Source organism: Bufo bufo, chromosome 7 (assembly GCF_905171765.1).
Source record: "Bufo bufo chromosome 7, aBufBuf1.1, whole genome shotgun sequence".
NCBI lineage: Eukaryota > Metazoa > Chordata > Amphibia > Anura > Bufonidae > Bufo > Bufo bufo.
Genome location: NC_053395.1, coordinates 235,140,249 through 235,209,705, shown reverse-complemented (window position 1 = coordinate 235,209,705; position 69,457 = coordinate 235,140,249). Strand labels below are relative to the sequence as shown.

General features: G+C 49.9%; 1 protein-coding gene across 1 annotated transcript; it reads left to right on the top strand.

Annotated features, from left to right (window-relative positions):
• Positions 1–15,729: 15,729 nt before the first annotated feature.
• On the top strand, positions 15,730–46,879 carry INSIG2 (insulin induced gene 2). Its single transcript, XM_040439871.1, has 6 exons — positions 15,730–15,826; positions 45,247–45,485; positions 45,557–45,681; positions 46,094–46,260; positions 46,340–46,439; positions 46,510–46,879. The coding sequence occupies exons 2-6, from the start codon at positions 45,275–45,277 to the stop codon at positions 46,549–46,551; spliced, it is 645 nt and encodes a 214-aa protein (XP_040295805.1). The 5' UTR covers positions 15,730–15,826; positions 45,247–45,274; the 3' UTR covers positions 46,552–46,879.
• The last annotated feature ends 22,578 nt before the right edge of the window (positions 46,880–69,457 follow it).

The window sequence follows — 69,457 nt, the reverse complement described above, 5'->3', positions numbered from 1 at the left end:
AGCACTGTGGAGAGCACAGGTAGGATGGTAGACAGAGATGAGGAGGAGATTAGGAGGTGCAGCACTGTGGAGAGCACAGTAGGATGGTAGACAGAGATGAGGAGGAGATGTAGGGGGTGCAGCACTGTTGAGAGTACAGGTAGGATGGTAGACAGAGATGAGGAGGAGATGTAGGGGGTGCAGCACTGTGGAGAGTACAGGTAGGATGGTAGACAGAGATGAGAGGAGATGTAGGGGGGTGCAGCACTGTGGAGAGCACAGGTAGGATGGTAGACAAGAGTTGAGGAGGAGATGTAGGGGGTGCCGCACTGTGGAGAGTACAGGTAGGATGGTAGACAGAGATGAGGAGGGAGATGTAGGGGGTGCAGCACTGTGGAGAGCACAGGTAGGATGTAGACAGAGATGAGGAGGAGATGTAGGGAGTGCAGCACTGTGGAGAGTACAGGTAGGATGGTAGACAGAGGTGAGGATGAGATGTAGGGGGTGCAGCACTGTGGAGAGTACAGGTAGGATGGTAGACAGAGATTAGGAGGAGATGTAGGGGTGCAGCACTGTGGAGAGTACAGGTAGGATGGTAGACAGAGATGAGGAGGAGATGTAGGGGGTGCAGCACTGTGGAGAGTACAGGTAGGATGGTAGACAGAGATGAGGAGGAGATGTAGGGGGTGCAGCACTGTGGAGAGTACAGGTAGGATGGTAGACAGAGATGAGGAGGAGATGTAGGAGGTGCAGCACTGTGGAGAGTACAGGTAGGATGGTAGACAGAGATGAGATGTAGGGGGTGCAGCACTGTGGAGAGTACAGGTAGGATGGTAGACAGAGATGAGGAGGAGATGTAGGGGGTGCAGCACTGTGGAGAGTACAGGTAGGATGGCAGACAGAGATGAGGAGGAGATGTAGGAGGTGCAGCACTGTGGAGAGTACAGGTAGGATGGTAGACAGAGATGAGGAGGAGATGTAGGAGGTGCAGGACTGTGGAGAGTACAGGTAGGATGGTAGACAGAGATGAGGAGGAGATGTAGGAGGTGCAGCACTGTGGAGAGTACAGGTAGGATGGTAGACAGAGATGAGGAGGAGATGTAGGGGGTGCAGCACTGTGGAGAGTACAGGTAGGATGGTAGACAGAGATGAGGAGGAGATGTAGGAGTGCAGCACTGTGGAGAGGACAGGTAGGAGGGTAGACAGAGATGAGGAGGAGATGTAGGAGGTGCAGCACTGTGGAGAGTACAGGTAGGATGGTAGACAGAGATGAGATGTAGGGGGTGCAGCACTGTGGAGAGTACAGGTAGGATGGTAGACAGAGATGAGGAGGAGATGTAGGAGGTGCAGCACTGTGGAGAGTACAGGTAGAGAGGTAGACAGAGATGAGGAGGAGATGTAGGGGTGCAGCACTGTGGAGAGCACGGGTGGGATGGTAGACAGAGATGAGGAGGAGATGTAGGAGGTGCAGCACTGTGGAGAGCACAGGTAGAGAGGTAGACAGAGATGAGGAGGAGATGTAGGGGTGCAGCACTGTGGAGAGTACAGGTAGGATGGTAGACAGAGATGAGGAGGAGATGTAGGAGGTGCAGCACTGTGGAGAGCACAGGTAGGATGGTAGACAGAGATGAGGAGGAGATGTAGGAGGTGCAGCACTGTGAAGAGCACAGGTAGGGAGGTAGACAGAGATGAGGAGGAGATGTAGGGGGTGCAGCACTGTGGAGAACTTTGTGGGTGAGGATGAGCAGTTTAAATTGGATTTTATACTGTACGGGCAACCAGTGCAATGACTGGCACAGGGCAGAGTCATTGGAGTAGCGGTTGGACACATAGGTGACCCTAGCTGCTGCATTAAGGATAGATTGGAGAGGCTGGTAAGGAGAAGGCCAATTAATAGTGAGTTACAGTAATCGAGGCGGGAATGGATCAGGGCGACAATGAAGATTTTTAGTTGTTTCCATAGTGAGAAAGGGGCGGATTCTAGAGATGTTTTTGAGGTGCAGGCGACATAAGCGGGCGAGAGACTGAATATAGGAAGTGTCAAACATAACACCGAGACAGAAGGCGTGCTGCGAGAAGAGGGCCTAGGACTGAACCCTGGGGAATCCCAACAGCAAGAGGGAGAGGAGAAGAAGTGGAGCGGTCAGAGAGATAGGAAGAAAACCAGGAGAGGGCAGTGTCCTTTAGGCCGATAGACTGGAGTATGGTGAGTAGGAGATGGTGGTCTACAGTGTCAAAGGCTACAAAGAGTTCATGATATATTGCACGCTAGGAATCCTGGGGCATAGTGGGCTTGCGTCTGAACCCATTTTGGTTGCAATTACTGGATGTGGTTGAATCCGTTAAGGCTGCTATACGAGAATTCTTTGCTTTAAATGAGGGTACAGCATCTTCGTCGACGGTATGGGACATGTACATAGGTGGATTTATATGAAGAATATTAGCGCCCATAAAACTAAAAGCAGGAAAATGACCGATCAGCTTTGTAGATTGGTACATTATACCGAAAAAGCATTTATTAACAATCCGTCATCTGGAAAATACGCAGTTGGAATATACTACTGTTTTGGGCAAACACTGATTTGCACATAACAACATAGTTGCCCGTTGGATGCAGCCGGTGCCTCCCACTGATGCCAAATTTTAAGCTCGTCTTAACACAGTGATAAGATCGGAGAAGGGTGTTTACCATAAGAGAAATTGCACAGTGAAGTTTGAAGCAATTTGGGGTAGGTGGATGGATACTCCCAGTCTCCCCTGTGGTTGTTAGGGTTGAGAGGTGGCGTGGCCAGACCCTAAGTAGAAGACTATCAGACAGTAGAGCATGTGATGGCATGGAACAGCAGGAGGTAGACCATGTATACATGATATGTAAAGAGTCCATAGTCTCACTGCTCTTACAGTAAAGAGTCCATAGTCTCACTGCTCTTACAGTATAGAGTCCATAGTCTCACTGCTCTTACAGTATAGAGTCCATAGTCTCACCGCTCTTACAGTAAAGAGTCCATAGTCTCACTGCTCTTACAGTAAAGAGTCCATAGTCTCACCGCTCTTACAGTAAAGAGTCCATAGTCTCACCGCTCTTACAGTAAAGAGTCCATAGTCTCACCGCTCTTACAGTATAGAGTCCATAGTCTCACCGCTCTTACAGTAAGGAGTCCATAGTCTCACTGCTCTTACAGTATAGAGTCCATAGTCTCACTGCTCTTACAGTAAAGAGTCCATAGTCTCACCGCTCTTACAGTAAAGAGTCCATAGTCTCACCGCTCTTACAGTAAAGAGTCCATAGTCTCACTGCTCTTACAGTAAGGAGTCCATAGTCTCACTGCTCTTACAGTATAGAGTCCATAGTCTCACTGCTCTTACAGTAAAGAGTCCATAGTCTCACCGCTCTTACAGTAAAGAGTCCATAGTCTCACCGCTCTTACAGTATAGAGTCCATAGTCTCACTGCTCTTACAGTATAGAGTCCATAGTCTCACCGCTCTTACAGTAAAGAGTCCATAGTCTCACTGCTCTTACAGTAAAGAGTCCATAGTCTCACCGCTCTTACAGTAAAGAGTCCATAGTCTCACTGCTCTTACAGTAAAGAGTCCATAGTCTCACTGCTCTTACAGTAAGGAGTCCATAGTCTCACTGCTCTTACAGTATAGAGTCCATAGTCTCACTGCTCTTACAGTAAAGAGTCCATAGTCTCACTGCTCTTACAGTAAAGAGTCCATAGTCTCACCGCTCTTACAGTAAAGAGTCCATAGTCTCACTGCTCTTACAGTAAAGGGTCCATAGTCTCACTGCTCTTACAGTAAAGAGTCCATAGTCTCACTGCTCTTACAGTAAAGAGCCCATAGTCTCACTGCTCTTACAGTATAGAGTCCATAGTCTCACTGCTCTTACAGTATAGAGTTCATAGTCTCACTGCTCTTACAGTATAGAGTCCATAGTCTCACTGCTCTTACAGTATAGAGTCCATAGTCTCACTGCTCTTACAGTATAGAGTCCATAGTCTCACTGCTCTTACAGTAAAGAGTCCATAGTCTCACCGCTCTTACAGTATAAAGTCCATAGTCTCACCGCTCTTACAGTAAAGAGTCCATAGTCTCACCGCTCTTACAGTAAAGAGTCCATAGTCTCACCGCTCTTACAGTAAAGAGTCCATAGTCTCACTGCTCTTACAGTAAAGAGTCCATAGTCTCACTGCTCTTACAGTATAGAGTCCATAGTCTCACTGCTCTTACAGTATAGAGTCCATAGTCTCACTGCTCTTACAGTAAAGAGTCCATAGTCTCACTGCTCTTACAGTAAAGAGTCCATAGTCTCACTGCTCTTACAGTAAAGAGTCCATAGTCTCAATGCTCTTACAGTAAAGAGTCCATAGTCTCACTGCTCTTACAGTAAAGAGTCCATAGTCTCACTGCTCTTACAGTAAAGAGTCCATAGTCTCACTGCTCTTACAGTAAAGAGTCCATAGTCTCACTGCTCTTACAGTAAAGAGTCCATAGTCTCACTGCTCTTACAGTAAAGAGTCCATAGTCTCACTGCTCTTACAGTAAAGAGTCCATAGTCTCACTGCTCTTACTGTAAAGAGTCCATAGTCTCACTGCTCTTACTGTAAAGAGTCCATAGTCTCACTGCTCTTACAGTAAAGAGTCCATAGTCTCACTGCTCTTACAGTAAAGAGTCCATAGTCTCACTGCTCTTACAGTAAAGAGTCCATAGTCTCACTGCTCTTACAGTATAGAGTCCATAGTCTCACTGCTCTTACAGTATATAGTCCATCGTCTCACTGCTCTTACAGTATAGAGTCCATAGTCTCACTGCTCTTACAGTACAGAGTCCATAGTCTCACTGCTCTTACAGTAAAGAGTCCACAGTCTCACTGCTCTTACAGTAAAGAGTCCACAGTCTCACTGCTCTTACAGTATAGAGTCCATAGTCTCACTGCTCTTACAGTAAAGAGTCCATAGTCTCACTGCTCTTACAGTATAGAGTCCATAGTCTCACTGCTCTTACAGTATAGAGTCCATAGTTTCACTGCTCTTACAGTAAAGAGTCCATAGTCTCACTGCTCTTACAGTATAGAGTCCATAGTCTCACTGCTCTTACAGTAAAGAGTCCATAGTCTCACTGCTCTTACAGTAAAGAGTCCATAGTCTCACCGCTCTTACAGTAAAGAGTCCATAGTCTCACTGCTCTTACAGTAAAGAGTCCATAGTCTCACTGCTCTTACAGTAAAGAGTCCATAGTCTCACTGCTCTTACAGTAAAGAGTCCATAGTCTCACTGCTCTTACAGTATAGAGTCCATAGTCTCACTGCTCTTACAGTAAAGAGTCCATAGTCTCACTGCTCTTACAGTAAAGAATCCATAGTCTCACTGCTCTTACAGTATAGAGTCCATAGTCTCACTGCTCTTATAGTAAAGAGTCCATAGTCTCACTGATCTTACCGTACAGAGTCCATAGTCTCACTGCTCTTACAGTATAGAGTCCATAGTCTCACTGCTCTTACAGTAAAGAGTCCATAGTCTCACTGCTCTTACAGTAAAGAATCCATAGTCTCACTGCTCTTACAGTATAGAGTCCACAGTCTCACTGCTCTTACAGTAAAGAATCCATAGTCTCACTGCTCTTACAGTAAAGAGTCCACAGTCTCACTGCTCTTACAGTAAAGAGTCCATAGTCTCACTGCTCTTACAGTAAAGAGTCCATAGTCTCACTGCTCTTACAGTAAAGAGTCCATAGTCTCACTGCTCTTACAGTAAAGAGTCCATAGTCTCACTGCTCTTACAGTAAAGAGTCCATAGTCTCACTGCTCTTACAGTAAAGAGTCCATAGTCTCACTGCTCTTACAGTAAAGAGTCCATAGTCTCACTGCTCTTACAGTAAAGAGTCCATAGTCTCACTGCTCTTACAGTAAAGAGTCCATAGTCTCACTGCTCTTACAGTATAGTCCATAGTCTCACTGCTCTTACAGTAAAGAGTCCATAGTCTCACTGCTCTTACAGTACAGAGTCCATAGTCTCACCGCTCTTACAGTAAAGAGTCCATAGTCTCACTGCTCTTACAGTAGAGTCCATAGTCTCACTGCTCTTACAGTAAAGAGTCCATAGTCTCACTGCTCTTACAGTATAGAGTCCATAGTCTCACTGCTCTTACAGTATAGAGTCCATAGTCTCACTGCTCTTACAGTATAGAGTCCATAGTCTCACTGCTCTTACAGTAAAGAGTCCATAGTCTCACTGCTCTTACAGTATAGAGTCCATAGTCTCACTGCTCTTACAGTAAAGAGTCCATAGTCTCACTGCTCTTACAGTAAAGAGTCCATAGTCTCACTGCTCTTACAGTATAGAGTCCATAGTCTCACTGCTCTTACAGTAAAGAGTCCATAGTCTCACTGCTCTTACAGTATAGAGTCCATAGTCTCACTGCTCTTACAGTAAAGAGTCCATAGTCTCACTGCTCTTACAGTAAAGAGTCCATAGTCTCACTGCTCTTACAGTATAGAGTCCATAGTCTCACTGCTCTTACAGTAAAGAGTCCATAGTCTCACTGCTCTTACAGTAAAGAGTCCATAGTCTCACTGCTCTTACAGTATAGAGTCCATAGTCTCACTGCTCTTACAGTAAAGAGTCCATAGTCTCACTGCTCTTACAGTAAAGAGTCCATAGTCTCACTGCTCTTACAGTAAAGAGTCCATAGTCTCACTGCTCTTACAGTAAAGAGTCCATAGTCTCACTGCTCTTACAGTAAAGAGTCCATAGTCTTACTGCTCTTACAGTAAAGAGTCCATAGTCTCACTGCTCTTACAGTAAAGAGTCCATAGTCTCACTGCTCTTACAGTAAAGAGTCCATAGTCTCACTGTTCTTACAGTATAGAGTCCATAGTCTCACTGCTCTTACAGTAAAGAGTCCATAGTCTCACTGCTCTTACAGTAAAGAGTCCATAGTCTCACCGCTCTTACAGTAAAGAGTCCATAGTCTCAGTAAGAGCAGAGGTCGCCATGCTTGCACACTATAGGAAAAGGTGCCGAACTCTCTGGTGGCTGCGACCTTGTGACCGCACATCGGCTGGTGCCAGTTACCAGCAACCAGGGTGGTCGTAACCATGGAAGCGAGCTGTGTATAATGTTTAAGAAAAATGAATCCAGCCAGCAAAGGAGGCAACATGGAGATTCACAATACATTAGGATGGGCCTCGAATTAACTTTCTCTACGTGATAAATGGTATTTGCTGAAGTGACAAAACCCCTTTAAGGAGGACCTATCCCCTCTGTTGACATGGCTGTTGTGGTAACGATCTGCATGCCCCATGTAATTTCTATTAGATGTAATGAATTACAAGCAGGTTGTAGTAATTGTACAGGTGGGTGTTACCAGTTGGGGGTGTGCCCCTGCATCGTCTGACACCAGCAGCACTGATTGGAGAGAGTCCGACACATCTGCTACTGGTAACACCCAGCAGGACCTTTACTGCAGACTACTGACTATCTATTTGTAAACTTCTAGCAGGAATAATACAGGAATAGCACAACATAGAGCAATGAGAATGGATGCTCCAGAATTGGTATTACATGGGGAATGCAAGAGGTTACTAAATTGGACATGTCAGGAGAGGGAAGAGGTCCTCTTTAATGTCACAAACAGAAGCCTTAAAGAGGACACTCTCTCTCCTATGTCTCCACCACTGCATAAGTCACTAGAAGAGGGGCAGAGGCTTGTCTGCAGAGCTTACTATCCACATCATCTCTTGTGGGTGGCACTGAGGATCTGAGAAACTTCATCACCTTCTAAGTTCCTACATCTTATGAAGAATCTGCCAGGCGTCTCCTCTCCTGACCCTCTCCCTCTATTTTCTTAACCCTCCAGAACGAAAAATGATTCTTTCCCGAGGAGGTGCTGGAGCAGGGAACGTCAGTAAAACGGATGGCGGAGGAGCGTGACAAGCAGAGGAAGTACTCCACTTCCCTCAGTAATGAGTTCATTTACAACCGCACGGAGCTGTCACCTTCCAATGTTCCCCGAGTGCCGGGAGTCTCAGCCATGACAAGTGATCCTCCGGTGAGCTCCATCGCAGGCCGCGCACATAACTCACTCGCCAGATTACAGCTTCAGGTTTATTATTCCATTGACTTGTGCATAAACATCTCACCCGAGCGAGCGCCACGAAAGATGTCGGGTAGTGGGAGATGATCTGGTTGCAGAAACTGATGTGCAGCCCTCTACTATGGAGCTGCCCCACAGAGGAAGATGAGCACAGTAGAAGATCCTGCAATGTGTGGCCCCTCAATAACCACAGGGCCTCACCTGCATCCACCCTGCACTGAAGGTTTGGACCCTGGGACTGCAAAACAAACTGAAAAAAAAACAGGCCGAGCATGGAACAAAAACGCAAACGGAGGAGCAGAAGACAAAAAACCTCAACCAGAGCGGCAGCTGCGATTTCCATACTGACTCTACTAAGGATCTATGATAAGGGCCCAGTCCCTAAAAAACAGGACTGAGCAGATACAGAAAAAGTATAAATAGCTTCTCTTCTGGTGGATCTGATATGGCGAGGTAAGAAAACCACAGATAAGAGCCCAAATAGGGGGGTGGAGGGTGGGCTGCCGGTCCCAAATCTGGAACTCTATTTTTTCTCTGGCCATATCAGAAATATGTTAATATGGAGTAACTCACAAAGATACAAGACCATGATAGCAGGGATCAATAAAAAGCAGTATCTTCTAATTGGTGGAGGCCGACATTTTGTCACAACAGCAAAATACTGATATTTGGGCTGTGGGCCAAAATCTGGAAAGAGGTAAGAGAATTGTGGCCACAGAGCAGATTACATACTGATACCCTATTGTGGGATAATACTCAACTTACAGAATTAAAGCTAATTGAACAGGGAATCTGGTGGAAATATGGAGTCTTTAGACTGGGTCAAATCTGGAAGGAGGGAGATATTATCACATACCTGGACCTTAAAAATGAGTGTGTAATAGGAGATCGGGACATGAGTTTCTTCTATCTACAACTCAAACAAGCCTTACGGATGTCGTTGGGAAGGGGAACACAAATTACTACCTTCCCACACCTTCTAGCCAATACGTCTAAATTAATGGTGGGGAAGAAACTGGTGTCTAGGATATATGAATCCTTGTCACATCAAAAGACCGAAAAAGAGCAATTATTATCTAATGCACAAATGGCAGGATGTTCTTAAGTTTCAACGGGAAGAGTTCTGGGAGAGGATGATACAAGCAAAAAATGGGGTCTCAAACAACTTCTCTCATAGGATTACCCAATTTAATGTACAGTCGTGGCCAAAAGTTTTGAGAATGACACAAATATTAGTTTTCACAAAGTTTGCTGCTAAACTGCTTTTAGATCTTTGTTTCAGTTGTTTCTGTGATGTAGTGAAATATAATTACACGCACTTCATACGTTTCAAAGGCTTTTATCGACAATCACATGACATTTATGCAGAGTCAGTATTTGCAGTGTTGGCCCTTCTTTTTCAGGACCTCTACAATTCGACTGCGCATGCTCTCAATCACCTTCTGGGCCAATTCCTGACTGATACAACCCATTCTTTCATCATCACTTCTTGGAGTTTGGCAGAATTAGTGGGTTTTTGTTTGTCCACCCGCCTCTTGAGGATTGACCACAAGTTCTCAATGGGATTAAGATCTGGGGAGTTTCCAGGCCATGGACCCAAAATGTCCACGTTTTGGTCCCCGAGCCACTTATTTATCACTTTTGCCTTATGGCACGGTGCTCCATCGTGCTGGAAAATGCATTGTTCTTCACCAAACTGTTGTTGGATTGTTGGAAGAAGTTGCTGTTGGAGGGTGTTTTGGTGCCATTCTTTATTCATGGCTGTGTTTTTGGGCAAAATTGTGAGTGAGCCCACTCCCTTGGATGAGAAGCCACCCCACACATGAATGGTCTCAGGATGCTTTACTGTTGGCATGACACAGGACTGATGGTAGCGCTCACCTTTTCTTCTCCGGACAAGGCTTTTTCCAGATGACCCAAACAATCGGAAAGAGGCTTCATCGGATAATATGACTTTGCCCCAGTCCTCAGCAGTCCATTCACCAGACTTTCTGCAGAAGATCAATCTGTCCCTGATGTTTTTTTTGGAGAGAAGTGGCTTCTTTGCTGCCCTTCTTGACACCAGGCCATCTTCCAAAAGTCTTCACCTCACTGTGCGTGCAGATGCGCTCACACCTGCCTGCTGCCATTCCTGAGCAAGCTCTGCACTGGTGGCACTCCGATCCCGCAGCTGAATCCTCTTTAGGAGACGATCCTGGCGCTTGCTGGACTTTCTTGGACGCCCTGAAACCTTCTTAACAAGAATTGAACCTCTTTCCTTGAAGTTCTTGATGATCCTATAAATTGTTGATTGAGGTGCAATCTTAGTAGCCACAATATCCTTCCCTGTGAAGCCATTTTTATGCAACGCAATGATGGCTGCACGCGTTTCTTTGCAGGTCACCATGGTTAACAATGGAAGAACAATGATTTCAAGCATCACCCTCATTTTAACATGTCAAGTCTGCCATTTTAACCCAATCAGCCTGACATAATGATCTCCAGCCTTGTGCTCCTCAACATTCTCACCTGAGTTAACAAGACGATTACTGAAATGATCTCAGCAGGTCCTTTAATGACAGCAATGAAATGGAGTGGAAAGGTTTTTTGGGGATTAAGTTAATTTTCATGGCAAAGAAGGACTATGCAATTTATCTGATCACTTCATAACATTCTGGAGTAGATGCAAATTGCTATTATAAAAACTTAAGCAGCAACTTTTCCAATATTTATGTAATTCTCAAAACTTTTGGCCACGACTGTACAGTCGTGGTGGGTGGAGCTCAAACATGCTCATGTGGCCTGCTGATCACAATCCACCATCACCCCCAGGACACGTGCAAATGCATTTAGTCCACTGCAAGTCTCCTAACGACCCAAAGTGAACCTCTGTCAGACATGGTTCCGTCAGGGGGATCAGTCCCTGAGGAAGGTCTTTTAAAACAGCCTCGACCAAAAAGGTGATACAGCGTTCTCATGGACACCAGTCCCACCAACCAATGTTTAGCAGGATGTTGGGGCCCCCATGGTTCAGTTAGACTGGCATCAGTGTGCTATACCCCACCGTTGCTGATGAGGACCCGCTGGCAGCTTTCAGTTTTTATCGCGTTGTAATGCATTTTGCACGCACGTGATAAAAAACTGAATGTGGTACCCAGAACCGAACTTTTTCACTGAAGTTCAGGTTTGGGTTCAAGGTTGTGTAGATGTAATTATTTTCCCTCATAACATGGTTATAAGGGAAAATAATAGCATTCTTTAATACAGAATGCTTAGTACAAGGTCAATTGAGGGTTAAAAAATAAATTAACTCACCTTCTCCAATTGATCGCGCAGCTGCCGGTCTCCTGTTCTTTCTTCAGGACCTGTGGTGACGTCACTGAGCTAATCACAAGGTCCAATCACATGGTCCATCACCACAGTGATGGACCTTGTGATTGGACCATGTGATGTGACGTCACCACAGGTCCTTTAGCCGGCAGCTCATGATTAAAGAAAGAAGAGATCGGCAACTACGCGATCAAGAGGATGAGGCAAGTTCATTTTTTTTAACCCTCAATTGACCTACTATGCATTCTGTATTAAAGAATGCTATTATTTTCCCTTAGAACCATGTTATAAGGGAAAATAATACAGTGAATAGACTGTCTCCTAGCAACCATGCGTGAAAATCGCACCACATCCGCACTTGCTTGCGATTTTCAAGCAGCCCCATTCACTTCTATGGGGCCTGCGTTGTGTGATAAACGCACAATATAGAGCATGCTGCGATTTTCACGCAACGCACAAGTGATGCGTGAAAATAACTGCTCATGTGCACAGCCCCATAGAAATCTCGTCCGTGTGAACCCAGCCTTACAAACGTAATCTGGTCAGACTTTACACAGGGAGACATATACAAAATAAACCTACATAACATTTCTAAGATAAAGAGAAAGTCCACTATAGTCATCCTATGCTGATAAAAATTTCCATAACAGAAGGCCACAGAGGAGGATGTTGTAGTAGTCCAGGCAAAAGATAATGAGGGCATGTACAAGCATTTTCACAGACTCAAAGTTGAGGAAAGCGAGGATGCGGGAGATGTTTTTGAGTTGGAGGCGGCAGATGGTGGAAAGGGCTTGGATGTGTCAGAAGGAAAGGGCAGAATCCAAGGTCACTCCAAGGCAGCGGACTTGACCGGGGAGAGTGTGCAGCCATTGATCGTGATAGATAGGTCGGTTGGGGAAGTTGAGCAGGATGGTGGAAAGATGATGTCTTATCCATGTTAAGTTTTAGAAAGCGAGAAGAGAAGAAGGAAGATATGGAGGATAGACAATGTGGGATTCTTGATAGTAAGGTGGTGATGTCTGGACCAGAGAGGTAGATGTGTGTGTCATCAGCATAAAAGAGATACTCAAAAGCCATGGGACTTTATGAGCTGTCCCAGGCCGAGGGTGTAGATAGAGAAGAGCAGGGGTCCTAGGACAGAGCCTGGAGGGAATGAGACGAGGAGGTGGTGTGAGAGTGGGAGACGCTAAACGTCCGGTCTGTGAGGTATGATGTGATCCAGGAGAGGGCCAGGTCGGTGATGTCAAGAGATGAGAGTTTGTAACAGAAGGGAGTGGTCGACAGTGTCAAAGGCAGAGGACAGGTCAAGGAGAAGGAGGACAGAGTAATGGAGAAGGCAGAGGACAGCTCAAGGAGAAGGAGGACAGAGTAATGGAGAAGGCAGAGGACAGGTCAAGGAGAAGGAGGACAGAGTAATGGAGAAGGCAGAGGACAGCTCAAGGAGAAGGAGGACAAAGTAATGGAGAAGGCAGAGGACAGGTCAAGGAGAAGGAGGACAGAGTAATGGAGAAGGCAGAGGACAGCTCAAGGAGAAGAAGGACAAAGTAATGTTTTCTGGTTTTGGCTGTTAGTAGGTCATTGGTGACTTTGGTGAGGGCAGTTTCAGTCGAGTAGTGGGGTCGGAAGCCAGGTTGTAGCCGGTCAAAGAGGGAGCAGGAGGAGAGGCGAGAGGTCGGTTCAGAATGGACATGCTGCTTAAGTAGCTTTGAGGCAAATGGAAGAAGTGATATCGGGCAATAACTGGACAAAGAAGATGGGTCAAGTGAAGGCTTTTTGAGGCTGGGTGTAATGGTAGCATGTTTAAAAGCAGAGGGGAAGACACCAGAGTTTAGTGATAGGTTGAAGAGATGAGTTAGGGTTGGGATAAACACTGTGGTGAGGTTAGGGATGAGGTGGGATGGGATTGGGTCAAGTGCACAGGTGGTGAGATGGGATCTGGAGTGTAGGGTGGAGAGTTTTTCTTCTGTAATGGTGGAGAAGCTGGTTTTGGGAGAAGAGGACCGAGCAGTTGTGTAGAGGGTCTGATCAACACCTATGAGATATAAAACGTTTCATGAAAACTTAGTGACCCTTTAAAATCCTGGGAGTTGGTTTTCAAAGGAAGGAGTCCTTACTAATCAATCACCCAAATGCTCCTGGTCTGGTGGGCCTCGGAGGCAGAGCATCTTCTGTCTATGCCCATAGGACTGTAAAGAATGGACATTCTCGGGTCTGTTATGGAAGACCAGCCATTGGACGACTTGTCAAAAAAAGAGTATTCACAGCCAAGAGAGGAATTAAAGGGGTGGTCATAAAAACCTAGGGCCAAGAATCCAGGGCTGTGGTCACCACCCGGAGACACAAAGACTCCCATCTATGACCCATGGCTCCAGGGGCTGCCCTATTCTGGGTGCTGAGATTACAAGCTCAGGGACTTGTCCCTCAGGACCCGCATGGTTGGGGGGCAACACTTTTAGGGCGAGACCACTTGTGAAAAGGGAGAGGACATTAGTCCTGGACGCCTACTCAGAGACCAGGCCGTAAGTGTGGATATGGAGGGACTACCACCTCCCTCATTTCTGTGATTAAAGCTTGAGAGCAGATGTTGCATAGTGTGGATGATGAAAGTAGTTACTTCCTGCCCCGCTACGTCTTGTACAGTCACAGTGATAACTAATGTAGACAGCCGATTGGGACCGCCGGCTCCGCTTAACCTCTGGGCTGATCGCCTCCTTCCTTCACGAACGGTTGTTTCTTCTGATGTCAGCCAGTTCATATCCCTGCAGCGGCCATGTTTACTGTCTAGCCCCGCACCGGCCCGCATAGCCTCACATCGACCCAGCCTCATGCCAGTCTAATCGCTTTACACCCAGCCTCGTAACCTCACACGGACCCGGCCTCGCACCAGCTATAGCCTCACATCGACCCAGCCTCATGCCAGTCTAATCGCTTTACACCCAGCCTCGTAACCTCACACGGACCCGGCCTCGCACCAGCTATAGCCTCACATCGACCCAGCCTCATGCCAGTCTAATCGCTTTACACCCAGCCTCAAACCAGCCTCGTACGGACCCAGCCTCGTAGCCTCACAACTCTTAGCCCGCACCAGCTGCATAGCTTCACACCAGCTATAGCCTCACATCGTCCCGGCCTCGTAACCTCACACCTACCCAGACTCACACCAGCTATAGCCTCACACCGGTCCGGCCTCCTAACCTCACACCGGCCCGGCCTCGTAGCCTCACATCTAACCAGACTCACACCAGCTATAGCCTCACACCGGTCCGGCCACCTAACCTCACACCGGCCCGGCCTCGTAGCCTCACATCTAACCAGACTCACACCAGCTATAGCCTCACACCGGTCCGGCCACCTAACCTCACACCGGCCCGGCCTCGTAGCCTCACATCTAACCAGACTCACACCAGCTATAGCCTCACACCGGTCCGGCCTCCTAACCTCACACCGGCCCGGCCTCGTAGCCTCACATCTAACCAGACTCACACCAGCTATAGCCTCACATCGTCCCGGCCTCCTAACCTCACACCGGTCCGGCCTCCTAACCTCACACCGGCCCAGCCTCGTAGCCTCACACCTACCCAGACTCACACCAGCTATAGCCTCACATCGTCCCGGCCTCCTAACCTCACACCGGTCCGGCCTCGTAGCCTCACACCTACCCAGACTCACACCAGCTATAGCCTCACATCGACCCAGCCTCGTGGCCTCACACCTACCCAGACTCACACCAGCTATAGCCTCACACCGGTCCGGCCTCCTAACCTCACACCGGCCCAGCCTCGTAGCCTCACACCTACCCAGACTCACACCAGCTATAGCCTCACATCGTCCCGGCCTCCTAACCTCACACCGGTCCGGCCTCCTAACCTCACACCTGCCCAGCCTCGTAGCCTCACACCGGTCCGGCCTCCTAACCTCACACCGGTCCGGCCTCCTAACCTCACACCGGTCCGGCCTCCTAACCTCACACCGGTCCGGCCTCCTAACCTCACAACTCCTAGCCTCACACCTACCCAGACTCACACCAGCTATAGCCTCAACTCCTCCCTGCCTCACCCAACATTCACTGAGCTGCGGCTGGAATCAGAATTTTATAACGAGCTGGAGGCGAGCAAACACTGCACACGGACACCACACGGACATTCCAGCGGGGACACGGCCCTGACAGTCGTTTTCCCGCTGCACTCACTGGCATCCAGTTACGGAACCTAAAAATAGCGGAAAAAAAGAAAATATCATAGACAACATGGCGCCGAAACTACAGACATCACGTGACTGGAGGCGCTCCCCCTAACAAGTAGTTAGAAACTCACTTCATTCCAAACAGCCAATCAGAGGCTGTCCTCATCAGTTCTCCTCGCCGGCGGAGGCCACAGTGAGGGCTGGAACGCAAAAAAGAATCCGGAGACTTCCGGGTGAGTGGCACCATCAAGAGAGAGGTACGAGAGCGGCCCCAAAATATCCGACTAGGACCGCAGAGCCCTGTAATAGACCCGATACCACCTGTATAACAGCAGTGCCCCCTGTATAACCCTACACCTCCCCCTGTATAACAGCAGTGCCCCCTGTATAACCCTACACCTCCCCCTGTATAACAGCAGAGCCCCCTGTATAACCCTACACCTCCCCCTGTATAACAGCAGAGCCCCCTGTATAACCCTACACCTCCCCCTGTATAACAGCAGAGCCCCCTGTATAACTCTACACCTCCCCCTGTATAACAGCAGTGCCCCCTGTATAACCCTACACCTCCCCCTGTATAACAGCAGAGCCCCCTGTATAACTCTACACCTCCCCCTGTATAACAGCAGTGCCCCCTGTATAACTCTACACCTCCCCCTGTATAACAGCAGTGCCCCCTGTATAACACTACACCTCCCCCTGTATAACAGCAGAGCCCCCTGTATAACCCTACACCACCCCCTGTATAACAGCAGAGCCCCCTGTATAACTCTACACCTCCCCCTGTATAACAGCAGTGCCCCCTGTATAACTCTACACCTCCCCCTGTATAACAGCAGAGCCCCCTGTATAACCCTACACCTCCCCCTGTATAACAGCAGAGCCCCCTGTATAACTCTACACCTCCCCCTGTATAACAGCAGAGCCCCCTGTATAACCCTACACCTCCCCCTGTATAACAGCAGTGCCCCCTGTATAACTCTACACCTCCCCCTGTATAACAGCAGTGCCCCCTGTATAACACTACACCTCCCCCTGTATAACAGCAGAGCCCCCTGTATAACCCTACACCACCCCCTGTATAACAGCAGAGCCCCCTGTATAACTCTACACCTCCCCCTGTATAACAGCAGAGCCCCCTGTATAACTCTACACCTCCCCCTGTATAACAGCAGAGCCCCCTGTATAACCCTACACCACCCCCTGTATAACAGCAGAGCCCCCTGTATAACCCTACACCTCCCCCTGTATAACAGCAGAGCCCCCTGTATAACTCTACACCTCCCCCTGTATAACAGCAGTGCCCCCTGTATAACTCTACACCTCCCCCTGTATAACAGCAGTGCCCCTGTATAACCCTACACCACCCCCTGTATAACAGCAGTGCCCCCTGTATAACCCTACACCTCCCCCTGTATAACAGCAGTGCCCCCTGTATAACTCTACACCACCCCCTGTATAACCCTACACCTCCCCCTGTATAACTCTACACCTCCCCCTGTATAACAGCAGAGCCCCCTGTATAACCCTACACCTCCCCCTGTATAACAGCAGAGCCCCCTGTATAACCCTACACCACCCCCTGTATAACAGCAGAGCCCCCTGTATAACCCTACACCTCCCCCTGTATAACAGCAGAGCCCCCTGTATAACTCTACACCTCCCCCTGTATAACAGCAGTGCCCCCTGTATAACCCTACACCACCCCCTGTATAACAGCAGTGCCCCCTGTATAACCCTACACCTCCCCCTGTATAACAGCAGTGCCCCTTGTATAACCCTACACCACCCCCTGTATAACAGCAGTGCCCCCTGTATAACCCTACACCTCCCCCTGTATAACAGCAGTGCCCCCTGTATAACTCTACACCACTCCCTGTATAACAGCAGAGCCCCCTGTATAACCCTACACCTCCCCCTGTATAACAGCAGAGCCCCCTGTATAACCCTACACCTCCCCCTGTATAACAGCAGAGCCCCCTGTATAACTCTACACCTCCCCCTGTATAACAGCAGTACCCCCTGTATAACCCTACACCTCCCCCTGTATAACAGCAGTGCCCCCTGTATAACCCTACACCTCCCCCTGTATAACAGCAGTGCCCCCTGTATAACCCTACACCTCCCCCTGTATAACAGCAGTGCCCCCTGTATAACAGCAGAGCCCCCTGTATAACAGCAGAGCCCCCTGTATAACAGCAGAGCCCCCTGTATAACAGCAGTACCCCCTGTATAACCCTACACCTCCCCCTGTATAACAGCAGAGCCCCCTGTATAACCCTACACCTCCCCCTGTATAACAGCAGTGCCCCCTGTATAACCCTACACCACCCCCTGTATAACAGCAGAGCCCCCTGTATAACCCTACACCTCCCCCTGTATAACAGCAGTGCCCCCTGTATAACCCTACACCACCCCCTGTATAACAGCAGTGCCCCCTGTATAACCCTACACCTCCCCCTGTATAACCCTACACCTCCCCCTGTATAACAGCAGAGCCCCCTGTATAACCCTACACCTCCCCCTGTATAACAGCAGTGCCCCCTGTATAACCCTACACCTCCCCCTGTATAACAGCAGAGCCCCCTGTATAACCCTACACCTCCCCCTGTATAACAGCAGTGCCCCCTGTATAACCCTACACCACCCCCTGTATAACAGCAGTGCCCCCTGTATAACTCTACACCTCCCCCTGTATAACAGCAGTGCCCCCTGTATAACTCTACACCTCCCCCTGTATAACAGCAGTGCCCCCTGTATAACCCTACACCACCCCCTGTATAACAGCAGTGCCCCCTGTATAACTCTACACCTCCCCCTGTATAACAGCAGAGCCCCCTGTATAACCCTACACCTCCCCCTGTATAACAGCAGAGCCCCCTGTATAACCCTACACCTCCCCCTGTATAACAGCAGTGCCCCCTGTATAACCCTACACCACCCCCTGTATAACAGCAGTGCCCCCTGTATAACTCTACACCTCCCCCTGTATAACAGCAGAGCCCCCTGTATAACCCTACACCACCCCCTGTATAACAGCAGAGCCCCCTGTATAACCCTACACCTCCCCCTGTATAACAGCAGTGCCCCCTGTATAACCCTACACCTCCCCCTGTATAACAGCAGTGCCCCCTGTATAACTCTACACCTCCCCCTGTATAACAGCAGAGCCCCCTGTATAACCCTACACCTCCCCCTGTATAACAGCAGAGCCCCCTGTATAACCCTACACCTCCCCCTGTATAACAGCAGTGCCCCCTGTATAACCCTACACCACCCCCTGTATAACAGCAGTGCCCCCTGTATAACTCTACACCTCCCCCTGTATAACAGCAGAGCCCCCTGTATAACCCTACACCACCCCCTGTATAACAGCAGAGCCCCCTGTATAACCCTACACCTCCCCCTGTATAACAGCAGTGCCCCCTGTATAACCCTACACCACCCCCTGTATAACAGCAGAGCCCCCTGTATAACTCTACACCTCCCCCTGTATAACAGCAGAGCCCCCTGTATAACCCTACACCACCCCCTGTATAACAGCAGAGCCCCCTGTATAACTCTACACCTCCCCCTGTATAACAGCAGTGCCCCCTGTATAACCCTACACCACCCCCTGTATAACAGCAGAGCCCCCTGTATAACCCTACACCACCCCCTGTATAACAGCAGAGCCCCCTGTATAACCCTACACCTCCCCCTGTATAACAGCAGAGCCCCCTGTATAACCCTACACCTCCCCCTGTATAACAGCAGTGCCCCCTGTATAACCCTACACCTCCCCCTGTATAACAGCAGAGCCCCCTGTATAACCCTACACCACCCCCTGTATAACAGCAGAGCCCCCTGTATAACCCTACACCTCCCCCTGTATAACAGCAGAGCCCCCTGTATAACTCTACACCTCCCCCTGTATAACAGCAGTGCCCCCTGTATAACCCTACACCTCCCCCTGTATAACAGCAGTGCCCCCTGTATAACCCTACACCACCCCCTGTATAACAGCAGTGCCCCCTGTATAACCCTACACCACCCCCTGTATAACAGCAGTGCCCCCTGTATAACCCTACACCACCCCCTGTATAACAGCAGTGCCCCCTGTATAACCCTACACCACCCCCTGTATAACAGCAGTGCCCCCTGTATAACCCTACACCTCCCCCTGTATAACAGCAGTGCCCCCTGTATAACCCTACACCACCCCCTGTATAACAGCAGAGCCCCCTGTATAACCCTACACCTCCCCCTGTATAACAGCAGTGCCCCCTGTATAACCCTACACCTCCCCCTGTATAACAGCAGTGCCCCCGGTATAACCCTACACCTCCCCCTGTATAACAGCAGAGCCCCCTGTATAACTCTACACCTCCCCCTGTATAACAGCAGTGCCCCCTGTATAACCCTACACCTCCCCCTGTATAACCCTACACCTCCCCCTGTATAACAGCAGAGCCCCCTGTATAACTCTACACCTCCCCCTGTATAACAGCAGTGCCCCCTGTATAACCCTACACCTCCCCCTGTATAACAGCAGAGCCCCCTGTATAACCCTACACCACCCCCTGTATAACAGCAGTGCCCCCTGTATAACCCTACACCTCCCCCTGTATAACAGCAGAGCCCCCTGTATAACCCTACACCACCCCCTGTATAACAGCAGAGCCCCCTGTATAACCCTACACCTCCCCCTGTATAACAGCAGTGCCCCCTGTATAACTCTACACCTCCCCCTGTATAACAGCAGTGCCCCCTGTATAACCCTACACCTCCCCCTGTATAACAGCAGAGCCCCCTGTATAACCCTACACCACCCCCTGTATAACAGCAGAGCCCCCTGTATAACCCTACACCTCCCCCTGTATAACAGCAGAGCCCCCTGTATAACTCTACACCTCCCCCTGTATAACAGCAGTGCCCCCTGTATAACCCTACACCTCCCCCTGTATAACAGCAGTGCCCCCTGTATAACCCTACACCACCCCCTGTATAACAGCAGTGCCCCCTGTATAACCCTACACCACCCCCTGTATAACAGCAGTGCCCCCTGTATAACCCTACACCACCCCCTGTATAACAGCAGTGCCCCCTGTATAACCCTACACCACCCCCTGTATAACAGCAGAGCCCCCTGTATAACCCTACACCTCCCCCTGTATAACAGCAGAGCCCCCTGTATAACTCTACACCTCCCCCTGTATAACAGCAGTGCCCCCTGTATAACCCTACACCTCCCCCTGTATAACAGCAGTGCCCCCTGTATAACCCTACACCACCCCCTGTATAACAGCAGTGCCCCCTGTATAACCCTACACCACCCCCTGTATAACAGCAGTGCCCCCTGTATAACCCTACACCACCCCCTGTATAACAGCAGTGCCCCCTGTATAACCCTACACCACCCCCTGTATAACAGCAGTGCCCCCTGTATAACCCTACACCTCCCCCTGTATAACAGCAGTGCCCCCTGTATAACCCTACACCACCCCCTGTATAACAGCAGAGCCCCCTGTATAACCCTACACCTCCCCCTGTATAACAGCAGTGCCCCCGGTATAACCCTACACCTCCCCCTGTATAACAGCAGAGCCCCCTGTATAACTCTACACCTCCCCCTGTATAACAGCAGTGCCCCCTGTATAACCCTACACCTCCCCCTGTATAACCCTACACCTCCCCCTGTATAACAGCAGAGCCCCCTGTATAACTCTACACCTCCCCCTGTATAACAGCAGTGCCCCCTGTATAACCCTACACCTCCCCCTGTATAACAGCAGAGCCCCCTGTATAACTCTACACCTCCCCCTGTATAACAGCAGAGCCCCCTGTATAACCCTACACCTCCCCCTGTATAACAGCAGTGCCCCCTGTATAACCCTACACCTCCCCCTGTATAACAGCAGAGCCCCCTGTATAACTCTACACCTCCCCCTGTATAACAGCAGTGCCCCCTGTATAACCCTACACCTCCCCCTGTATAACAGCAGAGCCCCCTGTATAACTCTACACCTCCCCCTGTATAACAGCAGAGCCCCCTGTATAACCCTACACCTCCCCCTGTATAACAGCAGAGCCCCCTGTATAACCCTACACCACCCCCTGTATAACAGCAGAGCCCCCTGTATAACTCTACACCTCCCCCTGTATAACAGCAGTGCCCCCTGTATAACTCTACACCTCCCCCTGTATAACAGCAGTGCCCCCTGTATAACACTACACCACCCCCTGTATAACAGCAGAGCCCCCTGTATAACCCTACACCACCCCCTGTATAACAGCAGAGCCCCCTGTATAACTCTACACCTCCCCCTGTATAACAGCAGTGCCCCCTGTATAACCCTACACCACCCCCTGTATAACAGCAGAGCCCCCTGTATAACTCTACACCTCCCCCTGTATAACAGCAGTGCCCCCTGTATAACCCTACACCACCCCCTGTATAACAGCAGAGCCCCCTGTATAACCCTACACCACCCCCTGTATAACAGCAGAGCCCCCTGTATAACCCTACACCTCCCCCTGTATAACAGCAGAGCCCCCTGTATAACTCTACACCTCCCCCTGTATAACAGCAGAGCCCCCTGTATAACCCTACACCACCCCCTGTATAACAGCAGAGCCCCCTGTATAACCCTACACCACCCCCTGTATAACAGCAGAGCCCCCTGTATAACCCTACACCTCCCCCTGTATAACAGCAGAGCCCCCTGTATAACCCTACACCTCCCCCTGTATAACAGCAGAGCCCCCTGTATAACCCTACACCTCCCCCTGTATAACAGCAGAGCCCCCTGTATAACCCTACACCACCCCCTGTATAACAGCAGAGCCCCCTGTATAACCCTACACCTCCCCCTGTATAACAGCAGTGCCCCCTGTATAACCCTACACCTCCCCCTGTATAACAGCAGAGCCCCCTGTATAACCCTACACCTCCCCCTGTATAACAGCAGAGCCCCCTGTATAACCCTACACCTCCCCCTGTATAACAGCAGAGCCCCCTGTATAACCCTACACCACCCCCTGTATAACAGCAGAGCCCCCTGTATAACCCTACACCTCCCCCTGTATAACAGCAGAGCCCCCTGTATAACTCTACACCTCCCCCTGTATAACAGCAGTGCCCCCTGTATAACCCTACACCTCCCCCTGTATAACAGCAGAGCCCCCTGTATAACTCTACACCTCCCCCTGTATAACAGCAGTGCCCCCTGTATAACCCTACACCTCCCCCTGTATAACAGCAGTGCCCCCTGTATAACTCTACACCTCCCCCTGTATAACAGCAGTGCCCCCTGTATAACCCTACACCTCCCCCTGTATAACAGCAGTGCCCCCTGTATAACCCTACACCACCCCCTGTATAACAGCAGTGCCCCCTGTATAACCCTACACCACCCCCTGTATAACAGCAGAGCCCCCTGTATAACCCTACACCTCCCCCTGTATAACAGCAGTGCCCCCTGTATAACCCTACACCTCCCCCTGTATAACAGCAGTGCCCCCGGTATAACCCTACACCTCCCCCTGTATAACAGCAGAGCCCCCTGTATAACCCTACACCTCCCCCTGTATAACCCTACACCTCCCCCTGTATAACAGCAGTGCCCCCTGTATAACCCTACACCTCCCCCTGTATAACAGCAGAGCCCCCTGTATAACCCTACACCTCCCCCTGTATAACAGCAGAGCCCCCTGTATAACCCTACACCTCCCCCTGTATAACAGCAGAGCCCCCTGTATAACCCTACACCACCCCCTGTATAACAGCAGAGCCCCCTGTATAACCCTACACCTCCCCCTGTATAACAGCAGAGCCCCCTGTATAACTCTACACCTCCCCCTGTATAACAGCAGTGCCCCCTGTATAACCCTACACCTCCCCCTGTATAACAGCAGAGCCCCCTGTATAACTCTACACCTCCCCCTGTATAACAGCAGTGCCCCCTGTATAACCCTACACCTCCCCCTGTATAACAGCAGTGCCCCCTGTATAACTCTACACCTCCCCCTGTATAACAGCAGTGCCCCCTGTATAACCCTACACCTCCCCCTGTATAACAGCAGTGCCCCCTGTATAACCCTACACCACCCCCTGTATAACAGCAGTGCCCCCTGTATAACCCTACACCACCCCCTGTATAACAGCAGAGCCCCCTGTATAACCCTACACCTCCCCCTGTATAACAGCAGTGCCCCCTGTATAACCCTACACCTCCCCCTGTATAACAGCAGTGCCCCCGGTATAACCCTACACCTCCCCCTGTATAACAGCAGAGCCCCCTGTATAACCCTACACCTCCCCCTGTATAACCCTACACCTCCCCCTGTATAACAGCAGTGCCCCCTGTATAACCCTACACCACCCCCTGTATAACAGCAGTGCCCCCTGTATAACCCTACACCACCCCCTGTATAACAGCAGAGCCCCCTGTATAACCCTACACCTCCCCCTGTATAACAGCAGAGCCCCCTGTATAACTCTACACCTCCCCCTGTATAACAGCAGTGCCCCCTGTATAACCCTACACCTCCCCCTGTATAACAGCAGAGCCCCCTGTATAACTCTACACCTCCCCCTGTATAACAGCAGTGCCCCCTGTATAACCCTACACCTCCCCCTGTATAACAGCAGTGCCCCCTGTATAACCCTACACCTCCCCCTGTATAACAGCAGTGCCCCCGGTATAACCCTACACCTCCCCTTGTATAACAGCAGAGCCTCCTGTATAACCCTACACCTCCCCCTGTATAACAGCAGAGCCCCCTGTATAACCCTACACCTCCCCCTGTATAACAGCAGAGCCCCCTGTATAACTCTACACCTCCCCCTGTATAACAGCAGAGCCCCCTGTATAACTCTACACCTCCCCCTGTATAACAGCAGTGCCCCCTGTATAACACTACACCTCCCCCTGTATAACAGCAGTGCCCCCTGTATAACCCTACACCTCCCCCTGTATAACAGCAGTGCCCCCTGTATAACTCTACACCTCCCCCTGTATAACAGCAGTGCCCCCTGTATAACCCTACACCACCCCCTGTATAACAGCAGTGCCCCCTGTATAACCCTACACCTCCCCCTGTATAACAGCAGAGCCCCCTGTATAACTCTACACCTCCCCCTGTATAACAGCAGTGCCCCCTGTATAACTCTACACCTCCCCCTGTATAACAGCAGTGCCCCCTGTATAACTCTACACCTCCCCCTGTATAACAGCAGTGCCCCCTGTATAACCCTACACCTCCCCCTGTATAACAGCAGTGCCCCCTGTATAACCCTACACCACCCCCTGTATAACAGCAGTGCCCCCTGTATAACCCTACACCTCCCCCTGTATAACAGCAGTGCCCCCTGTATAACCCTACACCTCCCCCTGTATAACAGCAGAGCCCCCTGTATAACTCTACACCTCCCCCTGTATAACAGCAGTGCCCCCTGTATAACCCTACACCACCCCCTGTATAACAGCAGAGCCCCCTGTATAACCCTACACCTCCCCCTGTATAACAGCAGTGCCCCCTGTATAACCCTACACCACCCCCTGTATAACAGCAGTGCCCCCTGTATAACCCTACACCTCCCCCTGTATAACCCTACACCACCCCCTGTATAACAGCAGAGCCCCCTGTATAACCCTACACCTCCCCCTGTATAACAGCAGAGCCCCCTGTATAACCCTACACCTCCCCCTGTATAACAGCAGTGCCCCCTGTATAACCCTACACCTCCCCCTGTATAACAGCAGTGCCCCCTGTATAACTCTACACCTCCCCCTGTATAACAGCAGAGCCCCCTGTATAACCCTACACCACCCCCTGTATAACAGCAGAGCCCCCTGTATAACCCTACACCACCCCCTGTATAACAGCAGAGCCCCCTGTATAACCCTACACCTCCCCCTGTATAACAGCAGAGCCCCCTGTATAACCCTACACCTCCCCCTGTATAACAGCAGAGCCCCCTGTATAACCCTACACCACCCCCTGTATAACAGCAGAGCCCCCTGTATAACCCTACACCTCCCCCTGTATAACAGCAGAGCCCCCTGTATAACCCTACACCACCCCCTGTATAACAGCAGAGCCCCCTGTATAACCCTACACCTCCCCCTGTATAACAGCAGAGCCCCCTGTATAACCCTACACCTCCCCCTGTATAACAGCAGAGCCCCCTGTATAACTCTACACCTCCCCCTGTATAACAGCAGAGCCCCCTGTATAACCCTACACCACCCCCTGTATAACAGCAGAGCCCCCTGTATAACCCTACACCACCCCCTGTATAACAGCAGAGCCCCCTGTATAACCCTACACCTCCCCCTGTATAACAGCAGAGCCCCCTGTATAACCCTACACCACCCCCTGTATAACAGCAGAGCCCCCTGTATAACCCTACACCTCCCCCTGTATAACAGCAGAGCCCCCTGTATAACCCTACACCTCCCCCTGTATAACAGCAGTGCCCCCTGTATAACCCTACACCTCCCCCTGTATAACAGCAGAGCCCCCTGTATAACCCTACACCACCCCCTGTATAACAGCAGAGCCCCCTGTATAACTCTACACCTCCCCCTGTATAACAGCAGAGCCCCCTGTATAACCCTACACCACCCCCTGTATAACAGCAGAGCCCCCTGTATAACCCTACACCACCCCCTGTATAACAGCAGAGCCCCCTGTATAACCCTACACCACCCCCTGTATAACAGCAGAGCCCCCTGTATAACCCTACACCTCCCCCTGTATAACAGCAGAGCCCCCTGTATAACTCTACACCTCCCCCTGTATAACAGCAGAGCCCCCTGTATAACCCTACACCACCCCCTGTATAACAGCAGAGCCCCCTGTATAACCCTACACCTCCCCCTGTATAACAGCAGTGCCCCCTGTATAACCCTACACCACCCCCTGTATAACAGCAGAGCCCCCTGTATAACCCTACACCACTCCCTGTATAACAGCAGTGCCCCCTGTATAACCCTACACCACCCCCTGTATAACAGCAGAGCCCCCTGTATAACCCTACACCTCCCCCTGTATAACAGCAGAGCCCCCTGTATAACTCTACACCTCCCCCTGTATAACAGCAGAGCCCCCTGTATAACCCTACACCTCCCCCTGTATAACAGCAGTGCCCCCTGTATAACCCTACACCTCCCCCTGTATAACAGCAGAGCCCCCTGTATAACTCTACACCTCCCCCTGTATAACAGCAGTGCCCCCTGTATAACCCTACACCTCCCCCTGTATAACCCTACACCTCCCCCTGTATAACAGCAGTGCCCCCTGTATAACTCTACACCTCCCCCTGTATAACAGCAGTGCCCCCTGTATAACCCTACACCCCCCCCTGTATAACAGCAGTGCCCCCTGTATAACCCTACACCACCCCCTGTATAACAGCAGTGCCCCCTGTATAACCCTACACCACCCCCTGTATAACAGCAGAGCCCCCTGTATAACCCTACACCTCCCCCTGTATAACAGCAGTGCCCCCTGTATAACCCTACACCTCCCCCTGTATAACAGCAGTGCCCCCTGTATAACCCTACACCTCCCCCTGTATAACAGCAGTGCCCCCTGTATAACCCTACACCTCCCCCTGTATAACAGCAGTGCCCCCTGTATAACCCTACACCTCCCCCTGTATAACAGCAGTGCCCCCTGTATAACCCTACACCTCCCCCTGTATAACAGCAGAGCCCCCTGTATAACCCTACACCTCCCCCTGTATAACAGCAGAGCCCCCTGTATAACTCTACACCTCCCCCTGTATAACAGCAGTGCCCCCTGTATAACTCTACACCTCCCCCTGTATAACAGCAGTGCCCCCTGTATAACCCTACACCTCCCCCTGTATAACAGCAGTGCCCCCTGTATAACCCTACACCTCCCCCTGTATAACAGCAGAGCCCCCTGTATAACTCTACACCTCCCCCTGTATAACAGCAGTGCCCCCTGTATAACCCTACACCTCCCCCTGTATAACAGCAGTGCCCCCTGTATAACCCTACACCTCCCCCTGTATAACAGCAGTGCCCCCGGTATAACCCTACACCTCCCCCTGTATAACAGCAGAGCCCCCTGTATAACCCTACACCTCCCCCTGTATAACAGCAGTGCCCCCTGTATAACCCTACACCACCCCCTGTATAACAGCAGTGCCCCCTGTATAACCCTACACCACCCCCTGTATAACAGCAGAGCCCCCTGTATAACCCTACACCTCCCCCTGTATAACAGCAGAGCCCCCTGTATAACCCTACACCTCCCCCTGTATAACAGCAGTGCCCCCTGTATAACCCTACACCTCCCCCTGTATAACAGCAGAGCCCCCTGTATAACTCTACACCTCCCCCTGTATAACAGCAGTGCCCCCTGTATAACCCTACACCTCCCCCTGTATAACAGCAGTGCCCCCTGTATAACCCTACACCTCCCCCTGTATAACAGCAGTGCCCCCGGTATAACCCTACACCTCCCCCTGTATAACAGCAGAGCCTCCTGTATAACCCTACACCTCCCCCTGTATAACAGCAGAGCCCCCTGTATAACCCTACACCTCCCCCTGTATAACAGCAGAGCCCCCTGTATAACTCTACACCTCCCCCTGTATAACAGCAGTGCCCCCTGTATAACACTACACCTCCCCCTGTATAACAGCAGTGCCCCCTGTATAACCCTACACCTCCCCCTGTATAACAGCAGTGCCCCCTGTATAACCCTACACCTCCCCCTGTATAACAGCAGTGCCCCCTGTATAACTCTACACCTCCCCCTGTATAACAGCAGTGCCCCCTGTATAACCCTACACCACCCCCTGTATAACAGCAGTGCCCCCTGTATAACCCTACACCTCCCCCTGTATAACAGCAGTGCCCCCTGTATAACTCTACACCTCCCCCTGTATAACAGCAGTGCCCCCTGTATAACTCTACACCTCCCCCTGTATAACAGCAGTGCCCCCTGTATAACCCTACACCACCCCCTGTATAACAGCAGTGCCCCCTGTATAACCCTACACCTCCCCCTGTATAACAGCAGTGCCCCCTGTATAACCCTACACCTCCCCCTGTATAACCCTACACCACCCCCTGTATAACAGCAGAGCCCCCTGTATAACCCTACACCTCCCCCTGTATAACAGCAGAGCCCCCTGTATAACTCTACACCTCCCCCTGTATAACAGCAGAGCCCCCTGTATAACCCTACACCTCCCCCTGTATAACAGCAGTGCCCCCTGTATAACAGCAGTGCCCCCTGTATAACTCTACACCTCCCCCTGTATAACAGCAGTGCCCCCTGTATAACCCTACACCACCCCCTGTATAACAGCAGTGCCCCCTGTATAACCCTACACCTCCCCCTGTATAACAGCAGTGCCCCCTGTATAACCCTACACCTCCCCCTGTATAACCCTACACCACCCCCTGTATAACAGCAGAGCCCCCTGTATAACCCTACACCTCCCCCTGTATAACAGCAGAGCCCCCTGTATAACTCTACACCTCCCCCTGTATAACAGCAGAGCCCCCTGTATAACCCTACACCTCCCCCTGTATAACAGCAGTGCCCCCTGTATAACAGCAGTGCCCCCTGTATAACTCTACACCTCCCCCTGTATAACAGCAGAGCCCCCTGTATAACCCTACACCTCCCCCTGTATAACAGCAGAGCCCCCTGTATAACTCTACACCTCCCCCTGTATAACAGCAGAGCCCCCTATATAACCCTACACCTCCCCCTGTATAACAGCAGAGCCCCCTGTATAACTCTACACCTCCCCCTGTATAACAGCAATGCCCCCTGTATAACCCTACACCTCCCCCTGTATAAAAGCAGTGCCCCCTGTATAACCCTACACCTCCCCCTGTATAACAGCATTGCCCCCTGTATAACTCTACACCTCCCCCTGTATAACAGCAGTGCCCCCTGTATAACCCTACACCTCCCCCTGTATAACAGCATTGCCCCCTGTATAACTCTACACCTCCCCCTGTATAACAGCAGAGCCCCCTGTATAACCCTACACCACCCCCTGTATAACAGCAGTGCCCCCTGTATAACCCTACACCTCCCCCTGTATAACAGCAGAGCCCCCTGTATAACAGCAGAGCCCCCTGTATAACAGCAGAGCCCCCTGTATAACAGCAGTGCCCCCTGTATAACCCTACACCTCCCCCTGTATAACAGCCGTGCCCCCTGTATAACCCTACACCTCCCCCTGTATAACTCTACACCTCCCCCTGTATAACAGCAGTGCCCCCTGTATAACCCTACACCTCCCCCTGTATAACAGCAGTGCCCCCTGTATAACTCTACACCTCCCCCTGTATAACAGCAGTGCCCCTGTATAACCCTACACCTCCCCCTGTATAACAGCAGAGCCCCCTGTATAACCCTACACCTCCCCCTGTATAACAGCAGTGCCCCCTGTATAACTCTACACCTCCCCCTGTATAACAGCAGAGCCCCCTGTATAACTCTACACCTCCCCCTGTATAACAGCAGTGCCCCCTGTATAACCCTACACCTCCCCCTGTATAACAGCAGTGCCCCCTGTATAACTCTACACCTCCCCCTGTATAACAGCAGAGCCCCCTGTATAACCCTACACCTCCCCCTGTATAACAGCAGAGCCCCCTGTATAACTCTACACCTCCCCCTGTATAACAGCAGAGCCCCCTGTATAACCCTACACCTCCCCCTGTATAACAGCAATGCCCCCTGTATAACCCTACACCTCCCCCTGTATAAAAGCAGTACCCCCTGTATAACTCTACACCTCCCCCTGTATAACAGCAGTGCCCCCTGTATAACCCTACACCTCCCCCTGTATAACAGCAGTGCCCCCTGTATAACTCTACACCTCCCCCTGTATAACAGCAGAGCCCCCTGTATAACCCTACACCTCCCCCTGTATAACAGCAGAGCCCCCTGTATAACTCTACACCTCCCCCTGTATAACAGCAGAGCCCCCTGTATAACCCTACACCACCCCCTGTATAACAGCAGAGCCCCCTGTATAACCCTACACCTCCCCCTGTATAACAGCAGTGCCCCCTGTATAACTCTACACCTCCCCCTGTATAACAGCAGTGCCCCCTGTATAACTCTACACCTCCCCCTGTATAACAGCAGTGCCCCCTGTATATAACCCTACACCTCCCCCTGTATAACAGCAGTGCCCCCTGTATAACCCTACACCTCCCCCTGTATAACAGCAGTGCCCCCTGTATAACTCTACACCTCCCCCTGTATAACAGCAGTGCCCCTTGTATAACTCTACACCTCCCCCTGTATAACAGCAGTGCCCCTGTATAACCCTACACCTCCCCCTGTATAACCCTACACCTCCCCCTGTATAACAGCAGAGCCCCCTGTATAACCCTACACCTCCCCCTGTATAACAGCAGTGCCCCCTGTATAACTCTACACCTCCCCCTGTATAACAGCAGAGCCCCCTGTATAACTCTACACCTCCCCCTGTATAACAGCAGTGCCCCCTGTATAACTCTACACCTCCCCCTGTATAACAGCAGTGCCCCCTGTATAACCCTACACCTCCCCCTGTATAACAGCAGAGCCCCCTGTATAACCCTACACCACCCCCTGTATAACAGCAGAGCCCCCTGTATAACTCTACACCTCCCCCTGTATAACAGCAGTGCCCCCTGTATAACCCTACACCTCCCCCTGTATAACAGCAGTGCCCCCTGTATAACTCTACACCTCCCCCTGTATAACCCTACACCTCCCCCTGTATAACAGCAGTGCCCCCTGTATAACCCTACACCTCCCCCTGTATAACAGCAGTGCCCCCTGTATAACCCTACACCTCCCCCTGTATAACAGCAGTGCCCCCTGTATAACTCTACACCTCCCCCTGTATAACAGCAGTGCCCCCTGTATAACCCTACACCTCCCCCTGTATAACAGCAGTGCCCCCTGTATAACCCTACACCTCCCCCTGTATAACAGCAGTGCCCCCTGTATAACCCTACACCTCCCCCTGTATAACAGCAGTGCCCCCTGTATAACCCTACACCTCCCCCTGTATAACAGCAGTGCCCCCTGTATAACCCTACACCTCCCCCTGTATAACAGCAGTGCCCCCTGTATAACCCTACACCTCCCCCTGTATAACAGCAGTGCCCCCTGTATAACTCTACACCTCCCCCTGTATAACAGCAGAGCCCCCTGTATAACCCTACACCTCCCCCTGTATAACAGCAGAGCCCCCTGTATAACCCTACACCTCCCCCTGTATAACAGCAGAGCCCCCTGTATAACTCTACACCTCCCCCTGTATAACAGCAGTGCCCCCTGTATAACCCTACACCACCCCCTGTATAACAGCAGAGCCCCCTGTATAACCCTACACCTCCCCCTGTATAACAGCAGAGCCCCCTGTATAACCCTACACCTCCCCCTGTATAACAGCAGAGCCCCCTGTATAACCCTACACCTCCCCCTGTATAACAGCAGAGCCCCCTGTATAACTCTACACCTCCCCCTGTATAACAGCAGTGCCCCCTGTATAACCCTACACCTCCCCCTGTATAACAGCAGTGCCCCCTGTATAACCCTACACCTCCCCCTGTATAACAGCAGTGCCCCCTGTATAACCCTACACCTCCCCCTGTATAACAGCAGTGCCCCCTGTATAACCCTACACCTCCCCCTGTATAACAGCAGTGCCCCCTGTATAACTCTACACCTCCCCCTGTATAACAGCAGAGCCCCCTGTATAACCCTACACCACCCCCTGTATAACAGCAGAGCCCCCTGTATAACCCTACACCTCCCCCTGTATAACAGCAGAGCCCCCTGTATAACCCTACACCACCCCCTGTATAACAGCAGTGCCCCCTGTATAACCCTACACCTCCCCCTGTATAACAGCAGAGCCCCCTGTATAACTCTACACCTCCCCCTGTATAACAGCAGTGCCCCCTGTATAACCCTACACCTCCCCCTGTATAACAGCAGTGCCCCCTGTATAACCCTACACCTCCCCCTGTATAACAGCAGTGCCCCCTGTATAACCCTACACCTCCCCCTGTATAACAGCAGAGCCCCCTGTATAACCCTACACCTCCCCCTGTATAACAGCAGAGCCCCCTGTATAACTCTACACCTCCCCCTGTATAACAGCAGTGCCCCCTGTATAACCCTACACCACCCCCTGTATAACAGCAGAGCCCCCTGTATAACCCTACACCTCCCCCTGTATAACAGCAGAGCCCCCTGTATAACCCTACACCTCCCCCTGTATAACAGCAGAGCCCCCTGTATAACCCTACACCTCCCCCTGTATAACAGCAGAGCCCCCTGTATAACTCTACACCTCCCCCTGTATAACAGCAGTGCCCCCTGTATAACTCTACACCTCCCCCTGTATAACAGCCGTGCCCCCTGTATAACCCTACACCTCCCCCTGTATAACAGCAGTGCCCCCTGTATAACACTACACCTCCCCCTGTATAACAGCAGAGCCCCCTGTATAACTCTACACCTCCCCCTGTATAACAGCAGTGCCCCCTGTATAACCCTACACCTCCCCCTGTATAACAGCAGTGCCCCCTGTATAACTCTACACCTCCCCCTGTATAACAGCAGTGCCCCTTGTATAACTCTACACCTCCCCCTGTATAACAGCAGTGCCCCTGTATAACCCTACACCTCCCCCTGTATAACAGCAGAGCCCCCTGTATAACCCTACACCTCCCCCTGTATAACAGCAGTGCCCCCTGTATAACTCTACACCTCCCCCTGTATAACAGCAGAGCCCCCTGTATAACTCTACACCTCCCCCTGTATAACAGCAGTGCCCCCTGTATAACCCTACACCTCCCCCTGTATAACAGCAGAGCCCCCTGTATAACCCTACACCTCCCCCTGTATAACAGCAGAGCCCCCTGTATAACCCTACACCACCCCCTGTATAACAGCAGAGCCCCCTGTATAACCCTACACCTCCCCCTGTATAACAGCAATGCCCCCTGTATAACTCTACACCTCCCCCTGTATAACAGCAGAGCCCCCTGTATAACTCTACACCTCCCCCTGTATAACAGCAGAGCCCCCTGTATAACTCTACACCTCCCCCTGTATAACAGCAGTGCCCCCTGTATAACCCTACACCTCCCCCTGTATAACAGCAGAGCCCCCTGTATAACCCTACACCTCCCCCTGTATAACAGCAGAGCCCCCTGTATAACCCTACACCACCCCCTGTATAACAGCAGAGCCCCTTGTATAACTCTACACCTCCCCCTGTATAACCCTACACCTCCCCCTGTATAACAGCAGTGCCCCCTGTATAACTCTACACCTCCCCCTGTATAACCCTACACCTCCCCCTGTATAACAGCAGTGCCCCCTGTATAACCCTACACCTCCCCCTGTATAACAGCAGTGCCCCCTGTATAACCCTACACCTCCCCCTGTATAACAGCAGTGCCCCCTGTATAACTCTACACCTCCCCCTGTATAACAGCAGTGCCCCCTGTATAACCCTACACCTCCCCCTGTATAACAGCAGTGCCCCCTGTATAACCCTACACCTCCCCCTGTATAACAGCAGTGCCCCCTGTATAACCCTACACCTCCCCCTGTATAACAGCAGTGCCCCCTGTATAACCCTACACCTCCCCCTGTATAACAGCAGTGCCCCCTGTATAACCCTACACCTCCCCCTGTATAACAGCAGTGCCCCCTGTATAACCCTACACCTCCCCCTGTATAACAGCAGTGCCCCCTGTATAACTCTACACCTCCCCCTGTATAACAGCAGAGCCCCCTGTATAACCCTACACCTCCCCCTGTATAACAGCAGAGCCCCCTGTATAACCCTACACCTCCCCCTGTATAACAGCAGAGCCCCCTGTATAACCCTACACCTCCCCCTGTATAACAGCAGAGCCCCCTGTATAACCCTACACCTCCCCCTGTATAACAGCAGTGCCCCCTGTATAACTCTACACCTCCCCCTGTATAACAGCAGAGCCCCCTGTATAACTCTACACCTCCCCCTGTATAACAGCAGTGCCCCCTGTATAACCCTACACCTCCCCCTGTATAACAGCAGAGCCCCCTGTATAACTCTACACCTCCCCCTGTATAACAGCAGTGCCCCCTGTATAACCCTACACCTCCCCCTGTATAACAGCAGTGCCCCCTGTATAACCCTACACCTCCCCCTGTATAACAGCAGTGCCCCCTGTATAACCCTACACCTCCCCCTGTATAACAGCAGTGCCCCCTGTATAACCCTACACCTCCCCCTGTATAACCCTACACCTCCCCCTGTATAACAGCAGTGCCCCCTGTATAACCCTACACCTCCCCCTGTATAACAGCAGTGCCCCCTGTATAACTCTACACCTCCCCCTGTATAACAGCAGAGCCCCCTGTATAACCCTACACCACCCCCTGTATAACAGCAGAGCCCCCTGTATAACCCTACACCTCCCCCTGTATAACAGCAGAGCCCCCTGTATAACCCTACACCTCCCCCTGTATAACAGCAGTGCCCCCTGTATAACTCTACACCTCCCCCTGTATAACAGCAGAGCCCCCTGTATAACTCTACACCTCCCCCTGTATAACAGCAGTGCCCCCTGTATAACCCTACACCTCCCCCTGTATAACAGCAGTGCCCCCTGTATAACCCTACACCTCCCCCTGTATAACAGCAGTGCCCCCTGTATAACCCTACACCTCCCCCTGTATAACAGCAGAGCCCCCTGTATAACCCTACACCTCCCCCTGTATAACAGCAGAGCCCCCTGTATAACTCTACACCTCCCCCTGTATAACAGCAGTGCCCCCTGTATAACCCTACACCACCCCCTGTATAACAGCAGAGCCCCCTGTATAACCCTACACCTCCCCCTGTATAACAGCAGAGCCCCCTGTATAACCCTACACCTCCCCCTGTATAACAGCAGAGCCCCCTGTATAACCCTACACCTCCCCCTGTATAACAGCAGAGCCCCCTGTATAACTCTACACCTCCCCCTGTATAACAGCAGTGCCCCCTGTATAACTCTACACCTCCCCCTGTATAACAGCAGTGCCCCCTGTATAACTCTACACCTCCCCCTGTATAACAGCAGTGCCCCCTGTATAACCCTACACCTCCCCCTGTATAACAGCAGAGCCCCCTGTATAACTCTACACCTCCCCCTGTATAACAGCAGTGCCCCCTGTATAACCCTACACCTCCCCCTGTATAACAGCAGTGCCCCCTGTATAACCCTACACCTCCCCCTGTATAACAGCAGAGCCCCCTGTATAACTCTACACCTCCCCCTGTATAACAGCAGTGCCCCCTGTATAACTCTACACCTCCCCCTGTATAACAGCAGTGCCCCCTGTATAACCCTACACCTCCCCCTGTATAACAGCAGAGCCCCCTGTATAACCCTACACCTCCCCCTGTATAACAGCAGTGCCCCCTGTATAACTCTATACCTTACCCTGTATAACAGCAGTTTATCCTGGGTGTATATACAGTGGATATACAAAGTCTACACGCCCCTGTATAATGTCAGTTTTCTGTGATTTAAAAAAAACGAGACAAAGATAAATCATTTCAGACCTTTTCCCACCTTTAATGTGACCTATAAACTGTACAACTCAATGGAAAAACAAACTGAAATCTTGGAGGGAAGAAAACAAAAATAAAATAATATATGGTTGCAGAAGTGTTCACACCCTTAAACTAATACTTGGTTGAAGCCCCTTTTGATGTTATTCCAGCACTCAGTCTTTTTGGGGATGAGTCTATCAGCATGGGCACATTTTGACTCTTCTTTGCAGAAACACTCCAAATCTGTCAGATTGCGAGGGCATCTCCTGGGCACGGCCCTCTTCAGATAACCCCACAGATTGCGAGGGCATCTCCTGGGCACAACCCTCTTCAGATCACCCCACAGACTGCGAGGGCATCTCCTGGGCACAGCCCTCTTCAGATCACCCCACAGACTGCGAGGGCATCTCCTGGACACAGCCCTCTTCAGATCACCCCACAGATTGCGAGGGCATCTCCTGGGCACAGCCCTCTTCAGATCACCCCACAGACTGCGAGGGCATCTCCTGGGCACGGCCCTCTTCAGATCACCCCACAGACTGCGAGGGCATCTCCTGGGCACGGCCCTCTTCAGATCACTCCACAGATTGTGAGGGCATCTCCTGGGCACAGCCCTCTTCAGATCACCCCACAGATTGCGAGGGCATCTCCTGAGCACAGCCCTCTTCACATCACCCCACAGACTGCGAGGGCATCTCCTGGGCACAGCCCTCTTCAGATCACCCCACAGACTTTTAATCGGATTCAGGTCTGGGCTCTGGCTGGGCCATTCCAAAACTTTCCTCTTCTTCTGGTGAAGCCATTCCTTGGTTGATTTGGATGTCTGCTTTGGGTCGTTGTCATGCTGAGAGATGAAGTTCCTCTTCATGTTCAGCTTTCTAGCAGAAGCCTGAAGGTTTTGGGCCAACATTGACCGGTATTTGGAACTGTTCATAATTCCCTCTAGCTTAACTAAGGCCCCAGTTCCAGCTGAAGAACAACAGCCCCTTGGCATGATACTGCCCCCACCAGGCTTCACTGTGGCGATGGGGTTCTTTTTGTGATGTGCAGTGTTGTTTTTGGGCCAAACATATCTTCTGGAATTATGGCCAAGAAGTTCCACCTTGGTTTCATCAGACCATAACACCTTTTTCCAGGACGTCCTCCATGACAGCACCCATGGAGGATGTCCTATTGGCTTCTCTTGGGACAGGAAGAGAGACAGTTTAAAAGGCCCCTCCTCACCCCCTCTATCCAGTGTTCTTCCTGTCCCTACTGCGATAGGGGGAGTGAGACAGACTCCCGCCTATTGAAGTTAGGTAGGGAATGGGGCGAGTCTGGTCGGGGGGTGCCTACCTCTCCTCTTCAGACTCTTACAGCCCCCTTTAACCAGCACCCCTCTGGGAAGTGGTCCCCTGGTTTAGTCCCCGGTACCTTATTATTATTTTTTGGATGGCCGCAAGGATCGGGGACGCCGATGCCGCTTCTCCTGCAGTGAGCTCTGGGCTCGGCAGCGGCTCCTGCGCTCCCCTGCGCGCTAGGCCTGCATTGCCGAGCGCTCCCACGTGTCCCGAAGTCTACCCGCGTCACCGGAAACATCATGGCAGCGCGCATCGGCATGCTAGAGACCTCTGCATCAGGAGGTCTTGCATGTCTAAGGGGTCGACTCTTCCTATCAATGAGTCCCCCCGTGAAGAGCAGGAGGAGGCGGAGCCAGGCGGTGACGGGCGGACCGGTAAGTAAGACCCTATTTAAATGTCTGATGGCAACCTGGTGAGGTTGCATCATGGAGGTCCAGGCGTCTAACAAGCAGGAGACTTGCTCAGACTTTCCCGTCCAGGCCCCTGTAAGTAGCTTCCCTTTAGGCTTAAGCAGGGGTTTATGGGGAAACTATGACACTAAAAACAGTCTTTATCCTGTTTCCCCCTAGACCACAAAAGAGTCAGGGCACAAATCACACGGAGACCCTAAAAAGAAGGGGAGAAAATGTGCGACCTGCCAGACAAGGCTTCTGGAGCCATATAAAAAACCTTTCCAAAATTCTTAAGGACGAGCGGTCATCTCTACTCTCGGATCAGGCCAGAACCCAGACCCAGTACCATCTCCCCCTCTCCAAAAGAACCAGGATCCAGTTAGACTCTGATTCAGAGGAAGAGGGATTATGTGGTTCAGATGAAATGGAAGATGAGGGCTCAGTGTCTTATCCTCAGGAAGAACAGAGAAGATATTTCTTTTCGTCCGAGGATCTGGGCCCCCTACTCACCGCTATTAGACAAACCATGGCTATTGAGGAGGAGAAACAGGCGCGCTCCGTTGAGGACGAGATGTTCGGCGGCCTAAAAGTCAGGAAAAGAAAGGGCTTCCCAGTAAATAAAAACTTAAAAGACCTTATTACAGAAGAATGGGCAGATGGAGAAAAGAAACTCTTCATTCCCAGAGAATTTAAAAACAGGCTGCGCTTTGATCCAACGGACACTAATCTCTGGGACGAGGTCCCGAAAGAAGATGTCCAGGTGGCCAAAGTAGTAAAAAAGACCTCAATCCCGTTTGAGGATTCATCGCAGCTAAAAGATCCCATGGAAGCTAAAAGATCCCATGGAAAAAATCCTGGGAGTCAGGGGCGGCTGCTATTAATACTAACATCGCTGCCACTTCAGTTTCCAGAGCCTTAGAGCTATGGATAAATCAACTGGAGAATCACCTCAGGGTTAAAACATCCAGGGAAGAGAGGGTAGAGTCACTCCCTTTGCTAAAGATGGCCTCAAGTTTCCTGGCTGACGCCTCAGCGGAATCTATTAGGTTCACAGCTAAATCGCAGTCTCAGACTAACACTGCTAGACGTGCCCTGTGGCTTAAGTCCTGGTCTGGAGACGTGGCGTCTAAAAACAGGCTTTGCTCTATACCCTTCTCTGGCTCCTTTATGTTCGGCCCCGTCTTGGACTCCATCCTCCAAAACGCGGCTGATAACAAAAAAGGGTTTCCTGAAGAAAAATAAAAAAAAACGCAGCCCTTTCGTAGAGCCTCTGGCCAAGGTCAGACCAAGTCTTATAGCGGGAAGGGTAAATCAGGTTGTTGGAGCTACCCCAAAGGGGGTAGGGGAAGGGGATTCCTCTTCAACCCCAATACCAGCACTGGGAAACAATGACGCCAGACCAGTAGGGGGGAGACTTCGTCACTTTTGGAAAAATTGGAAGCAAGTCACCCACAATCAGTGGATCCTGGACTCCATCAGGGACGGCTTCAGGATAGATTTCCGAAGTACAAACCTTCCAGTTGACTCACTTCGAATCTCCTCTCCTTCAACAACAACTTTTGTCAGATGTACAAAAACTTCTGGTTCTAGGAGCCATCACCCAGGTCCCTCTTCTCCAGCATTTCAAAGGGCACTACTCAAGACGGCAAGGACTATCATCAATTTAAAATCTATAAACAAGTGGGTGACCTACTACAAGTTCAAGATGGATTCAATAAGGTCCACTACTCCATTGATCCCACCAGGTGCTCTCCTTTACACATTGGATCTCAAGGATGCTTACTACCACATCCCCATAAATCCACAACAGATTCAGTACAAAAGCTGGAGGGGGACATCCATCAGACTTTGTCCCTATTCAAAGACCTGGGATGGATTGTAAATTATCAAAAATCGGACCCAATACCGGACACGAGAAAATAATTCCTGGGGACTCTCCTGGACACGAGGACACAGCACTCCTTTCTGCTGGTGAGGAAACGGATCAGGATGAGGGAAAAGATGGAGTCGTTCAAAAGAAAGAGAACCCACTCACTAAGAGAGGCAATGCAAATACTGGGGCTAATGACCTCTTGTATTTCAATTATACCTTGGGCCCAGTTCCACTCCAGGAGGCAGTTTTGACAGCCTGGGACAGAGACCACCGCTCTCTAAACTCCAAGATAATGCTGCCAGACAGAGTTCTGAACTCTCTGTCCTGGTGGATGGAACCTGAGAATTTGGAGAAGGGGGTCCCGTGGAACATGATTCCAGCCATAACAGTTACCACGGACGCAAGTCTCAGTGGCTGGGGGGGGGGGGGGCGGCATGTAAACCAACATCTCTTCCAGGGTTCTTGGGTCCTTCAGGACAGAATAAAGTCCTCAAATTACCGAGAACTGAAGACACTGAAATCAGCCAAGCACCTTCTCCGAGGTCAGCATGTCAGAGTACTAATCAGACTATATAACGACGGTATGTTATCTGAAAAGGCAGGGTGGAACCAGATGCCCGCTCCTTCGGGGGCTAGCGGATCAAATCTTCACATGGGCAGAATTGGAAGTTTTGTCAATTTCAGCGACCCATTTGAAGGGGTCTCAAAACTCCAGAGCCGACTTCCTAAGCAGGCACAGAATCGACGCGGGGGAATGGAGCCTGAACAAACAAGTTTTTCAACAGATCTGCCAGGTATTGGGCCAACCAGAGTTAGATCTCTTCGTGTCCAGGGAAAACTCACAGCTGGACTATTTCTACTCACTAAGCCCCAATGGCAATCCAGTGGCAGTAGACGCCCTAGCCCAGAAATGGGATATGAAGCTGGCATACGCATTTCCTCTAATCCCGGCAGTCTTAAAGAAGATGAGGACCAGCTCTACCACTCTGATCCTGATAGTGCCAGACTGGCCCAAGAGAGCCTGGTACCCTATCTTAAAGGAGATGTCAATCAGAGATCCGTTTCCCCTTCCATACAGAAGAGACCTGTTGACGCAGGGGCCGCTGGAGCATCCCAATCTCAACAAGCTGAGACTGGCTGCCTGGATCCTGAGAGGCAGACCTTGAGGAAGAAGGGTCTCTCCGATCAGGTAATATCAACCCTGCAACAGGGCCGTAAACCAGTAACTTCGGCCATATATTTAAAAATATGGAAAAAGTTCTCATCTTGGCTAGCCCAAAATCACCAAGGGACTGAAAATCCGTCCATAGGCTACATTCTAGATTTCCTCCAGAGAGAGTTTGATCTAGGTTTAAAACCCAGCGCACTCAAGGTGCAGATGGCCTTGAGTAGTTGCTTAGACTTTCCCTTAGCAGAACACAGGTGGGTCAAGAGGTTCATCAAGGCAGTTTCCAGAATGCGGCCCACCTTAAGACAGACTGTTCCCACGTGGGACTTAAATGTAGTACTAAACAGCTTATGTGATTCTCCCTTTGAACCCGTTGAGAATATATCTGACAAGTTTCTATCCTTCAAAACAGTATTCTAGCTATCACTACCGCCCGCAGGATAGGCAAGATACAGGGCCTGTCAGTTAGGTAACCCTTTCTGAAGGTCCTAGATGATAGGATAGTTCTTAAATTGGATCATTCCTTTTTACCCAAGGTTGTCTCAGTGTTTCACAGAGAACAGGAGATAATACTTCCTTCATTTTGTACCGCTCCCAAAAACATGCAAGAGGAACGGTTCCACTGTCTGGATGTCAGAAGAGCAGTTCTCGCCTACATCGAGCGGATGAAACCTTGGAGGAAATCACCAAATCTCTTCATCCAATTCGGGGGTAGAAACAAAGGATGCAAAGCCTCAAAAACCTCTTTAGCCCGCTGGATCAAGGAGACCATCAGGGAATGTTATAGACTACAGGGCTTGTCTTGCCCCATATCTTTGAGGTCTCATTCTACCAGAGCCATGGCTACAACCTGGGCGGAAAAAGCAGGAGCGTCCATTGATCAGATCTGCAAGGCCGCAACCTGGTCTTCCTCCACTACCTTTGTCAGACATTACAGACTAGACTCAGTGGCCAATCAGGACTTAGCTTTTGGCCGTAAAGTCCTACAGGCAAAGGTCCCCCCCTAAGATTACGTTCTAAGTTGTTCGTTCTCCATGGGTGCTGTCATGGAGGACGTCCTGGAAACATGTATTTAGTTTACCGGTAAATTGCTTTCCAGGAGTCCGGACTGACAGCACCCAGTATTACCTTCCCTTTTTTTCTTGCACGTTATTTGGTTGGTATTGCTTGTACTGCTACTGTATATGGTGTGAATTAACATTGTTCTCAGAATAAAGATGGGGCAGACTATCCGGTGTAGTAAGTTATAAGAACACTGGAGAGAGGGGGTGGGGAGGGGCCTTTTAAACTGTCTCTGTCTCTCTTCCTGTCCCAACAGAAGCCAATAGGACATCCTCCATGGGTGCTGTCAGTCCGGACTCCTGGAAAGCAATTTACCGGTAAACTAAATACATGTTTTCCACATGGTTTTGGGAGACTTCAGATGTGTTTTTGCAGAATGTAGCCTGGCTTGGATGTTTTTCTTAGTAAGAAGAGGCTTTCGTCTTGCCCCTCTACCCCATAGCCCAGACATATGAAGAATACGGGAGATTGTTGTCACATGGACCACACGGCCAGGACTTGCCAGATATTCCTGCAGCTCCTGTAATGTTGCTGTCAGCCTCTTAGTCGCCTCCCAGACCAGTTTTCTTCTCATCTTTTCATCCGTTTTGGAGGGACGTCCAGTTCTTGGTGATGTCACTGTTGGGCCATATTTCCTCCACTTGATGATGACGGTCTCCACTGTGTTCCATGGTAGATCTAATGCCTTGGACATTCTTTTGTCCTCTTCTCCTGACTGATACCTTCTAACAATGAGATCCCTCTGATGCTTTGGAAGCTCTCTGTGGACCGTGGCTTCTGCTGTGGGATGTGACCAAGAACATTTCAGGAAAGACCAACTAGAGCAGCTGAGCTTTATCTGGGGTCAATAAGAGGCCCTTTACATGATGGCCGGTGTATGCTGACTCCTATCTAACAGGATTCTGTATGTGATTGCTTCATTCTGAGCACAGCTACATCACCAGCTATAAGAGGGTGTGCACACTTCTGCAACCACATTATTTTAGTGTTTTTTGTTTTCTTCCCTTCACCTAAAAGATTTCAGTTTGTTTTTCCATTGAGTTGTACAGTTTATAGGTCACATTAAAGGGGGAAAAAGTTCTGAAATGATTTATCTTTGTCTCGTTTTTTTACATCACAGAAAGCTGACATTTTAACAGGGGTGTGTAGACTTTTTATATCCACTGTAGGTGTGTCTCCTCTGTATCCTGGTTGTATAGAGGTGCGTCTCTCCTCTGTGTCCCGGGTGTATAGAGGTGCGTCTCTCCTCTGTGTCCCGGGTGTATATAGGTGCGTCTCTCCTCTGTGTCCCGGGTGTATAGAGGTGTGTCTCCTCTGTATCCCGGGTGTATATAGGTGTCTCCTCTGTGTCCCGGGTGTATATAGGGGTCTCTCCTCTGTATCCCGGGTGTATAGAGGTGCGTCTCTCCTCTGTATCCCGGGTGTATAGAGGTGCGTCTCTCCTCTGTGTCCCGGGTGTATATAGGTGCGTCTCTCCTCTGTGTCCCGGGTGTATAGAGGTGTGTCTCCTCTGTATCCCGGGTGTATATAGGTGTCTCCTCTGTGTCCCGGGTGTATATAGGTGTCTCCTCTGTATCCTGGTTGTATAGAGGTGCGTCTCTCCTCTGTATCCCGGGTGTATAGAGGTGCGTCTCTCCTCTGTGTCCCGGGTGTATATAGGTGCGTCTCTCCTCTGTGTCCCGGGTGTATAGAGGTGTGTCTCCTCTGTATCCCGGGTGTATATAGGTGTCTCTCCTCTGTGTCCCGGGTGTATATAGGGGTCTCTCCTCTGTATCCCGGGTGTATAGAGGTGCGTCTCTCCTCTGTATCCCGGGTGTATAGAGGTGCGTCTCTCCTCTGTGTCCCGGGTGTATAGAGGTGCGTCTCTCCTCTGTGTCCCGGGTGTATATAGGGGTCTCTCCTCTGTATCCGGGTGTATGTAGGTGTCTGTTCTTTGTATCCTGGTTGTATATAGGGGTCTCTCCTCTGTATCCGGGTGTATATAGGGGTCTCTCCTCTGTATCCCGGGTGTATAGAGGTGTCTGTTCTCTGTATCCCGGGTGTATATAGGGGTCTCTCCTCTGTATCCCGGGTGTATAGAGGTGCGTCTCTCCTCTGTGTCCCGGGTGTATAGAGGTGCGTCTCTCCTCTGTGTCCCGGGTGTATATAGGTGCGTCTCTCCTCTGTGTCCCGGGTGTATAGAGGTGTGTCTCCTCTGTATCCCGGGTGTATATAGGTGTCTCTCCTCTGTGTCCCGGGTGTATATAGGGGTCTCTCCTCTGTATCCCGGGTGTATAGAGGTGCGTCTCTCCTCTGTATCCCGGGTGTATAGAGGTGCGTCTCTCCTCTGTGTCCCGGGTGTATAGAGGTGCGTCTCTCCTCTGTATCCCGGGTGTATATAGGGGTCTCTCCTCTGTATCCCGGGTGTATAGAGGTGCGTCTCTCCTCTGTATCCCGGGTGTATAGAGGTGCGTCTCTCCTCTGTGTCCCGGGTGTATAGAGGTGCGTCTCTCCTCTGTGTCCCGGGTGTATATAGGGGTCTCTCCTCTGTATCCGGGTGTATGTAGGTGTCTGTTCTCTGTATCCTGGTTGTATATAGGGGTCTCTCCTCTGTATCCGGGTGTATATAGGGGTCTCTCCTCTGTATCCCGGGTGTATAGAGGTGTCTGTTCTCTGTATCTTGGTTGTATATAGGTGTCTCTCCTCTGTGTCCCGGGTGTATAGAGGTGCGTCTCTCCTCTGTGTCCCGGGTGTATAGAGGTGCGTCTCTCCTCTGTGTCCCGGGTGTATAGAGGTGCGTCTCTCCTCTGTGTCCCGGGTGTATATAGGTGCGTCTCTCCTCTGTGTCCCGGGTGTATAGAGGTGTGTCTCCTCTGTATCCCGGGTGTATATAGGTGTCTCTCCTCTGTGTCCCGGGTGTATATAGGGGTCTCTCCTCTGTATCCCGGGTGTATAGAGGTGCGTCTCTCCTCTGTATCCCGGGTGTATAGAGGTGCGTCTCTCCTCTGTGTCCCGGGTGTATAGAGGTGCGTCTCTCCTCTGTATCCCGGGTGTATATAGGGGTCTCTCCTCTGTGTCCCGGGTGTATAGAGGTGCGTCTCTCCTCTGTATCCCGGGTGTATATAGGTGCGTCTCTCCTCTGTGTCCCGGGTGTATATAGGTGCGTCTCTCCTCTGTATCCCGGGTGTATATAGGTGTCTCCTGTGTGTTGCTTACGCCTGTTTTGGATGCTGAGTTTCTCTCTCTTGCTTTCCTGGTGTGTAGGAGCGGTGGTTCCCAGGGGCCCCTGCAGATGATGGGTGACAGAGCGGATGTTCAGGGCCCCGGTCACAGGATGACCCTGCTGTTGCGTGGCCTCCTGCTCTTCCTCATCGGGGTCTTTCTGGCGTTAGTCCTGAATCTGCTGCAGGTGCAGAGGAACGTCACCCTCTTCCCCCCTGACGTGTTTTCCAGCCTCTTCTCCTCCGCCTGGTGGGTGCCTCTCTGCTGTGGGACGGCTGCAGGTAGGTTCTCCAGTCCGGAGGTTGAGGGGACATTGTCATATGTGTGTCACTGCTGTGTTCTGTTTCCACAGCTGCCATCGGCCTCCTGTATCCATGCATCGACCGACACCTGGGGGAGCCACACAAGTTCAAGAGAGAGTGGTCCAGCGTTATGCGCTGCGTAGCCGTATTCGTGGGTATAAACCACGCCAGCGCTGTATCCTTCCTACAGTACTGAAAATGTGTCGGTCTGCACTGCCCTTCTAACTTTCTGTTCATGAACTGCGAGGAAAGGGATGCAAATGAGCTCTTAACAAGCTCCGCCTCTGATTCCATCAGATGTAAAGAAGCTATCCTATAAGCAGTGTTCGACCCTTTAAAAAGGCCTTGAGACATAACTCGGATATTAAATAAGCCAGTGTCTCATCTGCAGATGCTGTTACGGGTGATTACCCCTCGTCAGTGCACAGCAGAGAGGGCTGGCTTAACTGGGCGAGACACCTGTCAGGATTTGGGGGGTACTATCACTCCTTGGGGAGAGAGCACCGTAGTCGGGGTGAGCAGACGGGGCACTGGTCTTTGCTGGGCGGGACTGGTTCTCCATGATGCTCCTTGACTCCTCCCATTAGAAGGTGGATTTCGCCAATAACATGCAGCTGTCCCTGACACTGGCCGCCCTGTCCATTGGGCTATGGTGGACGTTCGACCGATCTCGCAGTGGCCTGGGCCTGGGAATCGGCATTGCTTTCTTTGCCACACTGGTGTCGCAGCTGCTGGTTTATAATGGAGTGTACCAGTAAGTGTTGCGCACCTCCGGCCTGCACCGCTGAGGCGCACCTCCTGCCTGCACCGCTGACGCCCCTTTGTTTCGGCAGGTACACGGCCCCGGACTTCCTGTACGTGCGCTCCTGGCTGCCCTGTATATTTTTTGCTGGTGGGATCACTATGGGGAACATTGGACGTCAGCTGGAGATGGTAGGTGCTTCTTGGAGGCGTCTGCCCCGCCTCGTGTCTGTGTCTTATTCTCTGTTATCTGCCATTTCAGTACGAGAGGAAATCAATGACGGAGAAGACGCACCACGACTGAGGAGACGGCGAGCACCGAAGATGAAGACCCCTGTGAGTTACTGCAATCTGTGATTGCTGGATTAACCCCTTGTACTGGGGATATCACAGGACAATAGAAGGGTTGTGACCCCTGGACAGTGTGCGTGTCACCCCCTCCCCCACTGTGGTGGATCATGCTGGAGAAGTCGTTCATGTGTTTTGTGACTGTATGACCTGAGGCAGCAGCATCCTGGTGTATCAACCCTGCGGGATGGAGACAGGACGACGGTGCAACAGCGTCTGTTATACTCAGAGATGAACATCCAATTCCTGCACCCAGTGTCTGCTAATAAAACATCAGACATTCATTTCTTGCCGTCCTGAAGGTGATGTGCCCCCCCCCCCCCCCCCGGCAACAAACGCGATCAGCGGAGTCTGCTGCAACATCCTCTCCTGTCCTACAGTCATCCTCCCCCCTGAAATGGCTGATAACAGGGAGCAATAGACTGTATTCTCCTGTCCTACAGTCATCCTCTCCCCTGAAATGGCTGATAACAGGGGGCAATAGACTGTATTCTCCTGTCCTACAGTCATCCTCTCCCCTGAAATGGCTGATAACAGGGAGCAATAGACTGTATTCTCCTGTCCTACAGTCATCCTCTCCTCTGAAATGGCTGATAACAGGGGGGCAATAGATTGTATTCTCCTGTCCTACAGTCATCCTCTCCCCTGAAATGGCTGATAACAGGGAGCAATAGACTGTATTCTCCTGTCCTACAGTCATCCTCTCCCCTGAAATGGCTGATAACAGGGGGCAATAGACTGTATTCTCCTGTCCTACAGTCATCCTCTCCCCTGAAATGGCTGATAACAGGGGGCAATAGATTGTATTCTCCTGTCCTACAGTCATCCTCTCCCCTGAAATGGCTGATAACAGGGAGCAATAGACTGTATTCTCCTGTCCTACAGTCATCCTATCCCCTGAAATGGCTGATAACAGGGGGCAATAGACTGTATTCTCCTGTCCTACAGTCATCGTCTCCCCTGAAATGGCTGATAACAGGGGGCAATAGATTGTATTCTCCTGTCCTACAGTCATCCTCTCCCCTGAAATGGCTGATAACAGGGGGCAATAGACTGTATTCTCCTGTCCTACAGTCATCCTCTTCCCTGAAATGGCTGATAACAGGGGGCAATAGACTGTATTCTCCTGTCCTACAGTCATCCTCTCCTCTGAAATGTCTGATAACAGGGGGCAATAGACTGTATTCTCCTGTCCTACAGTCATCCTCTCCTCTGAAATGGCTGATAACAGGGGGCAATAGACTGTATTCTCCTGTCCTACAGTCATCCTCTCCTCTGAAATGGCTGATAACAGGGGGCAATAGATTGTATTCTCCTGTCCTACAGTCATCCTCTCCTCTGAAATGGCTGATAACAGGGGGCAATAGACTGTATTCTCCTGTCCTACAGTCATCCTCTCCCCTGAAATGGCTGATAACAGGGGGCAATAGATTGTATTCTCCTGTCCTACAGTCATCCTCTCCCCTGAAATGGCTGATAACAGGGGGCAATAGACTGTATTCTCCTGTCCTACAGTCATCCTCTCCTCTGAAATGGCTGATAACAGGAGGCAATAGATTGTATTCTCCTGTCCTACAGTCATCCTCTCCCCTGAAATGGCTGATAACAGGGGGCAATAGACTGTATTCTCCTGTCCTACAGTCATCCTCTCCCCTGAAATGGCTGATAACAGGGGGCAATAGACTGTATTCTCCTGTCCTACAGTCATCCTCTCCCCTGAAATGGCTGATAACAGGAGGCAATAGATTGTATTCTCCTGTCCTACAGTCATCCTCTCCCCTGAAATGGCTGATAACAGGGGACAATAGACTGTATTCTCCTGTCCTACAGTCATCCTCTCCCCTGAAATGGCTGATAACAGGGGACAATAGACTGTATTCTCCTGTCCTACAGTCATCTTCTCCTCTGAAATGGCTGATAACAGGGAGCAATAGACTGTATTCTCCTGTCCTACAGTCATCCTCTCCCCTGAAATGGCTGATAACAGGGGGCAATAGACTGTATTCTCCTGTCCTACAGTCATCCTCTCCCCTGAAATGGCTGATAACAGGAGGCAATAGATTGTATTCTCCTGTCCTACAGTCATCCTCTCCCCTGAAATGGCTGATAACAGGGGACAATAGACTGTATTCTCCTGTCCTACAGTCATCTTCTCCTCTGAAATGGCTGATAACAGGAGGCAATAGACTGTATTCTCCTGTCCTACAGTCATCCTCTCCTCTGAAATGGCTGATAACAGGGGCAATAGACTGTATTCTCCTGTCCTACAGTCATCCTCCCCCCTGAAATGGCTGATAACAGGGGGCAATAGATTGTATTCTCCTGTCCTACAGTCATCCTCTCCCCTGAAATGGCTGATAACGGGGGGCTATAGACTGTATTCTCCTGTCCTACAGTCATCCTCTCCTCTGAAATGGCTGATAACGGGGGGCAATAGATTGTATTCTCCTGTCCTACAGTCATCCTCTCCCCTGAAATGGCTGATAACAGGAGGCAATAGACTGTATTCTCCTGTCCTACAGTCATCCTCTCCCCTGAAATGGCTGATAACAGGGAGCAATAGACTGTATTCTCCTGTCCTACAGTCATCCTCTCCCCTGAAATGGCTGATAACAGGGGGCAATAGACTGTATTCTCCTGTCCTACAGTCATCCTCTCCCCTGAAATGGCTGATAACAGGGGGCAATAGACTGTATTCTCCTGTCCTACAGTCATCCTCTCCCCTGAAATGGCTGATAACAGGGGGCAATAGACTGTATTCTCCTGTCCTACAGTCATCCTCTCCCCTGAAATGGCCGATAACAGGGGGCAATAGACTGTATTCTCCTGTCCTACAGTCATCCTCTCCCCTGAAATGTCTGATAACAGGGAGCAATAGATTGTATTCTCCTGTCCTACAGTCATCCTCTCCTCTGAAATGACTGATAACAGGAGGCAATAGACTGTATTCTCCTGTCCTACAGTCATCCTCTCCCCTGAAATGGCTGATAACAGGGAGCAATAGACTGTATTCTCCTGTCCTACAGTCATCCTCTCCCCTGAAATGGCTGATAACAGGGGGCAATAGACTGTATTCTCCTGTCCTACAGTCATCCTCTCCCCTGAAATGGCTGATAACAGGAGGCAATAGACTGTATTCTCCTGTTTTACAGTCATCCTCTCCCCTGAAATGGCTGATAACAGGAGGCAATAGATTGTATTCTCCTGTCCTACAGTCATCCTCTCCTCTGAAATGGCTGATAACAGGGAGCAATAGACTGTATTCTCCTGTCCTACAGTCATCCTCTCCCCTGAAATGGCTGATAACAGGGACAATAGACTGTATTCTCCTGTCCTACAGTCATCCTCTCCTCTGAAATGGCTGATAACAGGGAGCAATAGACTGTATTCTCCTGTCCTACAGTCATCCTCTCCCCTGAAATGGCTGATAACAGGAGGCAATAGACTGTATTCTCCTGTCCTACAGTCATCCTCTCCTCTGAAATGGCTGATAACAGGGAGCAATAGACTGTATTCTCCTGTCCTACAGTCATCCTCTCCCCTGAAATGGCTGATAACAGGGACAATAGACTGTATTCTCCTGTCCTACAGTCATCCCCTCCCCTGAAATGGCTGATAACAGGGGGCAATAGACTGTATTATCCTGTCCTACAGTCATCCTCTCCCCTGAAATGGCTGATAACAGGGGGCAATAGATTGTATTCTCCTGTCCTACAGTCATCCTCTCCCCTGAAATGGCTGATAACAGGGGGCAATAGACTGTATTCTCCTGTCCTACAGTCATCCTCTCCCCTGAAATGTCTGATAACAGGGGGCAATAGACTGTATTCTCCTGTCCTACAGTCATCCTCTCCCCTGAAATGGCTGATAACAGGAGGCAATAGATTGTATTCTCCTGTCCTACAGTCATCCTCTCCCCTGAAATGGCTGATAACAGGAGGCAATAGATTGTATTCTCCTGTCCTACAGTCATCCTCTCCCCTGAAATGTCTGATAACAGGGGACAATAGACTGTATTCTCCTGTCCTACAGTCATCCTCTCCTCTGAAATGGCTGATAACAGGGAGCAATAGACTGTATTCTCCTGTCCTACAGTCATCCTCTCCTCTGAAATGGCTGATAACAGGGGGCAATAGACTGTATTCTCCTGTCCTACAGTCATCCTCTCCCCTGAAATGGCTGATAACAGGAGGCAATAGATTGTATTCTCCTGTCCTACAGTCATCCTCTCCCCTGAAATGGCTGATAACAGGAGGCAATAGATTGTATTCTCCTGTCCTACAGTCATCCTCTCCCCTGAAATGTCTGATAACAGGGGACAATAGACTGTATTCTCCTGTCCTACAGTCATCCTCTCCTCTGAAATGGCTGATAACAGGGAGCAATAGACTGTATTCTCCTGTCCTACAGTCATCCTCTCCCCTGAAATGGCTGATAACAGGGGTAATAGACTGTATTCTCCTGTCCTACATTCATCCTCTCCCCTGAAATGGCTGATAACAGGGGGCAATAGACTGTATTCTCCTGTCCTACAGTCATCCTCTCCCCTGAAATGGCTGATAACAGGGGGCAATAGATTGTATTCTCCTGTCCTACAGTCATCCTCTCCCCTGAAATGGCTGATAACAGGGAGCAATAGACTGTATTCTCCTGTCCTACAGTCATCCTCTCCCCTGAAATGGCTGATAACAGGGGACAATAGACTGTATTCTCCTGTCCTACAGTCATCCTCTCCCCTGAAATGGCTGATAACAGGGGACAATAGACTGTATTCTCCTGTCCTACAGTCATCTTCTCCTCTGAAATGGCTGATAACAGGGAGCAATAGACTGTATTCTCCTGTCCTACAGTCATCCTCTCCCCTGAAATGGCTGATAACAGGGGGCAATAGACTGTATTCTCCTGTCCTACAGTCATCCTCTCCCCTGAAATGGCTGATAACAGGAGGCAATAGATTGTATTCTCCTGTCCTACAGTCATCCTCTCCCCTGAAATGGCTGATAACAGGGGACAATAGACTGTATTCTCCTGTCCTACAGTCATCTTCTCCTCTGAAATGGCTGATAACAGGAGGCAATAGACTGTATTCTCCTGTCCTACAGTCATCCTCTCCTCTGAAATGGCTGATAACAGGGGCAATAGACTGTATTCTCCTGTCCTACAGTCATCCTCCCCCCTGAAATGGCTGATAACAGGGGGCAATAGATTGTATTCTCCTGTCCTACAGTCATCCTCTCCCCTGAAATGGCTGATAACGGGGGGCAATAGACTGTATTCTCCTGTCCTACAGTCATCCTCTCCTCTGAAATGGCTGATAACGGGGGGCAATAGATTGTATTCTCCTGTCCTACAGTCATCCTCTCCCCTGAAATGGCTGATAACAGGAGGCAATAGACTGTATTCTCCTGTCCTACAGTCATCCTCTCCCCTGAAATGGCTGATAACAGGGAGCAATAGACTGTATTCTCCTGTCCTACAGTCATCCTCTCCCCTGAAATGGCTGATAACAGGGGGCAATAGACTGTATTCTCCTGTCCTACAGTCATCCTCTCCCCTGAAATGGCTGATAACAGGGGGCAATAGACTGTATTCTCCTGTCCTACAGTCATCCTCTCCCCTGAAATGGCTGATAACAGGGGGCAATAGACTGTATTCTCCTGTCCTACAGTCATCCTCTCCCCTGAAATGGCCGATAACAGGGGGCAATAGACTGTATTCTCCTGTCCTACAGTCATCCTCTCCCCTGAAATGTCTGATAACAGGGAGCAATAGATTGTATTCTCCTGTCCTACAGTCATCCTCTCCTCTGAAATGACTGATAACAGGAGGCAATAGACTGTATTCTCCTGTCCTACAGTCATCCTCTCCCCTGAAATGGCTGATAACAGGGAGCAATAGACTGTATTCTCCTGTCCTACAGTCATCCTCTCCCTGAAATGGCTGATAACAGGGGGCAATAGACTGTATTCTCCTGTCCTACAGTCATCCTCTCCCCTGAAATGGCTGATAACAGGAGGCAATAGACTGTATTCTCCTGTTTTACAGTCATCCTCTCCCCTGAAATGGCTGATAACAGGAGGCAATAGATTGTATTCTCCTGTCCTACAGTCATCCTCTCCTCTGAAATGGCTGATAACAGGGAGCAATAGACTGTATTCTCCTGTCCTACAGTCATCCTCTCCCCTGAAATGGCTGATAACAGGGACAATAGACTGTATTCTCCTGTCCTACAGTCATCCTCTCCTCTGAAATGGCTGATAACAGGGAGCAATAGACTGTATTCTCCTGTCCTACAGTCATCCTCTCCCCTGAAATGGCTGATAACAGGAGGCAATAGACTGTATTCTCCTGTCCTACAGTCATCCTCTCCTCTGAAATGGCTGATAACAGGGAGCAATAGACTGTATTCTCCTGTCCTACAGTCATCCTCTCCCCTGAAATGGCTGATAACAGGGACAATAGACTGTATTCTCCTGTCCTACAGTCATCCCCTCCCCTGAAATGGCTGATAACAGGGGGCAATAGACTGTATTCTCCTGTCCTACAGTCATCCTCTCCCCTGAAATGGCTGATAACAGGGGGCAATAGATTGTATTCTCCTGTCCTACAGTCATCCTCTCCCCTGAAATGGCTGATAACAGGGGGCAATAGACTGTATTCTCCTGTCCTACAGTCATCCTCTCCCCTGAAATGTCTGATAACAGGGGGCAATAGACTGTATTCTCCTGTCCTACAGTCATCCTCTCCCCTGAAATGGCTGATAACAGGAGGCAATAGATTGTATTCTCCTGTCCTACAGTCATCCTCTCCCCTGAAATGGCTGATAACAGGAGGCAATAGATTGTATTCTCCTGTCCTACAGTCATCCTCTCCCCTGAAATGTCTGATAACAGGGGACAATAGACTGTATTCTCCTGTCCTACAGTCATCCTCTCCTCTGAAATGGCTGATAACAGGGAGCAATAGACTGTATTCTCCTGTCCTACAGTCATCCTCTCCTCTGAAATGGCTGATAACAGGGGGCAATAGACTGTATTCTCCTGTCCTACAGTCATCCTCTCCCCTGAAATGGCTGATAACAGGAGGCAATAGATTGTATTCTCCTGTCCTACAGTCATCCTCTCCCCTGAAATGGCTGATAACAGGAGGCAATAGATTGTATTCTCCTGTCCTACAGTCATCCTCTCCCCTGAAATGTCTGATAACAGGGGACAATAGACTGTATTCTCCTGTCCTACAGTCATCCTCTCCTCTGAAATGGCTGATAACAGGGAGCAATAGACTGTATTCTCCTGTCCTACAGTCATCCTCTCCCCTGAAATGGCTGATAACAGGGGTAATAGACTGTATTCTCCTGTCCTACATTCATCCTCTCCCCTGAAATGGCTGATAACAGGGGCAATAGACTGTATTCTCCTGTCCTACAGTCATCCTCTCCCCTGAAATGGCTGATAACAGGGGGCAATAGATTGTATTCTCCTGTCCTACAGTCATCCTCTCCCCTGAAATGGCTGATAACAGGGAGCAATAGACTGTATTCTCCTGTCCTACAGTCATCCTCTCCCCTGAAATGGCTGATAACAGGGGGCAATAGACCGTATTCTCCTGTCCTACAGTCATCCTCTCCTCTGAAATGGCTGATAACAGGGGCAATAGACTGTATTCTCCTGTCCTACAGTCATCCTCTCCCCTGAAATGGCTGATAACAGGGAGCAATAGACTGTATTCTCCTGTCCTACAGTCATCCTCTCCCCTGAAATGTCTGATAACAGGGGGCAATAGACTGTATTCTCCTGTCCTACAGTCATCCTCTCCCCTGACATGGCTGATAACAGGGAGCAATAGACTGTATTCTCCTGTCCTACAGTCATCCTCTCCCCTGAAATGGCTGATAACAGGGGCAATAGACTGTATTCTCCTGTCCTACAGTCATCCTCTCCCCTGAAATGGCTGATAACAGGAGGCAATAGACTGTATTCTCCTGTCCTACAGTCATCCTCTCCCCTGAAATGGCTGATAACAGGAGGCAATAGATTGTATTCTCCTGTCCTACAGTCATCCTCTCCCCTGAAATGTCTGATAACAGGGGACAATAGACTGTATTCTCCTGTCCTACAGTCATCCCCTCCCCTGAAATGGCTGATAACAGGGAGCAATAGACTGTATTCTCCTGTCCTACAGTCATCTTCTCCCCTGAAATGGCTGATAACAGGGAGCAATAGATTGTATTCTCCTGTCCTACAGTCATCCTCTCCCCTGAAATGTCTGTTAACAGGGGCAATAGACTGTATTCTCCTGTCCTACAGTCATCCTCTCCCCTGAAATGGCTGATAACAGGGAGCAATAGATTGTATTCTCCTGTCCTACAGTCATCCTCTCCCCTGAAATGTCTGATACAGGGGCAATAGACTGTATTCTCCTGTCCTACAGTCATCCCCTCCCCTGAAATGGCTGATAACAGGGGGCAATAGACTGTATTCTCCTGTCCTACAGTCATCCTCTCCCCTGAAATGGCTGATAACAGGGAGCAATAGATTGTATTCTCCTGTCCTACAGTCATCCTCTCCCCTGAAATGTCTGTTACAGGGGGCAAAAGACTGTATTCTCCTGTCCTACAGTCATCCCCTCCCCTGAAATGGCTGATAACAGGGGGCAATAGACTGTATTCTCCTGTCCTACAGTCATCCTCTCCCTGAAATGGCTGATAACAGGGGGCAATAGACTGTATTCTCCTGTCCTACAGTCATCCTCTCCCCTGACATGGCTGATAACAGGGAGCAATAGATTGTATTCTCCTGTCCTACAGTCATCCTCTCCCCTGAAATGGCTGATAACAGGGACAATAGACTGTATTCTCCTGTCCTACAGTCATCCTCTCCCCTGAAATGGCTGATAACAGGAGGCAATAGACTGTATTCTCCTGTCCTACAGTCATCCTCTCCCCTGAAATGGCTGATAACAGGAGGCAATAGATTGTATTCTCCTGTCCTACAGTCATCCTCTCCCTGAAATGGCTGATAACAGGGAGCAATAGACTGTATTCTCCTGTCCTACAGTCATCCTCTCCCCTGAAATGGCTGATAACAGGGAGCAATAGACTGTATTCTCCTGTCCTACAGTCATCCTCTCCCCTGAAATGGCTGATAACAGGGGGCAATAGATTGTATTCTCCTGTCCTACAGTCATCCTCTCCCCTGAAATGGCTGATAACAGGGAGCAATAGACTGTATTCTCCTGTCCTACAGTCATCCTCTCCCCTGAAATGGCTGATAACAGGGAGCAATAGACTGTATTCTCCTGTCCTACAGTCATCCTCTCCCCTGAAATGGCTGATAACAGGGAGCAATAGATTGTATTCTCCTGTCCTACAGTCATCCTCTCCCCTGAAATGGCTGATAACAGGGGACAATAGACTGTATTCTCCTGTCCTACAGTCATCCCCTCCCCTGAAATGGCTGATAACAGGGGGCAATAGACTGTATTCTCCTGTCCTACAGTCATCCTCTCCCCTGAAATGGCTGATAACAGGGGGCAATAGACTGTATTCTCCTGTCCTACAGTCATCCTCTCCCCTGAAATGGCTGATAACAGGGAGGCAATATATTGTATTCTCCTGTCCTACAGTCATCCTCTCCCCTGAAATGTCTGATAACAGGGGGACAATAGACTGTATTCTCCTGTCCTACAGTCATCCTCTCCCCTGAAATGGCTGATAACAGGGAGCAATAGACTTGTATTCTCCTGTCCTACAGTCATCCTCTCCCCTGAAATGGCTGATAACAGGGACAATAGACTGTATTCTCCTGTCCTACAGTCATCCTCTCCCCTGAAATGGCTGATAACAGGGGCAATAGACTGTATTCTCCTGTCCTACAGTCATCCTCTCTCCTGAAATGGCTGATAACAGGGAGCAATAGACTGTATTCTCCTGTCCTACAGTCATCCCCTCCCCTGAAATGGCTGATAACAGGGGGCAATAGACTGTATTCTCCTGTCCTACAGTCATCCTCTCCCCTGAAATGGCTGATAACAGGGGCAATAGATTGTATTCTCCTGTCCTACAGTCATCCTCTCCCCTGAAATGGCTGATAACAGGAGGCAATAGATTGTATTCTCCTGTCCTACAGTCATCCTCTCCTCTGAAATGGCTGATAACAGGGAGCAATAGACTGTATTCTCCTGTCCTACAGTCATCCTCTCCCCTGAAATGGCTGATAACAGGGAGCAATAGATTGTATTCTCCTGTCCTACAGTCATCTCCCCTGAAATGGCTGATAACAGGGGCAATAGACTGTATTCTCCTGTCCTACAGTCATCCTCTCCCCTGAAATGGCTGATAACAGGGACAATAGACTGTATTCTCCTGTCCTACAGTCATCCTCCCTCCCTGAAATGGCTGATAACAGGAGGCAATAGATTGTATTCTCCTGTCCTACAGTCATCCTCTCCCCTGAAATGGCTGATAACAGGGGGCAATAGACTGTATTCTCCTGTCCTACAGTCATCCTCTCCCCTGAAATGTCTGATAACAGGGGGCAATAGACTGTATTCTCCTGTCCTACAGTCATCCTCTCCCCTGAAATGGCTGATAACAGGGAGCAATAGACTGTATTCTCCTGTCCTACAGTCATCCTCTCCCCTGAAATGGCTGATAACAGGGGGCAATAGACTGTATTCTCCTGTCCTACAGTCATCCTCTCCCCTGAAATGGCTGATAACAGGGGGCAATAGACTGTATTCTCCTGTCCTACAGTCATCCTCTCCCTGAAATGGCTGATAACAGGGAGCAATAGATTGTATTCTCCTGTCCTACAGTCATCCTCTCCCCTGAAATGGCTGATAACAGGGAGCAATAGACTAGTATTCTCCTGTCCTACAGTCATCCTCTCCCCTGAAATGTCTGATAACAGGGGGCAATAGACTGTATTCTCCTGTCCTACAGTCATCCTCTCTCCTGAAATGGCTGATAACAGGGGGCAATAGACTGTATTCTCCTGTCCTACAGTCATACTCTCCCCTGAAATGGCTGATAACAGGGGGCAATAGATTGTATTCTCCTGTCCTACAGTCATCCTCTCCCCTGAAATGGCTGATAACAGGGGGCAATAGACTGTATTCTCCTGTCCTACAGTCATCCTCTCCCCCTGAAATGGCTGATAACAGGGAGCAATAGACTGTATTCTCCTGTCCTACAGTCATCCTCTCCCCTGAAATGGCTGATAACAGGGAGCAATAGACAGTATTCTCCTGTCCTACAGTCATCCTCTCCCCTGAAATGGCTGATAACAGGGAGCAATAGACTGTATTCTCCTGTCCTACAGTCCATCCTCTCCCTGAAATGTCTGATAACAGGGGGCAATAGACTGTATTCTCCTGTCCTACAGTCATCCTCTCCCCTGAAATGGCTGATAACAGGAGGCAATAGACTGTATTCTCCTGTCCTAACAGTCATCCTCTCCCCTGAAATGGCTGATAACAGGGGGCAATAGACTGTATTCTCCTGTCCTACAGTCATCCTCTCCCCTGAAATGGCTGATAACAGGGAGTAATAGACTGTATTCTCCTGTCCTACAGTCATCCCTCCCCTGAATGGCTGATAACAGGGGGCTATAGACTGTATTCTCCTGTCCTACAGTCATCCCCTCCCCTGAAATGGCTGATAACAGGGGCAATAGATTGTATTCTCCTGTCCTACAGTCATCCTCTCCCCTGAAATGGCTGATAACAGGGGGCAATATATTGTATTCTCCTGTCCTACAGTCATCCTCTCCCCTGAAATGTCTGATAACAGGGGACAATAGCCTCTATTCTCCTGTCCTACAGTCATCCTCTCCCCTGAAATGGCTGATAACAGGGGGCAATAGACTGTATTCTCCTGTCCTACAGTCATCCTCTCCCTGAAATGGCTGATAACAGGGACAATAGACTGTATTCTCCTGTCCTACAGTCATCCTCTCCCCTGAAATGGCTGATAACAGGGGGCAATAGACTGTATTCTCCTGTCCTACAGTCATCCTCTCTCCCTGAAATGGCTGATAACAGGGAGCAATAGACTGTATTCTCCTGTCCTACAGTCATCCTCTCCCCTGAAATGGCTGATAACAGGGGGCAATAGACTGTATTCTCCTGTCCTACAGTCATCCTCTCCCCTGAAATGGCTGATAACAGGGGAGCAATAGACTGTATTCTCCTGTCCTACAGTCATCCTCTCCCCTGAAATGGCTGATAACAGGAGGCAATAGATTGTATTCTCCTGTCCTACAGTCATCCTCTCCCCTGAAATGGCTGATAACAGGGAGCAATAGACTGTATTCTCCTGTCCTACAGTCATCCTCTCCCCTGAAATGGCTGATAACAGGGGCAATAGACTGTATTCTCCTGTCCTACAGTCATCCTCTCCCCTGAAATGGCTGATAACAGGGAGCAATAGACTGTATTCTCCTGTCCTACAGTCATCCCTCTCCCCTGAAATGGCTGATAACAGGGGCAATAGACTGTATTCTCCTGTCCTACAGTCATCCTCTCCCCTGAAATGGCTGATAACAGGGGCAATAGACTGTATTCTCCTGTCCTACAGTCATCCTCTCCCCTGAAATGGCTGATAACAGGGGGCAATAGACTGTATTCTCCTGTCCTACAGTCATCCTCTCCCCTGAAATGGCTGATAACAGGGGGCAATAGACTGTATTCTCCTGTCCTACAGTCATCCTCTCCCCTGAAATGGCTGATAACAGGGAGCAATAGATTGTATTCTCCTGTCCTACAGTCATCCTCTCCCCTGAAATGGCTGATAACAGGGAGCAATAGACTGTATTCTCCTGTCCTACAGTCATCCTCTCCCCTGAAATGGCTGATAACAGGGGGCAATAGACTGTATTCTCCTGTCCTACAGTCATCCTCTCCCCTGAAATGTCTGATAACAGGGGGCAATAGACTGTATTCTCCTGTCCTACAGTCATCCTCTCCCCTGAAATGGCTGATAACAGGGGGCAATAGACTGTATTCTCCTGTCCTACAGTCATCCTCTCCCCTGAAATGGCTGATAACAGGGGGCAATAGACTGTATTCTCCTGTCCTACAGTCCATCCTCTCCCCTGAAATGGCTGATAACAGGGGGCAATAGACTGTATTCTCCTGTCCTACAGTCATCCTCTCCCTGAAATGGCTGATAACAGGGGGCAATAGACTGTATTCTCCTGTCCTACAGTCATCCTCTCCCCTGAAATGGCTGATAACAGGGAGCAATAGACTTGTATTCTCCTGTCCTACAGTCATCCTCTCCCCTGAAATGGCTGATAACAGGGAGCAATAGACTGTATTCTCCTGTCCTACAGTCATCCTCTCCCCTGAAATGGCTGATAACAGGAGGCAATAGACTGTATTCTCCTGTCCTACAGTCATCCTCTACCCCTGAAATGGCTGATAACAGGGGGCAATAGACTGTATTCTCCTGTCCTACAGTCATCCTCTCCCCTGAAAATGGCTGATAACAGGGGGCAATAGACTGTATTCTCCTGTCCTACAGTCATCCTCTCCCCTGAAATGGCTGATAACAGGGGGCAATAGACTGTATTCTCCTGTCCTACAGTCATCCTCTCCCCTGAAATGGCTGATAACAGGGGGCAATAGACTGTATTCTCCTGTCCTACAGTCATCCTCTCCCCTGAAATGGCTGATAACAGGGGGCAATAGACTGTATTCTCCTGTCCTACAGTCATCCTCTCCCCTGAAATGGCTGATAACAGGGGGCAATAGACTGTATTCTCCTGTCCTACAGTCATCCTCTCCTCTGAAATGGCTGATAACAGGGGCAATAGACTGTATTCTCCTGTCCTACAGTCATCCTCTCCCCTGAAATGGCTGATAACAGGGAGCAATAGACTGTATTCTCCTGTCCATACAGTCATCCTCTCCCCTGAAATGTCTGATAACAGGGGGCAATAGACTGTATTCTCCTGTCCTACAGTCATCCACTCCCCTGACATGGCTGATAACAGGGAGCAATAGACTGTATTCTCCTGTCCTACAGTCATCCTCTCCCCTGAAATGGCTGATAACAGGGGGCAATAGACTGTATTCTCCTGTCCTACAGTCATCCTCTCCCCTGAAATGGCTGATAACAGGGGGCAATAGATTGTATTCTCCTGTCCTACAGTCATCCTCTCCCCTGAAATGGCTGATAACAGGGAGCAATAGACTGTATTCTCCTGTCCTACAGTCATCCTCTCCCCTGAAATGTCTGATAACAGGGAGCAATAGACTGTATTCTCCTGTCCTACAGTCATCCTCTCCCCTGAAATGGCTGATAACAGGGAGGCAATAGACTGTATTCTCCTGTCCTACAGTCATCCTCTCCCCTGAAATGGCTGATAACAGGGGCAATAGACTGTATTCTCCTGTCCTACAGTCATCCTCTCCCCTGAAATGGCTGATAACAGGGGCAATAGACTGTATTCTCCTGTCCTACAGTCATCCTCTCCCCTGAAATGGCTGATAACAGGGGGCAATAGACTGTATTCTCCTGTCCTACAGTCATCCTCTCCCCTGAAATGGCTGATAACAGGGGCAATAGACTGTATTCTCCTGTCCTACAGTCATCCTCTCCCCTGAAATGGCTGATAACAGGGAGCAATAGACTGTATTCTCCTGTCCTACAGTCATCCTCTCCCCTGAAATGGCTGATAACAGGGGCAATAGATTGTATTCTCCTGTCCTACAGTCATCCTCTCCCCTGAAATGGCTGATAACAGGGGCAATAGATCTGTATTCTCCTGTCCTACAGTCATCCTCTCCCCTGAAATGGCTGATAACAGGGGAGCAATAGACTGTATTCTCCTGTCCTACAGTCATCCTCTCCCCTGAAATGGCTGATAACAGGGGGCAATAGACTGTATTCTCCTGTCCTACAGTCATCCTCTCCCCTGAAATGGCTGATAACAGGGAGCAATAGACTGTATTCTCCTGTCCTACAGTCATCCTCTCCCCTGAAATGGCTGATAACAGGGAGCAATAGACTGTATTCTCCTGTCCTACAGTCATCCTCTCCCCTCTGAAATGGCTGATAACAGGGGCAATAGACTGTATTCTCCTGTCCTACAGTCATCCTCTCCCCTGAAATGGCTGATAACAGGAGGCAATAGACTGTATTCTCCTGTCCTACAGTCATCCTCTCCCCTGAAATGGCTGATAACAGGGAGCAATAGACTGTATTCTCCTGTCCTACAGTCATCCTCTCCCTGAAATGGCTGATAACAGGGAGCAATAGACTGTATTCTCCTGTCCTACAGTCATCCTCTCCCCTGAAATGGCTGATAACAGGGGGCAATAGACTGTATTCTCCTGTCCTACAGTCATCCTCTCCCCTGAAATGGCTGATAACAGGGAGCAATAGACTGTATTCTCCTGTCCTACAGTCATCCTCTCCCCTGAAATGGCTGATAACAGGGAGCAATAGACTGTATTCTCCTGTCCTACAGTCATTCCTCTCCCCTGAAATGGCTGATAACAGGGGGCAATAGACTGTATTCTCCTGTCCTACAGTCATCCTCTCCCCTGAAATGGCTGATAACAGGGGGCAATAGACTGTATTCTCCTGTCCTACAGTCATCCTCTCCCCTGAAATGGCTGATAACAGGGAGCAATAGACTGTATTCTCCTGTCCTACAGTCATCCTCTCCCCTGAAATGGCTGATAACAGGGAGCAATAGACTGTATTCTCCTGTCCTACAGTCATCCTCTCCCCTGAAATGGCTGATAACAGTGAGCAATAGACTGTATTCTCCTGTCCTACAGTCATCCTCTCCCCCCTGAAATGGCTGATAACAGGGGGCAATAGACTGTATTCTCCTGTCCTACAGTCATCCTCTCCCCTGAAATGGCTGATAACAGGGAGCAATAGACTGTATTCTCCTGTTCTACAGTCATCCTCTCCCCTGAAATGGCTGATAACAGGGAGCAATAGATTGTATTCTCCTGTCCTACAGTCATCCTCTCCCCTGAAATGTCTGATAACAGGGAGCAATAGACTGTATTCTCCTGTCCTACAGTCATCCTCTCCCCTGAAATGGCTGATAACAGGGGCAATAGACTGTATTCTCCTGTTCTACAGTCATCCTCTCCCCTGAAATGGCTGATAACAGGGAGCAATAGACTGTATTCTCCTGTCCTACAGTCATCTTCTCCCCTGAAATGGCTGATAACAGGGAGCAATAGACTGTATTCTCCTGTCCTACAGTCATCCTCTCCCCTGAAATGGCTGATAACAGGGGGCAATAGACTGTATTCTCCTGTCCTACAGTCATCCTCTCCCCTGAAATGGCTGATAACAGGGGGCAATAGACTGTATTCTCCTGTCCTACAGTCATCCTCTCCCCTGAAATGGCTGATAACAGGGGGCAATAGATTGTATTCTCCTGTCCTACAGTCATCCTCTCCCCTGAAATGGCTGATAACAGGGAGCAATAGACTGTATCCTCCTGTCCTACAGTCATCCTCTCCCCTGAAATGGCTGATAACAGGGAGCAATAGACTGTATTCTCCTGTCCTACAGTCATCCTCTTCCCTGAAATGGCTGATAACAGGGGGCAATAGACTGTATTCTCCTGTCCTACGGTCATCCTCTCCCCTGAAATGGCTGATAACAGGGGGAAATAGACTGTATTCTCCTGTCCTACGGTCATCCCCTCCCCCCTGAAATGGCTCATAACAGGGGGCAATAGACTGTATTCTCCTGTCCTACAGTCATCCTCTCCCCTGAAATGGCTGATAACAGGGAGCAATAGACTGTATTCTCCTGTCCTACAGTCATCCTCTACTCTGAAATGGCTGATAACAGGGGGCAATAGACTATATTCTCCTGTCCTACAGTCATCCTCTCCTCTGAAATGGCTGATAACAGGGGGCAATAGACTGTATTCTCCTGTCCTACAGTCATCCTCTCCCCTGAAATGGCTGATAACAGGGAGCAATAGACTGTATTCTCCTGTCCTACAGTCATCCTCTCCCCTGAAATGGCTGATAACAGGGGGCAATAGATTGTATTCTCCTGTCCTACAGTCATCCTCTCCTCTGAAATGGCTGATAACAGGGGGCAATAGACTGTATTCTCCTGTCCTACAGTCATCCTCTCCCCTGAAATGGCTGATAACAGGGGGCAATAGACTGTATTCTCCTGTCCTACAGTCATCCTCTCCCCTGAAATGGCTGATAACAGGGGGCAATAGACTGTATTCTCCTGTCCTACAGTCATCCTCTCCCCTGAAATGGCTGATAACAGGGAGCAATAGACTGTATTCTCCTGTCCTACAGTCATCCTCTACTCTGAAATGGCTGATAACAGGGGGCAATAGACTATATTCTCCTGTCCTACAGTCATCCTCTCCTCTGAAATGGCTGATAACAGGGGGCAATAGACTGTATTCTCCTGTCCTACAGTCATCCTCTCCCCTGAAATGGCTGATAACAGGGAGCAATAGACTGTATTCTCCTGTCCTACAGTCATCCTCTCCCCTGAAATGGCTGATAACAGGGGGCAATAGACTGTATTCTCCTGTCCTACAGTCATCCTCTCCCCTGAAATGGCTGATAACAGGAGGCAATAGATTGTATTCTCCTGTCCTACAGTCATCCTCTCCTCTGAAATGGCTGATAACAGGGAGCAATAGACTGTATTCTCCTGTCCTACAGTCATCCTCTCCCCTGAAATGGCTGATAACAGGGAGCAATAGATTGTATTCTCCTGTCCTACAGTCATCCTCTCCCCTGAAATGGCTGATAACAGGGGGCAATAGACTGTATTCTCCTGTCCTACAGTCATCCTCTCCCCTGAAATGGCTGATAACAGGGACAATAGACTGTATTCTCCTGTCCTACAGTCATCCTCTCCCCTGAAATGGCTGATAACAGGAGGCAATAGATTGTATTCTCCTGTCCTACAGTCATCCTCTCCCCTGAAATGGCTGATAACAGGGGGCAATAGACTGTATTCTCCTGTCCTACAGTCATCCTCTCCCCTGAAATGTCTGATAACAGGGGGCAATAGACTGTATTCTCCTGTCCTACAGTCATCCTCTCCCCTGAAATGGCTGATAACAGGGAGCAATAGACTGTATTCTCCTGTCCTACAGTCATCCTCTCCCCTGAAATGGCTGATAACAGGGGGCAATAGACTGTATTCTCCTGTCCTACAGTCATCCTCTCCCTTGAAATGGCTGATAACAGGGGGCAATAGACTGTATTCTCCTGTCCTACAGTCATCCTCTCCCCTGAAATGGCTGATAACAGGGAGCAATAGATTGTATTCTCCTGTCCTACAGTCATCCTCTCCCCTGAAATGGCTGATAACAGGGAGCAATAGATAGTATTCTCCTGTCCTACAGTCATCCTCTCCCCTGAAATGTCTGATAACAGGGGGCAATAGACTGTATTCTCCTGTCCTACAGTCATCCTCTCTCCTGAAATGGCTGATAACAGGGGGCAATAGACTGTATTCTCCTGTCCTACAGTCATACTCTCCCCTGAAATGGCTGATAACAGGGGGCAATAGATTGTATTCTCCTGTCCTACAGTCATCCTCTCCCCTGAAATGGCTGATAACAGGGGGCAATAGACTGTATTCTCCTGTCCTACAGTCATCCTCTCCCCTGAAATGGCTGATAACAGGGGGCAATAGACTGTATTCTCCTGTCCTACAGTCATCCTCTCCCCTGAAATGGCTGATAACAGGGAGCAATAGACTGTATTCTCCTGTCCTACAGTCATCCTCTCCCCTGAAATGGCTGATAACAGGGAGCAATAGATTGTATTCTCCTGTCCTACAGTCATCCTCTCCCCTGAAATGTCTGTTACAGGGGGCAAAAGACTGTATTCTCCTGTCCTACAGTCATCCTCTCCCCTGAAATGGCTGATAACAGGAGGCAATAGACTGTATTCTCCTGTCCTACAGTCATCCTCTCCCCTGAAATGGCTGATAACAGGGGGCAATAGACTGTATTCTCCTGTCCTACAGTCATCCTCTCCCCTGAAATGGCTGATAACAGGGAGTAATAGACTGTATTCTCCTGTCCTACAGTCATCCCCTCCCCTGAAATGGCTGATAACAGGGGGCAATAGACTGTATTCTCCTGTCCTACAGTCATCCCCTCCCCTGAAATGGCTGATAACAGGGGGCAATAGACTGTATTCTCCTGTCCTACAGTCATCCTCTCCCCTGAAATGGCTGATAACAGGGGGCAATATATTGTATTCTCCTGTCCTACAGTCATCCTCTCCCCTGAAATGTCTGATAACAGGGGACAATAGCCTCTATTCTCCTGTCCTACAGTCATCCTCTCCCCTGACATGGCTGATAACAGGGAGCAATAGATTGTATTCTCCTGTCCTACAGTCATCCTCTCCCCTGAAATGGCTGATAACAGGGACAATAGACTGTATTCTCCTGTCCTACAGTCATCCTCTCCCCTGAAATGGCTGATAACAGGGGGCAATAGACTGTATTCTCCTGTCCTACAGTCATCCTCTCTCCTGAAATGGCTGATAACAGGGAGTAATAGACTGTATTCTCCTGTCCTACAGTCATCCCCTCCCCTGAAATGGCTGATAACAGGGGGCAATAGACTGTATTCTCCTGTCCTACAGTCATCCTCTCCCCTGAAATGGCTGATAACAGGGGGCAATAGATTGTATTCTCCTGTCCTACAGTCATCCTCTCCCCTGAAATGGCTGATAACAGGAGGCAATAGATTGTATTCTCCTGTCCTACAGTCATCCTCTCCTCTGAAATGGCTGATAACAGGGAGCAATAGACTGTATTCTCCTGTCCTACAGTCATCCTCTCCCCTGAAATGGCTGATAACAGGGAGCAATAGATTGTATTCTCCTGTCCTACAGTCATCCTCTCCCCTGAAATGGCTGATAACAGGGGGCAATAGACTGTATTCTCCTGTCCTACAGTCATCCTCTCCCCTGAAATGGCTGATAACAGGGACAATAGACTGTATTCTCCTGTCCTACAGTCATCCTCTCCCCTGAAATGGCTGATAACAGGAGGCAATAGATTGTATTCTCCTGTCCTACAGTCATCCTCTCCCCTGAAATGGCTGATAACAGGGGGCAATAGACTGTATTCTCCTGTCCTACAGTCATCCTCTCCCCTGAAATGTCTGATAACAGGGGGCAATAGACTGTATTCTCCTGTCCTACAGTCATCCTCTCCCCTGAAATGGCTGATAACAGGGAGCAATAGACTGTATTCTCCTGTCCTACAGTCATCCTCTCCCCTGAAATGGCTGATAACAGGGGGCAATAGACTGTATTCTCCTGTCCTACAGTCATCCTCTCCCTTGAAATGGCTGATAACAGGGGGCAATAGACTGTATTCTCCTGTCCTACAGTCATCCTCTCCCCTGAAATGGCTGATAACAGGGAGCAATAGATTGTATTCTCCTGTCCTACAGTCATCCTCTCCCCTGAAATGGCTGATAACAGGGAGCAATAGATAGTATTCTCCTGTCCTACAGTCATCCTCTCCCCTGAAATGTCTGATAACAGGGGGCAATAGACTGTATTCTCCTGTCCTACAGTCATCCTCTCTCCTGAAATGGCTGATAACAGGGGGCAATAGACTGTATTCTCCTGTCCTACAGTCATACTCTCCCCTGAAATGGCTGATAACAGGGGGCAATAGATTGTATTCTCCTGTCCTACTGTCATCCTCTCCCCTGAAATGGCTGATAACAGGGGGCAATAGACTGTATTCTCCTGTCCTACAGTCATCCTCTCCCCTGAAATGGCTGATAACAGGGGGCAATAGACTGTATTCTCCTGTCCTACAGTCATCCTCTCCCCTGAAATGGCTGATAACAGGGAGCAATAGACTGTATTCTCCTGTCCTACAGTCATCCTCTCCCCTGAAATGGCTGATAACAGGGAGCAATAGATTGTATTCTCCTGTCCTACAGTCATCCTCTCCCCTGAAATGTCTGTTACAGGGGGCAAAAGACTGTATTCTCCTGTCCTACAGTCATCCTCTCCCCTGAAATGGCTGATAACAGGAGGCAATAGACTGTATTCTCCTGTCCTACAGTCATCCTCTCCCCTGAAATGGCTGATAACAGGGGGCAATAGACTGTATTCTCCTGTCCTACAGTCATCCTCTCCCCTGAAATGGCTGATAACAGGGGTAATAGACTGTATTCTCCTGTCCTACAGTCATCCTCTCCCCTGAAATGGCTGATAACAGGGGGCAATAGACTGTATTCTCCTGTCCTACAGTCATCCTCTCCCCTGAAATGGCTGATAACAGGGGGCAATAGATTGTATTCTCCTGTCCTACAGTCATCCTCTCCCCTGAAATGGCTGATAACAGGGAGCAATAGACTGTATTCTCCTGTCCTACAGTCATCCTCTCCCCTGAAATGGCTGATAACAGGGGGCAATAGACCGTATTCTCCTGTCCTACAGTCATCCTCTCCTCTGAAATGGCTGATAACAGGGGCAATAGACTGTATTCTCCTGTCCTACAGTCATCCTCTCCCCTGAAATGGCTGATAACAGGGAGCAATAGACTGTATTCTCCTGTCCTACAGTCATCCTCTCCCCTGAAATGTCTGATAACAGGGGGCAATAGACTGTATTCTCCTGTCCTACAGTCATCCTCTCCCCTGACATGGCTGATAACAGGGAGCAATAGACTGTATTCTCCTGTCCTACAGTCATCCTCTCCCCTGAAATGTCTGATAACAGGGGGCAATAGACTGTATTCTCCTGTCCTACAGTCATCCTCTCCCCTGAAATGGCTGATAACAGGAGGCAATAGATTGTATTCTCCTGTCCTACAGTCATCCTCTCCCCTGAAATGGCTGATAACAGGAGGCAATAGATTGTATTCTCCTGTCCTACAGTCATCCTCTCCCCTGAAATGTCTGATAACAGGGGACAATAGACTGTATTCTCCTGTCCTACAGTCATCCCCTCCCCTGAAATGGCTGATAACAGGGGGCAATAGACTGTATTCTCCTGTCCTACAGTCATCCCCTCCCCTGAAATGGCTGATAACAGGGGGCAATAGACTGTATTCTCCTGTCCTACAGTCATCCTCTCCCCTGAAATGGCTGATAACAGGGGGCAATAGATTGTATTCTCCTGTCCTACAGTCATCCTCTCCCCTGAAATGTCTGATAACAGGGGACAATAGCCTCTATTCTCCTGTCCTACAGTCATCCTCTCCCCTGAAATGGCTGATAACAGGGAGCAATAGACTGTATTCTCCTGTCCTACAGTCATCTTCTCCCCTGAAATGTCTGATAACAGGGAGCAATAGACTGTATTCTCCTGTCCTACAGTCATCCTCTCCCCTGAAATGGCTGATAACAGGAGGCAATAGATTGTATTCTCCTGTCCTACAGTCATCCTCTCCCCTGAAATGGCTGATAACAGGGGGCAATAGACTGTATTCTCCTGTCCTACAGTCATCCTCTCCCCTGAAATGGCTGATACCAGGGAGCAATAGACTGTATTCTCCTGTCCTACAGTCATCCCCCCTGAAATGGCTGATAACAGGGGGCAATAGACTGTATTCTCCTGTCCTACAGTCATCCTCTCCCCTGAAATGGCTGATAACAGGGAGCAATAGACTGTATTCTCCTGTCCTACAGTCATCCTCTCCCCTGAAATGGCTGATAACGGAGCAATAGACTCTATTCTCCTGTCCTACAGTCATCCTCCCCCTGAAATGGCTGATAACAGGAGGCAATAGATTGTATTCTCCCTGTTCCTACAGTCATCCTCTCCCCTGAAATGGCTGATAACAGGGGGCAATAGACTGTATTCTCCTGTCCTACAGTCATCCTCTCCCCTGAATATGG

Coding starts and splice junctions, on each gene's coding strand:
- INSIG2 (XM_040439871.1), top strand. CDS start 45,275: ATGATGGGTGACAGAGCGGATGTTCAGGGCCCCGGTCACAGGATGACC. Junction 45,682..46,093: donor GTATAAACCACGCCAGCGCT/GTATCCTTCCTA, acceptor TCCTCCCATTAG/AAGGTGGATTTCGCCAATAA. Junction 46,261..46,339: donor GTTTATAATGGAGTGTACCA/GTAAGTGTTGCG, acceptor TTGTTTCGGCAG/GTACACGGCCCCGGACTTCC.